General features: G+C 32.6%; 3 protein-coding genes, 3 long non-coding RNA genes, 3 other non-coding genes and 2 pseudogenes across 12 annotated transcripts; 8 read left to right on the top strand and 3 right to left on the bottom strand.

Moving 5' to 3' along the window:
- Positions 1-10,788, top strand: part of LOC107951518 (alcohol dehydrogenase class-P-like) — a 15,153-nt pseudogene extending 4,365 nt beyond the window's left edge.
- A 2,149-nt stretch (positions 10,789-12,937) lies between these two features.
- LOC107951515 (coronatine-insensitive protein 1-like) lies at positions 12,938-16,547 on the top strand (annotated as a pseudogene).
- A 10,030-nt stretch (positions 16,548-26,577) lies between these two features.
- LOC107951516 (alcohol dehydrogenase class-P) lies at positions 26,578-29,305 on the top strand. The gene is made up of 10 exons (XM_041091053.1): positions 26,578-26,791; positions 27,013-27,149; positions 27,233-27,279; positions 27,370-27,695; positions 27,812-27,894; positions 27,995-28,070; positions 28,180-28,241; positions 28,385-28,480; positions 28,568-28,729; positions 28,912-29,305. The coding sequence occupies exons 1-10, from the start codon at positions 26,758-26,760 to the stop codon at positions 29,026-29,028; spliced, it is 1,140 nt and encodes a 379-aa protein (XP_040946987.1). The 5' UTR covers positions 26,578-26,757; the 3' UTR covers positions 29,029-29,305.
- A 2,675-nt stretch (positions 29,306-31,980) lies between these two features.
- On the bottom strand, positions 31,981-32,544 carry LOC107952296 (protein TRACHEARY ELEMENT DIFFERENTIATION-RELATED 7A). The gene has a single exon (XM_016887562.1). The coding sequence runs from the start codon at positions 32,542-32,544 to the stop codon at positions 31,981-31,983; it is 564 nt and encodes a 187-aa protein (XP_016743051.1).
- Positions 32,545-37,346: 4,802 nt separating this feature from the next.
- On the top strand, positions 37,347-40,679 carry LOC107951519 (uncharacterized). 4 transcript variants are annotated; one of them, XR_005911967.1, is made up of 5 exons: positions 37,347-37,491; positions 37,598-37,696; positions 38,392-38,502; positions 38,771-38,879; positions 40,334-40,679. It is a non-coding gene; the product is annotated as an uncharacterized lncRNA (long non-coding RNA). The 4 variants fall into 4 exon arrangements; XR_005911966.1 differs by having other exon boundaries at positions 37,348-37,491; positions 37,598-37,674; XR_005911965.1 differs by having other exon boundaries at positions 37,348-37,696.
- A 5,043-nt stretch (positions 40,680-45,722) lies between these two features.
- Positions 45,723-45,829, bottom strand: LOC121216405 (small nucleolar RNA R71). Its single transcript, XR_005912594.1, has one exon. It is a non-coding gene; the product is annotated as a small nucleolar RNA R71 (small nucleolar RNA).
- A 9,692-nt stretch (positions 45,830-55,521) lies between these two features.
- Positions 55,522-58,851, bottom strand: LOC107951520 (pentatricopeptide repeat-containing protein At3g09040, mitochondrial). The gene has a single exon (XM_016886586.2). The coding sequence runs from the start codon at positions 58,743-58,745 to the stop codon at positions 55,668-55,670; it is 3,078 nt and encodes a 1,025-aa protein (XP_016742075.1). The 5' UTR covers positions 58,746-58,851; the 3' UTR covers positions 55,522-55,667.
- Positions 58,852-59,006: 155 nt separating this feature from the next.
- Positions 59,007-59,573, top strand: LOC107952581 (uncharacterized). The gene is made up of 2 exons (XR_001698849.2): positions 59,007-59,116; positions 59,349-59,573. It is a non-coding gene; the product is annotated as an uncharacterized lncRNA (long non-coding RNA).
- LOC121216596 (small nucleolar RNA Z221/R21b) lies at positions 59,192-59,284 on the top strand. The gene has a single exon (XR_005912781.1). It is a non-coding gene; the product is annotated as a small nucleolar RNA Z221/R21b (small nucleolar RNA).
- Positions 59,574-60,881: 1,308 nt separating the features above from the next.
- LOC107951521 (uncharacterized) lies at positions 60,882-62,205 on the top strand. Its single transcript, XR_001698476.2, has 2 exons — positions 60,882-61,147; positions 61,689-62,205. It is a non-coding gene; the product is annotated as an uncharacterized lncRNA (long non-coding RNA).
- Positions 61,201-61,292, top strand: LOC121216585 (small nucleolar RNA Z221/R21b). Its single transcript, XR_005912770.1, has one exon. It is a non-coding gene; the product is annotated as a small nucleolar RNA Z221/R21b (small nucleolar RNA).
- Positions 62,206-72,089: the final 9,884 nt, after the last annotated feature.

Raw genomic sequence — 72,089 nt, 5'->3', positions numbered from 1 at the left:
AACCCATTTTCAAAATACTGAAACTACACTTAAAAATCAATAAGCATCGATTCAAGGGCTGAAGAATCAAATAGGACAACTGGCTAAGATGATTTCAGAAAGACCACAAGGAAGTCTGCCTAGTAACATCGAACCCAACCCAAAACAGCACGTGAAAGCAGTTACCCTAAGGAGTGGGAAAGTGTTAACTGAATCTGAAAAGAAGCTTCCACAAGAATCTGATAGGAAAGAGGATGAGGAGGTAAAACCCGAATAAAGTGAAAGACCGGTGCTGAAGGAATATAAACCACCAATCTCATATCCAGCGAAGTTGAAGAAAGACCGCATGGATGCACAATTTGGTAAATTTTTTGAACTTTTTAAACAGTTACATATTAACTTACCTTTTGTTGAAGCTATTTCGCAGATGCCTACATATACAAAATTTTTGAAGGAGCTTCTAACAAATAAAAGGAAGTTTGAAGAGTTATCTATAGTAAAACTCAACGAAGAGTGCTCAGCCATACTCCAAAATAAACTACCAACCAAACTGAAAGATTCAGGAAGTTTTACTATTCCCTGCTTAATTGGTAGTTTAAATGTTGAGAAGGCACTAGCTGATTTAGGCGCTAGCATTAATTTAATGCCTTACAAAATGTTCAAGCAACTTGGCCTTGGGAACCAAAACCTACTAGGATGAGTATACAACTAGCTAATAGATCTGTTAAATACCCTAGGGGTATTATTGAATATGTACTCGTAAAAGTAGATAAATTCATATTCCCTGTTGATTTTGTTGTGCTTGGTATGGATGAGGATGTTGAGGTGTCTTTAATTTTAGGTCACCCATTTTTAGCCATTACTAGGGCTGTTATTGATGTAGGCGACGATAAACCTGTACTTAGGGTAGGTGACGAGGAGATTATTTTTAAAATTTATGATGCCATGAGATTTTCTAAAGAACAAGATGACTCCTGCTATTTTATTGATTCTATTGATCATGCTACTCAAGATTCTTTACAGGAAATCGTTCATAAGGACACGTTGGAACTGTGTCTTGCCCAAGAAGAGGAGGTAAATGACGATGATGCTGTGTTAGGTAAGACAAAAGCTAAATTAAATTCTAATGAGTCTTCACTGAGATAGAAGAATTATGAGGGTATTGAGGTAAATAATGAGTTAAAATTAAAACCCTTTGTTGAAGAACCTCCTAAATTGGAATTGAAGCAATTACCAAATCACCTAGAATATGCGTTTCTTGGAAATAATTCCACATTACCAGTGATTATTACTTCAAATTTACAGCCAACCGAAAAGCACGAGTTACTTCAAGTGTTGAAGGAGTATAAAAGAGCCATAGCTTGGAAGAATTCTGACATAAGAGGGATCAATCCTTCTTTTTGCACACATAAAATTTTAATGAAAGATGAATATAAACCTTGTGTGCAAGCTCACAGACGACTGAATCCTAACATGAAAGAAGTCGTAAAAGCTGATGTAATTAAACTTCTAGATGCTGGAGTTATTTATCTTATTTCTAACAGTTCTTGGGTGAGTCTTGTGCAGGTTGTCCCTAAGGAAAGAGGCATGACTGTTGCGGCTAATGAGAAGAATGAATTGATCCCAACACGAACAGTCACAGGATGGAGAGTTTGCATTGACTATAGGAAGTTGAACGATGCCACTAGAAAAGATCACTTTCCCTTACCATTCATTGATCAGATGTTGGAAAGATTATCTGGGCATATGTATTATTGCTTCTTAGATGGACTCTCTGGTTACTTCCAAATTCCAATAGCTCCTGAGGACCAAGAGAAAATGACATTTACATGTCCATACGGTACGTTTGCGTATCAACAAATGCCTTTTGGATTATATAATGCTCATGCTACTTTTCAGCGATGCATGTTGGCCATTTTTGATGAACTCGTAAAAGACATTATGGAGGTATTTCTGGATGACTTATCGGTATTCGGTAACTCTTTTCATCTTTGCATTAAAATTTTAAAACAAGTTCTAATGAGATGTGAGGAAAGAAACCTTGTACTGAATTGGAAAAAATGTCACTTCTTGGTTCGTGAAGGGATTGTTTTAGGCCACAAAATTTCTAGTCAAGGGATCGAGGTTGACAAAGCAAAAATTGGAACCATTGAGAAATTACCTCTCCCTAGTTCAGTTAAGGCTATCCGAAGCTTTATAAGACATGTTGGATTTTATAGAAGATTTATTAAAGATTTTTCTAAAATAGCTAAGCCTTTAACAAATTTACTAGAAAAAGATGTGTCTTTCAATTTCAATCAGAAATGTTTAGAAGCATTTAATACTCTTAAAGATAAATTAATTAATGCTCCGATTGTAGTTGCACCTGATTGGAATTTACCTTTTAAACTAATGTGTGATGCGAATGATTTTGCAATAGGCGCGCTTCTTGGACAGAGAAGAGACAAGCATTTTCAACCGATCTATTACGCTAGCAAGATATTGACAGCCCAACAAGAAAATTACACGACGACTGAGAAAGAATTATTGGCTGTGGTTTTTGTATTCGATAAATTTAGACCATATTTAATATTATCTAAAGTTTTCATCTACACTGACCATTCAGCTCTTCGATATCTCCTTACTAAATCAGATGCAAAACCTCGACTAATAAGATGGATTTTATTGTTGCAGGAATTTGATTTAGAAATTCAAGATAAGAAAGGAGCAGAAAATTTGCAGCAGATCATTTGTCCAGATCAGAAAACCCACATCTTACGAGCTTGATGAACATGAGATAAATGACTCGTTTCCTGAAGAACAACTCTTGGTTATAACTGACTCTGAGAGCCCTTGGTTTGCAGATATTGCGAATTATCTAGTTGCTAACATCATTCCAAAAAGGTTGACACATAATCAAAAGAAGCGATTCTTTACCGATATGAAAAATTATTTTTAGGAGGATCCTTTTCTTTTGTGTGCATGCGTAAATCAAGTAATTCGGAGATGTGTTACAAAATCAGAAGCGAGTAAGATCTTGGAACACTGCCACTCAGGTCCAACAGGAGTACATTACAGTGGAACTAGGACAGCACATAAAGTACTCAAATCAGGTTTTTATTGGCCCACACTGTTCAAAGACGCTAATAGGTATATTACTTCTTGTAATAAATGCCAGAGAACAGGTAATATATCTAAACATGATGAAATGCCTCAAACATATATGCTCTCATGTGAAATATTTGATATTTGGGGTATCAATTTTATGGGCCCATTCCCTAGTTCGTATGGCAATAAATATATCCTAGTAGCAGTCGATTATATGTCGAAATGGGTAGAAGCTCAAGCTTTACCTACTAATGATGCTAGAGTGGTAGTTAGATTTCTCAAAAAGCTCTTCTCTCGATTCGGAACACCTAGAGCAATCATTAGTGATAGGGGTACACATTTTTGTAATGCTCAATTTGATAAAGTACTTAAGAAATATGGAGTACATCACAGGATAGCTACCCCTTATCACCCTCAAACCAGTGGACAAGTTGAAGTCGCCAATCGAGAACTTAAACGCATCTTAAAGAAAACTGTAGAATCAAACAGGAAGGATTAGGCGACAAAAGTAGATAACACTTTATGGGCCTATAGAACCACTTTTAAAACTCCCATAGGAACCTCTCCTTACAAACTTGTTTATGGGAAAAGTTGCCATCTACCATTTGAATTAGAGCATAAAGCATTTTGGGCTATAACATTCCTTAACTTTGATCTCAAACTCACAAGTGAGAAGAGATTGATGCAGCTAAACGAGTTAGATGAATGGCGAGCAAACGCTAATGAGAACTCACGATTATACAAAGAAGCTACAAAGCGATGCCACGACGCTCATTTAAAGAAGCCCAAACAATTCGAAGTTGGAGATCTTGTCCTCTTGTATAATTCAAGGCTCAAATTGTTTTCGGGAAAGCTGAAATCAAGATGGTCAGGTCCATTCGTAGTGCAAATCGTTTTCCCATACGGTACGATAGAGGTAACTCACCCAGAATTTGGAAAATTCAAGGTAAACAATCATCGACTTAAAATCTATAATGGTGAGGATTTTAGGAATGATAGAGAGGAGCTTCAGCTCCTTAAACTTTTGTAACCATGCGCACAAGGTAAGTCCAGCTTAGACTTTAAATAAGCGCTTCTCGGGAGGCAACCCGAGTATTAATTTTATTAATTTCCTTATTTTCATCTTACGATATTTCTTTAATAATTACTGACATTAAAAAAAGTACAGGTTTTTTAACCACACGGCCAGGACACACGGACATGTCCTTGGCCGTGTGATCTATCAGAGGTGCAACAAATAAATTACACGGTCGTGCAATGTGGCCATGTAACCCACATGGGCTGGACACACGGGTGTGTCCTTAGCCATGTGGATTTTGGGTCTTAGTTTTTAAAATTTGAAAAATTCAACAGTAGGCTACACGGCCTGGCGACACAGTCGTGTGGCCAACACGGCCTGTACACACCGATGTGTCCTTGGCCGTGTTGACCCTAGAGCTAAATTTTCCCAAATATCGACAGAGACATAGCCTAAAAAAGGACACACAGGCGTTTGACACGGCCGTGTGGACTACACGGCCTAGACACACGGGCGTGTCCTAGGCCGTGTGAAAACTGAAGCTAATTTTTTAAATTTTAAACAAGACAGAGAGCTCCACAGGCGAGGCACACGACCGTGTGCTCGGACACACGAATGTGTAAGATACTACACGGGCATGGGAGAAGCGAACAACGTAGCACATGGCCGTGCGGCATGGCCGTATGCACCACACGGCCTAGACACACGGGCTTGTCCAATACCGTCTGACTAGTAGGCTATTATTTTCCTCGACAAACATGGGCTGGATTTTGAGCCACACAGGCGTGTGACATGGTCGTGTGGCCCGACACGGGGCTCATATGATTGTGTCCATTTTAAAAATCTCCAACCCTAATTTTTTTCTCTTTTTACTTTTTATCCTCTTCTCCAAATTTTTCCCAAACACTCGCCGCCTTTGACCTAACCCCCACGTTTTTTGCCACCATCATCTGCATTCCCCCTCCCCTTTCTTTCCCTTTCTTTCCCCTTATCCCCTCCTTTTGTCCTCCTAGTCTTCTCTTTTCTTCCCTACGACGCACAGCCCTCCCATCACCACCGACTAGCCCCAACCAAAATCACCCCGTCCCTAGCACATACTCACCTCCGTTGCACTCGACCCCCTGACTGCTGGTCACGCTCCTTTCCAACCACCGCCTTCATACCGTCGGTTACTCTATCCCTTTGACTCATTTTTCTTATTTTTATCCTTTATTTACTGTATTCCTTATTGCTTTATTCTATTTATAATTCATTTTAACTTATTTCTTTATTTTGATTATGTTAATATATATTTTGATACAGTTTAGTTTAGATTCATTAGTCTTCTTATTATTTTGACTTTTCTTTAACACTGCTGTTTTTCTCTTTTATTTCATCTAAGGTTGATTTTTCATGCTTCTAGTTTAGTTTATTTTTACATTATGATTGGCTGGTTCATATTAGTTTAATAAGATATTTCATTTTCACATTATTATTACTGATTACTATAATATGCTGTCTGTTTTGCTTGTTAAGGTTAGTACATTTAGGAATAGATTCCACATATTAGCCATTTTTTTATTTTCTCATATTAGAGTCCTTTAAAGTCAACACTTTCAATTATTCACATACTTATTTGTCGTCTTCTCTATGCGTTTGGTTAGTGATGTTTTTATTAAAATATTTTATTTTTCAGATTTATCATGACAAACACTCATGGCAAGTCCAAGTCGCTGTCCCCACTTCAAAAAAGCGAAAGAGCCTCGGTGGAACCTCATCTTTAAGTGCATCAGCCAAGGCTCGCCACCCTTATCTCCGATTTTCAGCGGGCCCTCAGGAGGAACTATTCCAGCTTCATTGAGTACGACCCCTCGGTATGGGTTGTTGCATTGATTGGGCCGCGCTAGAACAGGTTCATTTGGCTAATGATGTGCGCTCAATTATTACCACAGCGTCGTGGGATAGGTTCTTCACCATCATCGAGCCCATTTACTCGGAGCTCAATTTAGAGTTCGGTACCACCTTCTTAGTCCAGCAGGTCATGTCAGTCCATGACGGGCCCAGTACAATCACCTTTCACCTTGGCGGGTTGGTACGACACATGAGTGTCTCAAAGTTCGGTGCTGCTTTGGGACATTACACAGAAGAGTTCATGAGTGCCGAAGATTTTCTTCAACTTCATCGACATATTCATTACTCGCCCTCTCAATGTTGGACTGAGCTCATGGGCGACCTGACTAACTACGACGCGAGTCGCTCGAAGGCAATACATCTCTCTCAGGCCTTACGATATATTCACGCCCTCCTAACTCACACTTTGACGGGACGGAGAGAGAGCACTGGAGTGGTTAGTACCTATGACACCTATTTCTTGTGGAGCATGACTACCGGACATGTGTTTGATTTGGCGTATTTCATCGCACTCGCTTGTCTTAATCAGACTGAACGCCATAAGAAGGGCCCCATCTGTCTCAGGCATTACGTGACTTGTCTCACTCGACACTTCGATTTACTCGACACACCGGAGCAGTCTTCGACACTTACCCTAGTCGGTCAGTTGTCCTCTCAAGGTATCTCGAGCATGATCCGTATGAGGATGATCGAGCAATGATGTGGAGTGGACCCCCTCAATACAGACTAGTTCAGTCTGACATCCAGCATAACCCAAAGGACTTCACTGATGATGTTCCTCCCTATCACGAGAACCCACCATAGCCTCCATCATCGAGTCACCGACATGCTCCCCCTACTGCTAGCTTTCGAGGAGTGTCATATGAGGAGTTCATGAGTTCTCGTTAGTACTGTGCTCAGAGGTTCGACAGTATTGATACGACTTTATAGCAGATCTGTCAGTATCTTCATATCACTCCTCCAGCGCCACCGGCTCGTGACACTGATCAATCGAATGATGAGGACCATTGAGTCTGATTATTTTTATTTTTATTTTTATTTTTATTTTTATTTTTCTTTTTATGTTTATTTTGTTTTCCTATTTTGAACTTTATTTTAATTATTATGGTTGTTTCTTAACGAGTAACCCTTTAATCTTCTTCAGCATTGTGTTTATTTTCTTATCAGTTGCTCAGAATTTCGCACTACCCCTACATTTATCTACAATTCCGCATTTCACAATTCTAGGAAATTCATCCACCATTCAGGGCAGTTTCAATTATCTCCCTATATTACGATATTTTGTTTCTATTATGATTTATGTTTATTTGTACATTGAGGACAATGTACATCTTAAGTGTGGGAAGGTTATTTATATGATTATTTGAAAATCCCTGAATTATGCCTTATGTTTATGTAATTTTCTCATATTACTTTTAGAATGAACTCTTATTGATTTATGATTCTTATTGATATATTTTAGATTAAATTCATAGATACTTGTGCATTGATGGTATAAACTTTAAGATAGTAGAGAATCAAGCATGACAAGTCTATTTTTCAGAATTAAAAATTTTTAAGATGTTTCCCTAAATTGCTTGAAGTTGAAATTTGCAAGATTGACATCAAAAACCATAATTTTTGTAAGATTTTGAGCCTTTAGAGCATACATTCTTCTTGCTCACTTTATTATTGGTTATGAGTGTGTCAATATTGAATTATTATTCTAGAACTTGCTTTGATTATACATGTCGAGACCACACCTTTGATTTGATATATTAAGTGATAAAGGAACTTAGGTTTTAACCCACTTGTCCCACAAAAAGCCTACCTTCACAAATTAACCCTTAGTGAACCCCTTTGACCCTAACATACCGTTTCTTAATTTATTCTTAATATTAACCCAAACATCATACTTTTTGTTTCACTAAGAATTTTTTCTATTTTGTTAACTCTCTTTTGGTCAAGATTTGATTTGGTTAATTGCCTAACTATGTTCTTTTATTTTCATTGTATAATTTTCTCTTATTATTCATTCAGTCAAAAAAAAAGAAAAAGAGAAAATATATATATAATATTTACATACATGTTGATTATTATTAGTTCTTTGCCTTGAGCTTAAATAGTTAATTTCATATTTTGAGAAGAAGCTCATGTTTATCTTTAATAAATTCGATTGATGTAATTATTTAAGTATTAGTTTATTTTTCTAGTTAGGTAATTTATCAATTCAATCTCGATTCTAACCTTCTTTTTCAGCCTTTATCCACACCTTTAACCTAAGCCCTGTTACAACTCTTTAAAGACCTTTTGATTTGTGTATCACATCATTTTATAATGGTGGAGATTTGATTTTCATGCAAGCTTATGGTAATAACCTTTTATGTTTGACTCTTGAGTGCTTAATTTTTTGAATCTTAAACACTTTGAGTGATTTGAGTGAATCTTTAGTGAGGATGTCAATTCTTGTTAATTTTTGAATTAAAGGTAATTATTTAGATAAAAGGAAATAGCTATATTTTCATGCTTTTAATGTTAGACTTGGAGTGCTTGTACATTTAGTGCTCTTTTAGTTGAATTATCAATGTATGATTATTTGTGAAATTATGATAAAACATTATTGATGAAAATTATGAATTGAGAAAGTTTAATTTTAATTGTGAGTTGAGAATTTTGCTTGAGGACAAGCAAATGTTTAAGTGTGGGAATATTTGATAAATCATAAAAGTAACACATTTTAATCCCATACTTAGTATATTTTTAGACGGTTTATCATATAATTTAGTGAATTAGATGCTCCTAATCTCTTAATTTCATGTTTTATACTTAGGAGAGCATAGGAGAACAAAAGGAACATAAAACGGGCCAAAAATAGACGAAATTGGCTGATTGAAAGATCCACATGGCCAAGACGAATTCCACACGGGCTGAGCATACACCCGTGTGAGCCACACCGGCTTGCCACACGCCCATGTGGCAGTCCGTATCGATATCGCTTCCTGTTTCCCAAATAAGCGAAAAAAGTGAAATTTTAGGGTTTCTAAACATTCTAAAGTCTATATAAATACACTAGAAGCAGACATAAGGAGACTATCTTTGGATGTGTACCCCTCCTAGCACAGTCATGTGGCAGTCCGTATCGATATCGCTCCCTGTTTCCAAAATAAGTGGAAAAAGCCAAATTTTAGGGTTTCTGAGCATTCTAAAGTCTATATAAACACACTAGAAACAAACCTAAGGAGACACGTAGGGTAGAAAGCAGAAATTACTCGAAGGAAGCCGTTGGAATCGTCTCAGAAGCAGATTCACGTCAAGATTGAAGATCTCCATTCAAATTTCTCTCGAAGTTTATTTGGGTTTTTCATGTCTTGTTGTTTTTCTAAATTTGAAGTGTCTTCCTTTTATACTATGAACTAAATTCCCTAGATACCTAGGGAAGATGAAACCTAAAACAGATATTATTATTTAATGTTTTGCATTTAATGATAAATACTTGTTCTTGTTCTTAATTATGAGTTCTTAATACTTATTTTAATATTTTAAGGATATTAATTCAAGATTGATGTGCTTATTCAGTAGAACAAAAGTCCCTATTTAAGAGTAGATCTACCATAATTAAGCGGAGTTGCATGCAATCCTAGAGATAGGATGACATAAATCTACCGGATTAGAGTCAAATCTAATAAGGGAATCCATAAATCGAGTTAATGCGACAATAGGGGTTTTAATTAGAAAGAGATTTCAATTAATCAACTTAGAGTAAGTTGTTATTAGTCTCGAAAGAGATATTAACATAATTTAGGGATTTCTACGGATCAAGACAAGTGAATAAATCATTTCATTTAGAGTCAGAATAATAAGTGAAGTTTACGTGGATTCTTCCTTAAGTATTGTCTTTATTATTGGTTTATTCGATTATCTTCTTCACTCTCTGTCACATTTAGTAGTTAATTAGTTAGTTAATTTTAGATTAAAACAGATCTCTTATATTTTAGGCCAAATAATAGAAAGATAGTTAATAGTAGTACTTTTAGTCCTTGTGGATACGATATTCTGGACTCACCATAGCTTTACTACCATTCGATAGGTACGCTTGCCTTTGTCGTGATCGTAGTCTAGTTTAGTGAACCATAAACGATCATCAGGATCCTTATTAAGAAATGATTCTAATGATTAGGTCATTGTTGAGATGACTGGTGGAGGAGTCGACCGCAGTGTTGAATGTACGGGGAGTATCCAAGCCATGATTTCTGCATTTGAATGCGTCCAAGATGTAAATAGCTTCACAACATTTTCCTCTTCATCAATGATGCTAGATTATATCATTTTTCATGTTTATCTGAAATGACTTGATTTTCAGGGGTGGGAAATTGCGGTGCTTGTGGGTGTTCCTAACAAGGACGATGCATTCAAAACTCACCCAGTGAATCTGCTGAATGAGAAGACTCTGAAGGGTACTTTTTTTGGAAACTACAAACCTCGGTCTGACATTCCTGCTGTTGTGGAGAAATATATGAACAAGGTGAGTTTATCTTTCTGTTTATTGGAACCAGGAGTGAGTGTTGAACACCAAAACAGAATGTGTTTGATATTTATGCATGAATATGTAAATGCTGGTTCGAATATGTATTGGACATGAGTACATTTTCTCTTCCATACAAATATACTAGCAGACAGTAAAGATTGTGATATCTTTAATGTTGCAGGAACTTGAGCTGGATAAATTCATCACACACATTGTGCCCTTCTCAGAGATCAACAAGGCATTTGAGTTGATGCTGGCGGGTGAGGGACTGAGATGTGTGATTCGCATGGATGAATAAGGAATGACTGGCCTGGATTGTTTTGCAAAGAGTGATCAAGGAAATAAATAATGTATGCTATACATGCTTTTGCTGTTTCTAATGGTAAATTGTGTCCTATATTCATGTCTCTCATTCTGCTTTCCTATTGCCCTGGGTTCAACTTGTTGACCCTTACAGGCTTCTTTATTATATATTTCATATGTCATGGATAAATATCATATTCGACAAATGCCAATGTTACTCACTTTCATAAAAAAATAATGTTGCATTGAAATAGAGAAAGAAAAGAAGAAGGTTACAGCATATATGCTACTTTTTGGCATAATTTCGGAGGGCACTTCTCCTACAAGCAATATATTTCTCAAAATCTTATTGAATGCGGAGATCATTGGCGGTCAAGATAGGAAGGGACTTTACTTGAGAATTGAATATGATAACTTAGAAAGTTTTAACATCGAAAGGTCTAATGCAATTAATGCTTCTAAAACTGAAAATTTCATCAGGAATAGGTCCTCTAAATAAAGCACTGAATAAATCAAATTTGATATACTGCCAATACAAACCTCAATCTGTTCGGGTCGGTATTGTTATAAGATTTTAAAAAAAAAAATATTTATTAAAAAATAACAATTTCAGACCCACTAAAATCTAATTTTTATTAAATTTTAAAATATATTGACCCTACTTATTTTATTGGGTCGGTGGTGTTATTTATTTTTTTTAATTTTTTAGTAAAGCCTTTTTAACTTTTTTAGTGTTATTAGTTTTAAAATTTCTACTTTACTTCCAATAAAAGAGAGTAGACGTCAAATTGAATATATGTATGAAGGTAGAGGGCTAAATTTATTATTATAGCTTATATATAAACACCAAAACAAATATTTAATGGTTCAATTTTAATAGAGCTATTTTGCTCACTATTTAGCGTAGAAGGCTAATTTGTCTATTTTTTTAGTAAGGGACTAAAATACAATTCATGATATAATACAAGAGATTTTGTGGTACTTTTACCTAAGATTGGCTTATATACTTGAGTACTTTAGTATTTTTTATAGTAAATTAAACAAACGGTTACTCAATTATTTTCACATTTCTATTTTGTTCACTCAACTTTAAAACTTTTCAATTTAGGCACTAAACTTTATATTCAATCCTGTTTTAGTTACCCATCGTTAAATTGATAACGTAAATAATGACATAGAATTTTCTAATTTAATATAACAACACATTTAGTCATCAATACTTACAAATTCTATCAATTTGATCCTTACACTTCCTAACCAAAACTTTTAAAAAACTTTGCCAATAGAAGCATTCCAAAACCAAAAAAAAAAAAATTCTCCGGTCGTGCAAATATAACATATTTTACAAATTTATTTGTGCAAATATAACATACTTTATGGAGGTTCTTGAGCATTAAACTATATAAGGATTTTAGTTTCTAGATAATTTAAATTCCTACTTTTTTTCTTGTATTTAATGGTTACCCAATTTATTCCATAGCTCAAAGATAGGTTCTTTGCAGTTTGGAAAAACTAAATATATAGAATTTTTGGTTGTTAATTGATTTTATTGTATAAAGAAGAACCGCAACTTTGATGTTAATTATTTTTTATTTTATTAAATTAATTAGTACGTATTGCTAGATTTATGTTTCAGTTTGGTTCTTTGGATTTGGATGTTAAGTGGTGATACAATTGTTTGGCTTTTAAGCAATAATATATTTGCACATGTTATTTATTATATGTTATATTTGTACAATTAGAGGCGGCTTTTTCTTTTTCTTTTTGGGTTTTACAAATTTATAGATATGGAATGCCTTTATTTTAAAACTTGAAAGCTTTGATTAGAAAGTTTGATGATCAAATTGATAGAATTTGTAAATGTGAAGAGTTAAATTTATTGAACATTTTAGAATTAGAGTCAAATTGATAGAATATACAAGTATTGAGAACTAAATGTGTTATTATATCAGTAAGAAAAAGATTATGTCTATCATTTTTGTTATCAATTTAAAAAACATGTGACTAAAACAAGAATGAAACAAAATTTAATCCTTAAATTGAAAATTTTTTAAATTGAATTCACCATAACGTAAAAATAAACATTTATATTCTTTACTTATTTTGTACAAGCAAATAATTATATTTAATAAAGAAGGGTTTTTATTTTATTTTTGTGAATTATAAAGCCAGGGTTATAAATAAGGTTTTTTTAATTCTTTGTTGGATGAGAAAACACTAAATCAAGCTTCTCAATGTTCAGTATTTGAATCAAAAAGGGAGTCCAGCACATGACTTTGAAGGATAATTCAACCTAGGAGAAGGACCCACACATGACTCTGAAGAGCTGGGTTTTCAAATTTCCCCAGATATTTACAGGTTTGATTCACAATTATTACCCAAACTATCATACAGTCCATAAATTTGTTTTCCACCATTCTATTTTCTCTCTCCATCCAATCTCCCTTGTCCATTTCTTGCTTTTATCTCTTCTTCTTCCATGTCTCCTCAACCCGACCCATGCCTGACCCGATTTGTAGTATCTGCTGGCGAATCCATTCCTTTTTCTTTCACTTCCGGAGAAAACAAGTGCTGAGGAAACGCCTCTTGCTTCTTATTCTGGTCTCCAGATCAAGCGTTTGTTTTCTCTTTTGAATATCCGATTTGAGTTTTTGGATGGGGGAAAATTATAACGAGTTGAAAAAATCAACGGCTTCACAAACCGGTCTAACCTACGTTGTTTTGGGCTGGGTGATGCTATACATCGACGACCCGGAGGACCAGAACGCCGTTTCCCTCGTTTGTCGTCGTTGGTACGAGCTCCACGCGTTGACACGTAAGCACATAACGATTACGCTTTGTTACACGACGAGTCCCGAACGGTTGCGGCGGCGGTTCCCACACTTGGAATCGTTGAAATTGAAAGGAAAACCTCGGGCGGCGATGTTTGATATGATACCGGAAGATTGGGGAGGGTACGTAACGCCGTGGTAAAGGAAATAGCCGAGAATTTGGCTTGCTTGAAATCGGTGCATTTTAGGAGGATGATCGTTAATGATTCAGATTTGGAAGTATTGTGTAGGTCTAGGGGGCAAGTTTTGCGGTGTTTGAAGCTTGATAAATGCTCTGGTTTTTCTACTGATGGACTCTTGCACGTTGGAAGATTGTGCCGGTAGCTTTCTTATTCTTTTTAAACATATTTCAATATGTGAATTCATATGCTTAAACTAATACTTGGTTTTAATGTAATATTTTTTTATATATTCATATATATTTTTATTTTTCACCCTCAAACTTTTAAAAAATTTCAATTTAACTTATATTTTAAAAAGATTTAATTTTTTTTACGAAAATAACTAAAAGATTACATTTTTAAACATATAGATTTTGATCATATTTGATTTTTTTGATAGAATGTCTAAAACATAACATCGCTCAACCCATAAATAAGAGCATAATACATCTCAACGCTTCTCAAACTCACACCTTCTTAGCAACAACGTTCATGCCAATTAAACTAAAACTCAATTGATATATCTTTTAAAAATTTTAAATTATTTACATATAAAACAAATAATGTTATGTCAGTATAAAATATACATAGACTATATCATACATTGTCACACCAACATCGATAAGAAAAAATTAATGACTTCATCAACATTTTCTTTAAAAAAATGATTTAACTTTTTTTACATATAAAAAAAATAAAGATAAAATTGACAAGAAAAATATAAAAACTAATATCTAAACTTATCATTATGTCTTAAATTTTTTTTTTACAATTCTTGGTAGAAATAAATAAATGCTACACACAACATGAATCAAACCACTACCTAAATTGTGGGGTGAACATTTATGTCCAACATCAAGGTTTAAATAATCAAAATTTATCTAAAGATATAGGTAAAATAGCAAATGTGTCTCCTATTTTAATTGGTGATTGAAGATTCGATATTCATTTTGAGTATGGAGTAATTTTAAAATTTGTGACTAGTATTTATTCTCTTAGTGGTCCAGTAGATATATTGAGAAATAAAAAAAATTAAAACTTATTTTAATTTTTTTTATCATTTAAGGGTTAATTTTGCTTAATAAGTGCAATTACATTTGTTATTTTAGATATTTGAGAAATAAATAAGATTAATAGTGTTCAAATTTGAGCTTCTTTTTTTTGAAATACGGCTTGAAGGCCAGTGGTATAAAGTAGTAAGTATTGCTTTAATCAAATTCCAATTACTTGGATATTGAAGCTCAGTTGGAGCTAAACTGCCGGGGAAAAGCATTGGCTTGGTTCTTTCATATGATTTATTTCTTTACATGTTGGCGTAGGCAATTAAGAACCCTGTTCTTGGAAGACAGCTCAATTATTGAGAAAGATGGTCGATGGATTCATGAGATTGCGATGAATAATTCAGTTCTCGAGACTTTAAACTTTTACATGACGGACTTTGTCAAAGTTAGTTTTGAAGATCTCCAACTTATTGCCAGAAATTGTCGTAATTTGGTCTCTCTGAAAATTAGTGATTGTGAAATTTTAGATCTCGTCGGTTTCTTTCATGCTGCTGCTGTTTTAGAAGAATTCTACGGTGGTTCTTTCTACGACCAACCTGATGGGTATGCTGCTGTGACATTCCCCTCGAGGTTATGCCGTTTGGGTTTAACCTACATGGGGAAGAATGAAATGCCAATCGTGTTTCCTTTTGCACCGTTGTTTAAAGAATTGGATCTCCTTTATGCATTACTCGACACAGAAGATCACTGCTGGTTATTACAAAGATGTCCAAACTTGGAAGTTCTCAAGGTTGAATCACAAAACCATTGTCCGTATTCTATTTTTTTTCATTATATTCTTTAATTATATGTGTTTTCTGATTGGCTAGACAAGGAATGTTATCGGAGATCGAGGACTAGAAGTTGTTGCCCGAAGAATGTAAGCAACTAAAGAGGCTTAGAATCGAGCCAGGTGCTGAGGAGGAAGGAATGGAGGATGAAGGTTTGGTTTCACAAACAGGATTGATGGCTTTAGCTCAGGGATGTATTGAATTGGAACATTTGGCTGTTTATGTATCCGACATCACCAATGCATCATTGGAATACATCGGGAGTTACTTGAAAAACATGTGTGATTTTCGTCTAGTCTTGCTTAATCAAAAAGAAAGGATAACGGATTTGCCTCTCGACAAAGGAGTCCGGGCTCTACTAAGAGGCTGTGGAAAGCTTAGAAGATTTGCACTGCATCTCCGACCTGGCGGTTTGACAGATGCGGGGCTCGGTTACGTTGGGCAATATAGTTGGAACATAAGATGGATGCTTCTGGGTTACGTTGGGGAGTCGGATGCTGGGCTTTTGGAATTCTCCAAGGGATGCCCTAAATTGCAGAAACTCGAAATAGGAGGTTGCTTCTTCAGCGAGCATGCGCTAGCAGCTGCCATGATCCGATTAACTTCTTTAAGGTACTTGTGGGTGCTAGGATATCGAGAATTGTCACAATCGAGCCGTGATTTGTTAGCAATGGCTCGTTTATTTTGGAATATCGAACTAGTTCCGGCCAGACGTGTAGTCAAGACCGACCGGGTTGGAGAGGTAGTCGTGGTAGAGCATCCGGGTCATTTGCTTGCGTATTACTCCCTAGCCGGACCAAGGATTGATTTTCCTGATTTGATATTTCGGTTAAACTACCAGCGGATCCTTGTATAGGAGTATAAGTTTATAAAAAGTTGTCCTAGATTAACTTTTATAAATTAAAATTTTGAGTAAATTACAATTAAAGTCCCTTTAAAATAAGATTTGCCTTATTTTAGTCACTGTAATTTTTTTTAATTTAGTACTCCAATAAGATAATTGTTCAAATTAATCACTGCCGTTAAAAATTTAAACCAAGTCAACCTAAAATATAATAAATTATATATTTTTATTTAGATTTAATTAAAATATTTATTATTTTTAAATATATTTTAAATATACTTGATCTTAGTTTATTTTAGTTGAAACCATGGAATCCCATTTAAAAAATCAAAACAACTCAATCTATAAACTATTTAATCACAAAAGTTGTAACATGGTTCGTGCTAATTGTAATACAACAATTGTATTAAAAATTCTACAATGTTTGTCCGTAGACCTATTTCCTTCTCAAATTTGGTCCACTAATACATTTCATTATTAAAAAATATTATTAAATAGAAATTTAAACCAAATTAAATTTTTAAAAAAAGTTGTTTATCTAATAAGTAGTTAACCTTTAGACGTGTGTAATCATGTTCATGACTGATAATTTGATATTTTAAATTAAAATTCACACCAAATTATGATTGACGAGGTATTAAACTAAACCATTATGAAAAAATATCCTGTTATAATTACCTCATCTATTTAAGCTTTGCCACCACAACTTCGTCATGTAATAATTTCGAACACCTCAACTTTGTCAAGAGTAATATTTTGTCAGGATCAAACTTTGTGGACTTACATATGTATAACACATGAAGTTTTTTTAATCTACTTTACTAGGTACATCATTTCTGTTGGTGTTTTGGGACACTTTATTCGGATGAAGTATGAACTTCAATCTGGACTCTAACAGCAATGTAATGTATCCGGATGAAGAATGAAGAAAAAATGCTTGAAATTCAAGCTTTGAGCTTTAAGCAGGAATAGAAACAAAAATTTTGATAGCAAAAAAAAAAATGGAGCATATGGAAGGAAAATCTGATGATTTCATTCAAAAAAAAACTTTGGCTTAAAGCCATTACATATACCAGACATTGGCTGGTCAAAATTAAAAAAATTCATCACCTAAACACTACCTAACTCCACTTAATACATTGGAACTAGGTGATACTAACTTGTACACTTGAACAAAGCTGGTAACCAGCTCTATTACCATCAAGTTACATCAATTGTCATCCAAAACATAATTCAAAAAGAACTAAATTACAAGACATTGTTAAAAAATAACTAAATGAAACTAAGATGAAACAGTAGCATTAACATCACCAGTTGCACGTATTTTATCTTGAAAACTTATGTGCATGAATTTGCATGAGCTGCATGGAGGCCAACTTCAACACTCTTTCTTGGTTTCCATGCTGTAAACTCCCATTAACTCTCTTAGTTTAATGAATCTTGATGTACTAAGAGGTTTTGTTAAAATGTCAGCAACTTGATCCTCAGAATTGCAATGAATTAGCTCAACTTCTCAAGCTTGTTCAATCTCCCTAACAAAATGAAACTTTATGTTGAAGTGTTTTGTTCTTCCATGGAAGATAGGATTCTTTGCAATTGCAACAGCGGATTGATTGTCACACATAATCCCTATTGCTTCCTCTTGATGCAAGTTGAGATCATCTAAGATCTTCTTTAGCCATATGGCTTGATTCACAGCCCCAGCAGCTGCTACATATTCAGCTTCAACAGTGGACTGAGCAACCACACTTTGTTTCTTTGAACTCTAGCAAAAGATAGCTGAGCCAAGGGTGAAGACATACCCTAATGTACTCTTCATATCATCTATTGAACCTCCCCAGTCACTGTCTGTGTATCCAACAAGTTTCAGACTTTCAACCTTGTTAAATAGCATTCCATGGCTTAAAGTACCCTTGATGTATCTAAGCACTCGTTTGGCAGCTTGAAAGTGCTTCTCATTGCAACAATACATAAATCTTGAGAGTAAACTGACAGCAAACATAATGTCTGGCCTAGTGGCAGTTAAATATAACAAACAACCAACCAAGCTTCTATAAGCATATTCACTTACTTGCTCAGAACTGCCTTGGCTCGATAGTTTCTCTCTTATAGCAATTGGAGTACTTGTAGCCTTGCAATTTTGCATTGAGAACTTGTTCAGTATCTTCATGGCAAACGTTCTCTGACTTAGAAAGATTTCTCCTTAAGTATGAGTCACTTCCATGCCAAGGAAAGAAGTCATCCTTCCTAAATCAGACATTTCAAACTCTTGCTCTATCTTGGCTTTGAAGTCAGCCAATATTGTTTGATCTCCTCCTGTGACCAAAAGATCATCAACATACAGAGACACAATGAGCTGTGTTTCTGCTCCTTTTTTCTTAACATACAATATTGGCTCACTAAGGCTTCTTTGAAATCCCAAACTGAACAGGTAGTTGTCAATTCTGCTATACCAGGCCCTTGGTGCCTGTTTTAAGCCATACAAGGCTTTCTTAAGCCTGTAGACCATGTCTTCCTTGTCTGTCACTTTGAAGCCTTGAGGTTGCTCCACATAGATTTCTTCTTCAAGTAAACCATTGAGGAATGCTGACTTTACATCAAGTTGGTGGATCTTACACTCTATCTGAGCTGCCAAAGCAACCAGCAACCTGATGGTGTCTAACCTGGCCACTGGCGCAAAGGTTTTCAGATAGTCCAGGCCATACTTCTGGCTAAACCCCTTTACAACCAGCCTTGCTTTGAGTTTGTTTAGGCTCCCATCAGCATTATGCTTGACTCGATAGACCCATTTTACGCCAATGACTTTCCTGTTGGCTGGTCTTGCAACTAACTCCCAAGTCTGGTTCTTCTCAATCATAGCAATTTCATCAGCCATAGCCTGTTTCCAGCTTTGGTGTCCCTCAGCCTCTTCAAAACTACTTGGTTCAACTATAGCCACAAGTGCTCTTTCATAAATTTCAGCCAAAGGTCTAGTGCCCCTAACTAGTTCATCATCAATGTCCATTTCTGGACTATTTTGATCAGGTTCAATCTGATCAGCCACAAATTCTTCATAAACAGCTTCTGGCTCATTTTTGTCTCAATTCCAGCATGCTTTCTCATTGAACACAATATCTCTGCTCACCATTACTTTATTTGTTGAAGGGTCAAGGATCCTGCAGCCCTTTTTGACTGAGCTATAGCCAACCAGAATGTCTGCTTGAGTTTTCTTATCCAGCTTGCTTCTTTTAACAGCTAGTACTTGAGCATAACACAAACAACCAAATACTCTCAGGTGAGCCAGTGAAGGCTTGAACCCAAACCAAGCCTCAAATGGAGTCTTGTACTCCACTGCTTTGGTTGGTAGCCTATTCTGAATATAGACAGCAGTATTGACTACTTCAGCCCACATGGTCTTGGGTAAATTCTTCTCAAACAGTAAGCATCTGGCCATATCCATCAAGCTCCTATTCTTCATTTCACTTACACCATTTTGTTGAGGTGTATAAGTGTTGGTGAGCTAGTGTTTAATGCCTACTTCATCACAAAAGGTATTAAATCCGGATGAAGTATACTCTGTCCCATTGTCTGACCTCAAGGTCTTCAGCTTACAGCCTGTTTCAGTCTCTACGGCAGCTTTAAACTTCAAAAATACAGAACCTACCTCTGGCTTGTTCTTCAAGAAGTAAATCCAGCAGTACCTTGAAAAATCATCAATGAAAAAAATGAAATACCTGCTGCCATTTAATGACAGAGTCTTCATTAGGCCACACACATCAGTGTGTACTAGCTGTAGCTTATCTGAAACTCTTCAGCTTGATTTTGCAGAAAATGGTTGTCTGGATTGTTTTTCAAGTTGACACATTTCACACATATCATCATTTTCCACTGAACCAGTAAAATTTTTAGCCAAACCTTCTTTGATCATCTGAGCCATAGACCTGAAATTTGTATGACCAAGTCTTTGATGCCAAAGTTTGGACTCTTCTGAAGAAACAACATAGGCACTATCTAGGCCTTTATCCTAGGCAACAACAAAGCTCTTGTCTGTCATGGCTACTGACATGAGCATAGATCCACTTGGATCACTAATCTGACATTCATTTTCTTTAAACACTATAGTATAGCCTTTTTCAACTAACTGAGCTATACTTAACAGGTTTCTGTCAATTTTAGGAACTAACAAAACATTTGAAATGATTTTGTTACCTGTTGGAGTGCAAATAACCACATCTCTCTTTCCTTCTGCCTTAATAAAGTGGCCATTGCCAACTTTAACTTTTGTTTTACTGCTTCTGTCTAAGGACTTGAAAATAGTTGCATCTGGTGACATATGGTTGTGCAGCCACTGTCTAGGAGCCAACCATTTGAAACTTTCTTCTGAGCAGGAGACTGCAAAGAATTACTTCTCATTATCACTGCCTTCTTTAGCTACCCGAGCTTCAACCTTTGGCTGCTGTTGATTCTGCTTTGGTCTTCCTTTCTCTTTGCAAACTTTTTCAATATGGCCAATCTTTTTACAGTGTTGGCACTGCACATTTTGCCTAAACCAGCATTTGGCTTCTGGATGACCAGGCCTTTTGCAATGCCTGCAAGGTCTTTCCCATTTTCTTGAAGCATCTGACTTAGGTTTATCCTTCCAAGTCTTCTTTCCTTTATAGGCAGTGGTGCTTGAGCCAGTGTTTATTTTAGCTTGGAAGGCACCCTCCTGGTGTTCCTCCTGTCTGTTGGCCCTTCTTTGTTCTTGTGCATAGAGAGCATTGATTAGCTCAGTTAGAGTAATGCTGGTCAAGTCTCTTGAGTCCTCTAAAGAGGATATTTTTAACTTATATCTTTCAGGTAAGGTAGAGAGCACCTTCTCCACTATTCTTGCTTCATTGAACTGCCCTCCAAGGAGCCTTATGCTGTTAACCACAGCCATTATTCTGTCTGAATACTGCTTGACAGTTTCTTCTTCCTTTATCTTCAAGTTCTCAAAGTCCCTTCTCAAGTTGAGAAGCTGCTGTTGCCTTGTTCTTTCAATACCTTGGAACTCCTCCTTCAATTTGTCCCAGGCTTGCTTTGATGCCTCACAGGCCATGATCCTTGTGAAGATCACATCTGAGACACAGTTCTGAATACAGGACATAGCTTTGTGCCACTTAATCCTTTCATCAGCATGTTGCCTGATCTATGCAACTGTTGGATTTGCCCTCAATGGTGCTGGTTCAATATATGAGTTGACCACCTCCCATAGATCAAACGCTTGGAGATAGGTCCTCATCTTAACCACCCAAATGTGGTATCCTTCTCCACTGAAGACTGGAGGTGCAACTGGTGAGAAGTCTGATGAAGCCATTGTTTTGAAAGTATGCAAGGACAGGTCCACTAAGAAATGAACTCTTGATACCAATTGTTAATGTTTTGGGACACTTTATCCGGATGAAGTATGAACTTCATCTGGACTTTAACAGCAATGTAATGTATCCGGATGAAGAATGAAGAAAAAATGCTTGAAATTCAAGCTTTGAGCTTTAAGTAGGAATACAAATAGAATTTTGAAAGCAAAGAAAAAATTGAGCATATGAAAGGAAAATCTGATGATTTCATTCAAAAAAATTTTTGGCTTAAAGTCATTACATATACCAGACATTGGCTGGTCAAAATCAAAAAAATTCATCACCTAAACACTACCTAACTCCACTTAATACATTGGAACTAGGTGATACTAACTTGTACACTTGAACAAAGCTGGTAACCAGCTCTATTACCATCAAGTTACATCAATTGTCATCCAAAACATAATTCAAAAAGAACTAAATTACAAGACATTGTTAAAAAATAACTAAATGAAACTAAGATGAAACAGTAGCATTAACATCACCAGTTGCACGAATTTCATCATGAAAACTTATGTGCATGAATTTGCATGAGCTGCATGGAGGCCAACTTCAACAATTTCACATGTCGTGCTTACATGGTTGAAGTTGATACATCTATTGGTCGGTACTACTTGTCATACTCAGTATAGCGAAAGAAAGTAAAGGAGATTAATGGCGGGTATTCTTACCTTGATTGCAACCGTCAAGTTCAACTTCTTCTTCTCAGGTAATTATATTTTATTATTGTAATTATGTTTAACATGAATTATTAAAAAATAATTTGCCTACTATTATTGATTTATACATTAATTATTATTTACTTGCAGTAAATTCAAAAACATTTCATCAATAATGACCTTTCATTCATCATTACTTATTCATTACTATTTACCTTGCTTATTACTATTTTAGGTATATTATCACTGTTAATGTTGCTCATGATACTAGCAATGCAAAGTTTCTCTTATTTGATTCAAAAGCAACGCAGATTCTTAAGGAAAAACAAAAAGATAAGGATGGTGATTAAAATTAATATTAAGAAAGCTTATGATAGGGTGGGATGGGAGTTCATTGAATCTTTGCTTAGGGCCATTGATAGTTCGAAATTTTTGAGGAAGATCATTATGTCTACCATTTCAAATTCTACTATATAGTTATTGTGGAATGGGTCCCAACATGGAAGTTTAAACCTGCAAGGGAGATCCTCAAGGATATCTTCTATCTCCTTACTTATTTGTGTTGTGCATAGATTGGTTTGGGCCTGATATTTATTCAGTAACTTTAAGAGGTCAGTGGTGCTGAATCAGACTGTCCATGTTAGGTCCAAATTCATCTTATCTTTTTTTTTTTTTGCTGATAATTTAGTTATTTTTAGTAAAACAGATTTGGTGCATACAAAACTCATTGAGGAAGTTTTAGGTCATTTCTATATTTTGGTCACAAGGTTAATGCACATAAGATGAATATTTATTTCTCCATTTGTGTATGAGGCTCTTGGAAATCGAATTAGTAGTTTGTTGGGTTTTTAGAAAGTTCATGACTTAGACTCTTATTTGGGGGTTCCTTTATTTCAAGAAAGAGTTACTAAGAGTACCTTAATATTTGTGGTGGACAAGGTACATAGTAAACTTTTTAGTTGGGATGTTAGACATTTGTCTCTTGTTGGGAGAGCTACTCTAGCATAATTTGTGCTTTTATCAATACCTAATTATTTCATGCAGTCAATGATGATACCGAAATGAATTTGTAAGGAGATTAAATGTTTGGCTAGGCAATTCATTTGGGGGTCTTCGAATGGGAAAAGGAAAATGGGTCTCAGAAAACATAATTAGGCGTATTGTGAGTATACCCCCTCCACATCTTGAAGCAGGGCCAGATAAGATTTCTTGGCTATTGAATTTGACAGGGATCTTTTCGATTAAGAGTGCCTATCATTCGATTAAGGAGAGTCATTGGAATTTTAAATAACTAATTTGGGATACTCTTTGGAAGTTTAAGGGACCTCATAGAGTCCTGTTTTTTCTATGGCTCGTATTCAAACAACACTTCCTTACTAATGTGGAACGAGCAAAACGAGGCATTGGATAGGAAGCTTTACGTCCAGTTTGTAGATATGACACAAAGGATATTCTTCATGTGCTTAGAGATTTCTATGCGGCAAAAGAGGTGTGGGGACAGGTGGTACCTTTTAGCCAAAGTAATAGATTCTTTAATTCAAGTCTTCTGGATTGGCTTACACATAACTTGCAATCTTATGAGCTTTTGAACCTTTTGGGAGTTAGTTGGGAAAGTTTATTTGGCATAAGTTTATTTGGCATCATCATTTGGCGCATTTGGAAGAACAAAAATTTATTCATCTTTCAAGGATTTACATGGAATACCGTTGAGATTGTTAAAGTCTCTATTACTTGGGCGAGACAATTTTGGTCCACACGTAAGGAGGTTTTGACTCAAAGACGTACCTCAATTCAGAAGGACCCTTTATCAGATAATTGGGTTAGCCTGCATATTGATGGTGCAATTAATTTGACCATAGGTTTAGCGTTTGTAGGGGGAGTCGTGCATAATCGTATAGGTGATTAGATTTTGAGTTTTACTCATTTTTTGGAGGAATGTTCCGTCTTTGATGCTAATTTGTGAGGTATTTTGGATTGGCTGACTCTTTTACAAAAGCGGGGTGTGGACAGGATTTTGATTCAAACTGATAGCTTTGAAGTAGTCCAAGCAATCCAAGAGAGGAACTCAAAAGCCCGAGTTCAGCTCTAGTTAGACGTGTTCAAAAACTATTACAGAATAAAGAATTTTGTGTGGTAAGACATATCTCTAGGAAAGTTAATTATGTTGCTGACTAGATTACCAAGATGGCTCCTGCTAATGTGGATGGGTAAATGTGTTGACAACTGCTTCTACGAATTTAATTAAAGTCATTAATAATGATAAGACTAGTGATGCTTTTGACATTGTAAATCTAGATTAAACTTTTATGATTTTTTTCTTCACCAAAACAAGCAACGTGAATTCCTGATTACCTTACTGATCAATTATTCCACCTTCAATATGAGGTTCAATTAGTATCTTCATAACTATTCAATGCACTATGTTAACATTGTAAATACTACTAACACTTTTAATTTTTTTTTTATGTTAGGATAATGGTTTTTGGAAAGTTAAAAGACTCAATGACAAATTTGGCCACTAAGGCTTACATGTTTTGTCAAAATGACCCTATTTGTATTTTTGAACTTTTTTTAGCCATCAACATTTACTCTTTGTTTTCAATTTGTTTTTATTAACAAAATTTGATAAAAATACCATTGAAGTAATAACTAAGAACGTCTTTAAGTTTTTGTTTGATAGTTACGTTTATTATTTAATTAAGAGTTTTTTTTTAAATTTTATGGATGATTTATTTATTTTATTATTTTTCACATGTAATTATTTTATTGGGATACTTAAGTCTTAAATTAATCTCATTAAAAATATTCCACATGAAATTCTATAATCATCCCCGTTAACTTTTTTAACAATATTTTTATCAAATTTGTTAATAAAAGTAAATTGAAAAAAGAGCAAAGGTTGATGGTTAAAAAAAGTTCAAAAATATAAGTAAAATCATTTTAAGAAAATATGTAAACGTTAGTAATCAAATTTATCAAATTAAAAATATAATTCAAAGAATGGTGGACAATGAATACTTATTTGACATACAATTAAAAGATTCCAATTACAAGTTGATTGTTACAAATGTGACTGAGATTTCATTTAAGAATGAATCATGATTTCTTCTTGATAAAATTAAGAAGGTAAGACATACATCTAATTATTTTAAAATTATAAAATAAAAATAAAAATAAAAGAAGAAGAAGAAGAAGAAAAAAGAACATCGTTTATGTCTTTTTAATATCTTTCATTTTAATTGCGCATTTCATCAATCTCACCTCTTGCACGACTTGATTCACAGGTAAACTTGAGTTCTGCAGAAATTGAACACCAAGACTATGAGTTGCAAACTCCATCAAAAAGACTTTTCAGTAGGTACTGACAATCTCTAAATACCAACAAATAAAATTAAAGTTGTACATTTATCCTTCTCTAATTATTAAAATTTCTTAACTTTTAGAGAAGGAAGCAGCCGATGGAAAATTGATTTTTCTACATTTGATCTTTACATTTGCTACTATTATTTGTTTGCTTTCAGTTCACGTACATTTTCCTTACTTTTATTTATGAATAAACTTATGTTTATATATTCCAAATTTGCATTAATTTCTATAAGTACTATATTTATAATAAAAATTTGCTTATAAAATTATAATTGAATAAAAAAATCAACTATTATGTGAAAAAAAATATTATTTCGGGTTATAAAACTAAGTTTTAATTAATAAAATCAAGGTAATTACAGTTCAATCCTAATTTTTTTTTGGTATATTAGGCAAAAAAAAAAAGGAATACAGGATTTGAATGGGCAAGTGGTATTGTAATCATAAGACGCACTTTTCTTCAACCCCACGTTGATTACTTACAAGGAAAACGGTTAATGAGACAGACAATCACAACATTAACTAAAATAAAAGTCAGGGTTCCCTGAGGCGCCCCCTGGTTATGAGTGAATCGTTTCTAGTTTTCAAGTCAACCACGTATCTAAAAAGTCCGCTACTACACCAATAAAATAAAGTCAAATAACAGAATATATTAGTTTTAATTCGAATTAACCAGCCTATCCAAAAACACGACAACAGAATACTGCTACCACATAAAACCAGACACTGATTCTCCTGCAATCAAAACGGTCATTTGACAGAAAAGCAAACCATTGGTGTGCTTTGCGTAATGCAGTGACCTGGATATGGCTTCTGCAGCTATAAATACAACCTTGATACCTTTCTCCTTTCTCCATCAAGCACACACAAGAAAATAAAACCAAGTAATCACATTGACAAAAGACTTTATTTCTGTTAACAGCCATTATGAGTACTGCTGGTCAAGTCATCCGTTGCAAAGGTGATCAATCGACTCTCTCTCTCTCTTTCTTATATGCAACTGTTTCTGATTATATGATCACTGTTCTTTGTTTTTTTTTTTTCTGAGATCTCTGGTTTTGCATGTTTTCTGCTGGTTTTGACTTTTGTTAAAACTTTCTCTTTGTTTTGTCCATCTTGTGACTGATTAATGGGTTGTTTGGTGATTGCTTTGCTAATTCAGTGGTTGTGGTATTATTGCAGCTGCTGTAGCATGGGAGTCGGGAAAGCCACTGTCAATAGAGGAAGTGGAAGTGGCACCACCGCAGAAGGATGAAGTCCGTATTAAGATACTCTTCACTTCTCTATGTCACACCGATGTCTACTTCTGGGATGCTAAGGTTCACACTTCTCCTTTTTTTTACTTCAACTTGTTAGGAGAAAGATTTTCAATCTGACTCTGACATTGTTTCTGTTATTGTAGGGACAAAATCCTCTGTTTCCTCGCATACTTGGACATGAAGCTGGGGGGTATGTATATGTCAGTCTAAATGTTTAGAGTTCCTACAATATACTTATCATGTGTATACGCATTAATCCTTTTCTTTGAATATTGTTCAGGATTGTGGAGAGTGTAGGAGAGGGCGTGACTGATCTAAAGCCAGGTGATCATGTTCTCCCCATCTTCACTGGGGAATGCAAGGAGTGTCCCCATTGCTTGTCTGAAGAGAGTAACATGTGTGATCTCCTCCGAATCAACACTGATAGGGTTGGAATGATTAATGATGGAAAATCCAGGTTTTCCATCAATGGGAAGCCTATCTACCACTTCCTTGGGACGTCTACTTTCAGCGAATATACTGTCGTCCATGTCGGTCAGGTCGCCAAGATCAATCCACATGCTCCACTTGATAAAGTTTGTGTTCTGAGCTGCGGGATGTCCACAGGTTAGTTAGGGACTAAATCCCCCCCCCCGGGGGTCCCCTTTTCTTTGGGATATGTAAACGATGTAAATGAAAGTGAAGTTCTTGTGTCACAACTTGTTTTGCTTTTGTTCTTGTAGGTTTTGGTGCCACTGTGAATGTTGCTAAACCTAAAAAGGGTCAATCAGTTGCGATTTTCGGACTAGGCGCTGTTGGTCTTGCTGTGAGTTATTCTTGTCGCTTTGATGCTATGTTTTCTTTTTCTTGACGACTAGAAAGAGTGTAGGACTCATTTATCTTTAATTCTCTATTCTGCAATTTAGGCTGCCGAAGGAGCAAGAGTATCCGGTGCTTCAAGGATCATTGGCATTGATTTGAACCCCAGCAGATTCGAACAAGGTAGCATTGGTTTTGTAGTTACTTGAACAAAACATTCCAAGATCGGTTATGTTTCTGATTAAGCGAAATCACAAAACTGATCATGTTTTATTCTTATTACTTGTTTCAGCCAACAAATTCGGTGTTACAGATTTTGTGAATCCAAAAGATTACAACAAACCTGTCCAAGAGGTTGGTTCCCCCTTGAAAATTCATTTTTATAAGCATCCTGTTGGATTCTGATTGGAACCTAACCATTAGTTACTAGGGTCACCTTGCGTAAAACCTGTCAACTTGTTATGGGATCCTTAATAAGAAATGATTCTAATGATCAGGTCATTGTTGAGATGACTGGTGGAGGAGTCGATCGCAGTGTTGAATGTACGGGGAGTATCCAGGCCATGATTTCTGCATTTGAATGCGTCCACGATGTAACTAGCTTCTCAACATTTTCCTCTTCATCAATGATGCTAGATTATATCATTTTTCATTTTTAGCTGAAATGACTTGATTTTCAGGGGTGGGGAGTTGCGGTGCTTGTGGGTGTTCCAAACAAAGACGACGCATTCAAAACTCACCCAGTGAATCTGCTGAATGAGAAGACTCTCAAGGGTACTTTCTTTGGAAACTACAAACCTCGGTCTGACATTCCTGCTGTTGTGGAGAAATATATGAACAAGGTGAGTTTATCTTCCTGTTTATTGGAACCAGGAGTGAGTGTTGAATACCAAAACAGAATGTGTTCGATATTTATGCATGAATATGTAAATGCTGGTTCGAATATGTATTGGACACGAGTACATTTCCTCTTCCATACAAATATACTAACAGAGTAAACACTGTGATATCTTTGATGTTGCAGGAACTTGAGCTGGATAAATTCATCACACACACTGTGCCTTTCTCAGAGATCAACAAGGCATTTGAGTTAATGCTTGCGGGTGAGGGACTGAGATGTGTGATTCGCATGGATACATAAGGAATGGATAGCCTGGATTGATCATCCATGGATGAAGGGCTTTTCTGTAGGGTTTGGATTTCCTCATAGTTTACGGACACAATATACACCACATATTTAATATTTTTAAAAGTCCTTGTTTCTTGTTTAATCAATTACCCTTAAAAAATTTAGTGGCTAAAAAGTTGTCTGAGATTTTAAATACTTTGAGCTTGAGTTTCTCCTTTTGTTTATGCACATGTGCAAAGAGTGATTAAGGAAATAAATAAAGTATGGTACATGGTTTTGCTGTTTGTAATGGTAATCTTCTTCCTTGTTTCGTGCCTTTCATTCTCTGTTCTCTGCATTCGTATTGCTATAGGTTCAGCTTACTGACACTTGTTTCGTTACCCCATTACTCCTACTTTTCTATTTGTGTCAATAATATCTGAAAAAGGACCTCGAGGAAAACATTCGCAATTTATTAATCAAGCTGTAAATTATCACTAAATCATAGATATATTTAGAATATTTAAAAACATTTTTTTTTATACAATATAATTTCAAACTCACACACATAAAGATCAAACTTTGATACGAGATACAAGTGAATTTTATCCACATCACATCTAATTTAATAAATATGTCAAGAATTGTTTTGACCTGTAACATAATAGGGTTTCAGAAGTATTTATAATTTTCTTTTTTGTGAAGAGAAAATTAAAAGAGAATTTATATATAAAAAAAAAAAAAAACTCAAAGCCACACAACATATCAATCTCTCATTGAACTAGTTGTCTAATGTGACAAGATAAAAAAATTTCTTAAAAGAAAAAAGTTAGTTGGTATGTCATATGGCAGCATCCTATAAAATGATTTCATGAAATGATGTCACATGGTATCATTAATTTTTAATTAAAAAATTATTTTTCTGAATAAATTTTACATATTAAAAAAAATAGATTTTTTTGACAATATCTTTGCTTCTAATTAAGGACAATTCTCATCGTTACAGCCTACCTTAACTCTATGATGCTTGGATTAAGGTTTAAGGGCAATGCTATAGGACCCGATTTTCATATATTATAATTTACGTATATAATGTGTGATTAGTTAAAAATAAACTAAAAATAAAATATATTAGATAGATATTAAGCAGATTTAAAATTATATACTATAATATATTATGAACTATAATAATTTAAAAAAATATAATTCCTATGGATGAAATTAAGACTTAAAATTAAGTAGGTTGTATAGATTGTACATGTCATAGTTTTGTTGAAGTAAAATTATTCTCTATGTTAATAACAATGTCATTGAAATATATATTTTAAAACTAATGTCTATATTTATATAGAGTTGTTTAAGCGATAATACTACTTTTTTTTGGAAATGTGTTTTTTAGATTCTATAAGTGAATTTAAGGTGTGACAAATATTTAATAATTTGTAATATAAAATTAAATATATAAATAAATGTGATATTGATCATATCTTTAACATGATTGTGGAATCTAATAAAATTCTATAGATAATATATTAAATAATGGGAAAATATTTTATACAATGCGAGTGAAATTTTTAGATTCTATAAGTATGGTTAGGGGTTGAAAAGTGTCCTATATGAGTATATTAAAATATCAAAAAAATAGATATTTAAAAAAAAAAAAAGAGACAAATCAATTTTTCATAACTCTTTGTAGAATAAAAAAATACATTGTAGATATACCAAATACTTACCCTTAAATAATTATGGTATTTTTATCAATTTGTAAAGGATGAATATTTAATATATTGATAATGCAATTTTTAACTCTAAAAGCAAAATTATAAATTTACCATGTTTCTTATTTCTTTTATATATAATATATATAATTGTCATCACTTCAATTTTAATTTTACTTGCAAAATTTTTAAATTCGAGTAATAGTGTTCCAAATATTTATCCTCTATAAATTAACTTCTTTATATATTTATTATCTATTAATATGAAAAATGTATTCTATAACTTGGAATATAATAATCATTAAGAAATAAAAAAATTTAACAATTAAAAAGAAAACTCATTAACTAAAGTTATTATTTGCAAATTTTGGGTAAAATCGAATTAATTCGGTCGAGGTCGATTAACAATTTTTTAGAAATTTGTTTAACGGTTAATTCGGTTCGAAATCGATTAATTAACCGAATTAATCGAAATTTTATATTTTTATATATATTTTACATATAAATTTTATAAATTCGGTTAATTCGATTAATTTGATTAATTCAGTTAATTTTTTTTATATGTTTTATATTTGTTTTAACCAAAAAACAAAAAAAAAACATATAAATTTCAATTAACTGTCCGAATTAATCGAAAAAGTTCAGTTCGGTTAATTTTTTTTGAAAAAATTTTGATTCGATTAACGGTTAAAAATTTAAAAAGATAGATTAATTCAGTTAATAGTAGTTTGAATCAGTTAACCGATTCAACACCCCTAATTATTATAATAAATCTGACACCAGAACACATACACTTTCACTCAATTATAGACTAAATTGACAGAAAAAAAAAACTAATTTCTCCGATCGAGGATTTAATTTTAGTGAAAATAAATACTAAAGGGTTTAGTTGAATGAAATTCGATGCTTGAATTTAATTGTTTTTTTTTAAATAATTAATTATTTAATTTTAATTCAATGATAAATTTATGGTTATATTATTTAACTACTAGTGTAATGTAAATAATTTGTGTTGCTTAAATTATATATTTTTTAATTAAACTTTAGTAATAATCATAAATTTCATTAAAACAATTATAAGTTTATAAAACAATCGCAATATTTTTTTTTCTAAATTTTATTACATCCATGAAAAAAGAAAAAACAGAAAAATGAAAATGAACTTATAATTACATCACATCACATTTTATTTTGGAATTCATAGATAAAGATATCAACAATTGTGTTAAATATCAACTAAAATGATTATAGTGAAACAGAAACAAGACTAAGCTTTGTGTTCCAGTTGATGATGATGAGAACTTGAAGAAGCTTTAGTTCCTTCTTCAATGTCTTTAAGATTTTGAAGAGTAGAATGGAGATTGGAACCTTTTTCAGTTTTCTGGGTCTTTATAATATCTTCACCGATATGAATATCGTCTTCAATCTCAAGTAACACAGCGCGAGGTCCATCGGGACCAGGAACAATGACCTCCTTCACTTTCAGATGTTCATCCACATGAACCCTGTCCATATCTTTAACCGTCTTCTTCTTCTTCTTCTTGAGGAAGCAAAAGAGAGCGGCGGCCAGGAATGCTAGGAAGAACACGCCGCCGCATGAGACGAATACAATTATTATAACTGTATGGTTACTAGGTGATGGTGCTGGAGGAAGTGGTGCTGGTGGTGGTGGAGGATGTACATGAGGTGGCGGTGGAGTGATTGGATGGTGGGGTGGTGGTGATGGAGAAACTGGATGGTGGGGGGGTGGCGGTGGAGAAACTGGATTGTGTGGTGGTGGAGGTGGTGGTGGAGAGAAATAAGGGAAGTTGAAGTTAATAGGAGAAGCCATTGGGATATGAGAAATAGATAATACAAAGTAATTGATACCTTTTTATTTAACTTCTGGTTGCACAAAATGGTAGCATTTTGGAAGTCTATTTGTAGTGAAAGTTTGGGCTTCTTTTTTGGAGAATAGAAAGCATATGAAGTTTTTAATAACTTGACTCTCATTCTAAGTTTAGAGGAGTTGGGCAACAGGGGCTTTGTTTGCATTGTAAAACACTTATACTTCCATGATAATAAGAAATACAAACTCATAAGATATATATTGTATATTTTATATATGCATATATGGATAGAAGTGGTCACCTTGGAGAAGCAAGACATGAAATTATAAAAGAAAGTCTAAATTGTCTTAACTTTAATTTGGCCAACTACTTAGTTTAACAAGGATAATTAGAACTTGCAAGCAAGCCATTCTGTAAACAAAGTTTCTTGTATAATCGCTATTTTCTGGTTTATCATCTCTTTTTCATTGATATTTACCATAATTTATCATAATATTATATATGATAAGTATGATTAATTTTGCAATTAATTAAAAGGTTAAGTAGGTTTTTTTAAATATAATTTTTAATAGTATCATGTCAAAAAATGTGTTGATAGGAATACTCTTTTGACATGAGCAACTTATTTATACACAATAGTTAATCCTATCCTTGAAAGAATTTCTTTCCATGTATGACTATATGAGGCAGGCCCCAATGGCAAAACTGCAATGTATGTGTTTGACACAAGTCTATAGCATCTTAATAATTGGGGTAAAGTTGTGAGGGTGTTAAATGATTAGTTTTATTTGTATTTGCTTATAATTTTTTTAGTGTAAATTATATAGATAGTCACTCAACTATTAGAACATTTCATATTAAGTTGTCTAACTTTCAAAAGTTATAAAATGGTCACTCGATTTATCTTTTTTATTTTTTTTAGGTCCAAAACAGTTAAATACTTAATAATTGGTTGATGTCGTTATTAAGTTAATCACTTGTTTTTTAACATTTATTTTTAACACACATCATTTTCCTGTCATATAATAATTAAAAAAATTATTAACTTAAATTACCTACCTTGTCCCTCTCCCCTCCCTCCACCATCGCTCTCCTCTCCCTTGGATGTTAGGGGTTGGTTCATGGTACTGAAGGTCTAAACAAGAATGTTTCCTGAATGTTTCAAGTTGAAATAAAGGGGATAACCTTAAAATTCACTTATATTGGGCCGAGAAAGGCTCAAAACATGGTTCCTTTGAACTCTATGGTCTTCTTATTTCAACTATTTTAGTAGAGCCTAGCAGCACATCTCTTCATGCTAGCTTGCCAGCTTTCCTTTTTTTTTTTTTCCATTAATTTTTAACAACTATCAACTTCATGTTTGAATGCAGTTCTCAAACCTGTAAAACATTCCAAGTAGCTCTCTCTTTTAACCATTGTTGGGATTTTAGGATCCATTGTTCTATTCTTGGTTTTGGTTTTTATTTGCCTTCGGACAATGGGTTACCTTCGTGGCAATGAATAAAAAATCGAAGGTAAATATTAAATCAACTAGATTTAGATGAGGGTTTAGCTACTAAATCATGGTGCTAACACGATTCTTATTTGTTTTTGTGTATACTATTAACAACATTAAAAAAAAAACTTATTTCATTGCTTCACTTATAAGCAGCTAAAAGATGTCACACAAAATTTCAACAATGAAAACAAGATAGACGAAGGAGGGTTCAAAGTTGTCTTCACGGTATGGTCTCTTTATTCTTTGATGCTTGATGATAATGATTGCTGAAAATTATGAAATTGACATTTTGGTGATAGAGGGAGTGCCCACTTCTCTGTATGAAATAATTTTCATATTTAAAGTGTTGGCAATTGAACTGTTTATGTGAGTTATGTGATTGAATGGATGATATCTAGCCCATTATGGAAAATCATATTAATTGGGAAATATTTTATTGGTGATTGGATTTGTTTGAAATTACCCAAGACAATCCCTTAGATTATGGATTTTAGATTGGATCGTGATTTTGTGGGATGAAACTTGCAGTTTCATATAAGTTAAGGGTGATTGATAACAATTTCTATTGTAATTATTCTAATTTATGTTAATTGTAATTTGTTATTAGAATAATGCACTTTGGTTGATTTATATGCTAGAACAAGAGATTTTCATCCATAAAAGTGATTGTTGGACTTAGAGGAAAGAAGGAGTTGAAGTTCAAATGCTGACGCTCAATGCCACAACAATACTATAGCATAAGACCTACAAGATTAGGCTGAGAGGTTGTTATCTTTAGATGCCCCAAATTTGCTTGTTAGACCTCAAAACACTCCTTAACTCACTACTAAAGAGGACCATTAAGTTTGGATAGCCTAAATCGTCCACAAAAGAGGAGGAAGACCCAGTCTACACCTATCTCAACAACATGGGAGAAAATCAAGCAACCATCAACCACTGATGATGGAATTTGAACAGCCACCAATCCATTTGGAGAAAATCAAGCAAACTCCACCATGAATCAAGGAACCAACACCAAAAATAAAAAGGTATCAAGGGTGGCTAACAAGTATAAATAAATGGCAGTAGCTACACTTCAAACACACCACAATCACTACAACAAAATAGGTTTTTAGTGGCGTTTGGATAAAAAACGCCGCTATAGATCGAGCATTAGCGGCGCTTTTCAAAAAACGTCACTATAGGTCGACCACTAGCGGCGCTTTTTAAAAAACGCCGCTATAGGTCGACCATTAGCGGCGCTTTTTGAAATGTTGCAAAAAAATTAATCACAACGCCGTCGTTTCATGTTGAGCTTTAGTGGCATTGGTAGTGTTTTTTGAAAAACGCCGCTATAAATTAAGCATTAGCAGCGCATTTAAAAGACGCCGTTATAAGTCGACCATTAACGGCACTTTTTGAAAAACGCTGCAAAAAATATTTTATCTGTCTATTTATCATTTAACTGGTTTATTTATATTAATTAAAATACAATTAATTTTTAATTGAATACTTAAATTCTTCAAAAAAAATAATGGCACATAGAAAAAATTTGAAAGTAAAAACATAGAAAAATATTTGTTAAAAATGAAAAAAAATTAAAATATTATTATTTAAAATAATTTAAAATTTTTGGGTATATGACTGGTTATTTTTTAATTTATATATTAAATAATTTTTAATATAATCGTAAAGGAGATAGTATTAATTTTAAAATATTGAATTAATTATTATTATAGTTTAGGGTATATGGTTTAAGGTTTAAACATTAGGAGTTACTATTTTAAGGTTTATGGATTATGGGTTTAAGGATTATAGTTTATGGTTTATGGGTTGGGGTTAGGGGTGAGCAAAATCCGATTCGATTCGAAAAACTCTATAAAAAATTTAAATTTTGAATTAAATAGTTCGAGTTATTTGAGTTAATCAAGTTATTCGGATCAACTTGAATAAAAAATTAAGCTTTTCGGTTTAACTCAAATATGAATTACACAATTCAAGTTATCCGAAAATTCGAATAAGAAAAGACAAAACTACGTAGTTATAATAAATGTTTACTTTATTAAAAGTTAAAATTCAAAATAATTAAGTTAAAAGGTAAAACTACGTTGTTTTGATAAATGTTTACTCATTGAGTTAAAAGACTAAATCATTATATTATTCATGTAGTTAAATAATCTTGTACTTCATCTACTAGTTAAATAATCGGTCCATCTAAACATAACATTAAGTATAAATAATAGGATTCGTTAACTCTACTCGATTTGACTCGAAATTTTTTGACTCGATTCGATTCGATTCGAAAAAATTTCAAATTGAGTTTGGTTGCTAAAATAGGATTTGTCAACTCGACTAACTCAAATTTTTTACTCGACTCGATCGAATACTCACCCGTAGTTGGGGTTTAAGGTTTAAGGGGTTATGGGTTAAGTGTTAGGGGTTTAGGGTGTATGTTTTATAATTTAGGGTTTATAAGGATATAGGTTAGGGGTTTAGCGTTTATATTAATTAGTATTTTTTAATTTATATATTAAATAATTTCTTATATAATTGTAAAAGAGATAATATTAATTTTAATATATTAAAATTATGATTATAGTTTAAATTATTTAAGAGATAATAGATAAACTTTATATATATATTAAATAGCTTAAGATTTAAGGTTTACTTGAGATTTGTTAAATAATGAAATTTTATACAATCAATTAATGCTTTTATATTTAAAAATATTTAATCTAAACCATTTTATATATATTTAAATATTAGATTTAAAAAAATATTGATAAATAAATAAATAAATAAAAGTAACAGATTGATATGGATAAGTAACTATCTATTTTGGATAAGACCAAATTATAACAAATAAAAATGGAATACAAAAACTAAAATCATTCCACATCGAATATCTAGCAAAATAGTTATATTTTAGTTAGGAAGAAATATTTCTAATAAAATGGAGATTAGAATGAAAAAGAATAATATAAAATCATGATTAACGTCTCAATCTTTAATAGAAATTTGATATGTGAGAGATAAATTGCTTACATTGGATAATCCTCACTTAATAATTAATTATAGCCATTTAATTATTTATTTTCTTATTAAAATATACAATATTTATTGTACTTGGTTTTTTTATAAAAATCTAATTTATAAAAAATAATAATAATAAATATTTTATAAAATCACTTAACTAATAACTTTTAATAAACAAAATAAAAAAATTTTAACAGAGTAAATGACGTCGTTTTATTCAAAATAATAAAATAAAATAATTTTTTACGATGTTTTCTTCATAAACCACAAAAACACCACAAAAGGTTGGGTTATAACTTCGTTTGAAACAAAAACGCCACTAATATGTATTAAAATTTTCAAAGAACCCTTTTTTTTTTTTACCCAAATCAATTCCCTCGCCCCCTCCCCCTTCCCCAAATCATTTTTCCCCAAATCAGTTCCCCTCCCCAGATCTGTATGTCTCTTTTCAATGCCTCTACCGTCCAGATCTTTGCATGTCTAATCTGTTGCTGAATGAGCTCAATTTTCCTTTTTGTGTTTTTCTTAATTTTAAATTTTAGGTTGGTCATATGATTCAAGCAAAATCCGATCCCCATAAAATGAATACTTGCAGAGACTGATGGCACTTCCCAACCAGGTTTATTATTGATAGACATAAGGTTACCTTTTTATTTGTGGGTTTTTTTTTTTTTGGTTTGATGGACTTTCGGTGTATGAATTGTTTTGGGGGTTTTCAGTTTCATTTTGCTTGATGTATTATGTTTATTTATACTTTTGGGTTTCCATTTCATTGTTAAATGATTCATCCTACTAAGTCCTGATATAGTATGTAAAGATGTAGCTGATTTAGCAGATTATGTGCAATAAGTTTCTTGTTTCTGAATGCTGTTTGCTGATATTTTCTACGTGGTTGGAATTATTTATTTTGATTATCCGATTGGATTTGTTTATCCATTTATAGTAATCTGTTTGGTGTGTATATTATGAAAATCCATTTGAAATATGGTGTGCTACTATTTCAAAGTTAGATTTCCTTGTGTACATTACTACTTTCAGCAATAGTGTAGCCCCTTTGTAATGTTGGAGTTGCTATCGAAGAGGAAAATATATGTATAATCACTCTTTTGGGATGAGCTTAGTTTATAAATTTCAGTAAGTTGACTTATCATGTTGATTAAATGGGACGCAACACCCCAGCGTTTCAACGGTGATCATGTGAACAATATTGCAATCTTCACTTGTTGCTATCAAGCCTTTTTATATTATTTTCCCAGCTGATTTTTTCAAGCTTGTGCATCGTATGGGGGGTTTGAAATTTGTGTAATTGTTGTATTAATATGCTTCCGGATTTCAGGTGGGTAATCGGATTATCAGAAGAGGATTCATGTCAGAATGGAGCATGTTCTTCAAATTGATAGCTTTTGGTTTGGTATCACTATGCTTTCCATGCATATCCAAATATGTGGTATCATTGTGCATATACAAATATTGATTTTTTTCCCTTTTAACATTTCTTTATAACAAATTTTGAAGTAACAACTAGTCTGTTCCTCTTAGCATGTTTTTAACATAGTGACCATGTTTTTAACATGGTTTTTTTGCTATATCATTTTTCTTCAAGTTTTTTGCTTTGTTGTGAGAATGTAATAAGATGCTTTTTACATTAATTTTTATTCTCCCGTTATGCTGCAGGCATTAGTATTTAATAAAGTCAATTTTGTGTCTTGCTGCAGGCATTAGTGACAATAAGATATATCATTATCACTTAAATCTTAGAGGAAGTGTTTCTACCAGAAGGCTGACTAGGCTACCTTCAATTCCTAAGAATGATGCAAAGTTCAGGTATGGGCCATAAACATTTCTCTGATCTTAGGTTATACAAAACATTATGATCTTATTTATTTGTTTATTTATTAAAAAAAAAACTAATATTGTTGTGCTACCACCGGTCCTCTAGTGGATACTAATAGTAATAAAAAAAAGGGGGAAAAAGAACAAAGCTATTCCATATTCTGCAGATGAATATGGTGTCACCCATGGATCTACAACATCTATTCTTAACTTCTTCTTTTTTTAAATATATTGTTGTTTTTCTTTTTTGGTATGTGTTGTCTATGTGGCTGTAGGACAAATGGTAATCATAGTTCATAGATGACTTTGATCCAAGCAAGCATTGATAACTTCTACTTTTGTATTTAGATTGATAATTGAGTTTGCTCTTGTTTAAATTGTTTGTTCTTTTTATCTCTGACTGTCGTCTTGTTAATTTTGTTCCTTTTAAATAGATTTGACATTTTTCCTTGTTATAAGAAAGAAAAAGAAATATGACCTTTTAATGGACATGTGCATGTTCTTGATGTGTTTGTTTGCAGGCTTACATGCATTTGTTTGCATGTTTATATTCATGTCTCTGCTACTGTGTCATCATACTCATGTTTCAAATGACATTTAGTCAACATAATCAATTACCAGTATCTTACTTGTCGTAAAATAATCAGTTTAATGTTGTCGTAAATTAAAAACAAAAACTATTTAGGTTTTGATAACTTCAATGAATCAATATCTCTTGGTTTGGTTAAGTTTCATTATATTCATTTGATTTTAATTATAATTATTTGTAATTTTACCTTTTTTATTAAATATTTTATAATAAAAATCTTATATAACTTTTTTTTTAATTTTTTAATAAACTGCTTACTACCCTCAATTTCTAAAGTAAAATGTTTGAAGTATATTTTATAATTTTTTAATGAAGCAATTTCAGGCTCTAATTAACCTGCTAGTGCATCACTAATGAAGTGTTTAGTTGCTAGAAATTGAGATGTTTTATCGCTATAAGTGAGGTGTATAAATGTTGTTAATTGAGATGTTAAAGTGCAGCAAATTGAAGTGTTTAAATGCTGTAAATTGAAGGGTTAAAGTGCTACAAATTGAAGTGTTAAATGCTGTAAATTGAAGTGTTTAAATGTTGTAAATTGAAGTGCTTAAATGTTGTAAATTGAAGTGTTTAAGTACTGCAAAATGAAGTGTTTAGTTGCTGGAAATTGATATGTTTTATCGCTATAATTGAGGAGTATAAATATTGTTAATTGAGATGTTAAAGTGCTGCAAATTGAAGTGTTTAAATGCTGTAAATTGAAGTGTTAAAGTGCTACAAATTGAAGTGTTTAAATGTTGTAAATTGAAGTTTCTAAGTACTGCAAATTGAATTGTTTAGTTGCTTAAATTTAGTTTATGTGCCATGTGATGATTGTGTTTTAAAATTTAACTTGTTTTAGTTCCTTACATTCTTACAGGATTTACATTCAATGAGCAAGAAACATTGCAGCAACTCATTGGGATCGAGCAGTCAAAATTCAGAATCAAACGACACACGAGCTATATTTGGAGCTTAGACTGTCACTGTAATCAGTAAATTTTTTCTGCCACTTTAAATGCATGCTCATGGAACTGCATTTTATGCTTTCCTAGAATTGTAAGTTCAAATAAGGTGTTGATCTTGCAATTCATACATACAACTTGAGCAAGTTGATATAAACTAATTTGAATTTTTTTTAAAAAAAAATTCAAAGGAATCTTATGTAATCAAAGGCAATTTGACTTGCTGCATGAGATATAGTGAAAAACATTTATCTTTTCGTTCATGAATTTCCATTTTAATACGTCTTCAAATTAAATTGTACATTTCTAAACTGGTGGAATCCCACTTCTGCTGCATTCTCTAACCAAAAAATGGAGTGATGTATGTACTGATAACATTTCTAAAGGATTTGCTTAAGCAGGTAAAGGGATGGGAATGGATTTGTGGCGTTTTTATAATATTTTATTTTTTTTTTCGTGACTTTTAGTGGCGTTTTTGGGAAAAGCGTCGTTAAAGAACATGACTTTTAGTGACCTTTTTTGGGAAAGCGCGGCTAAAAGTTAAGTTCTTTAGTGGCATTTGTAGAGAGAGCGCTGTTAAAGGTCATGTTCTTTAGCGGCGTTTTTGGAAAAGCGCAGTTAAAAGTTTGGTTCTTTAGCGGCGTTTGTGGAGAAAGAATCGCTAAATGTCATGTCTTTTAGCGGCGTTTTTGGGAAAAGCACTGTTAAATGTCATGTTTTTTAGCGGAGTTTTTAAGAAAAGTATCGCTAAAGGTCATGTTCTTTAATGGTGTTTATAGGAAAAGCGCCGTTAAAAGTCATGTTCTATAGCGGCATTTTTTCACATAAATATCGCAAAATTTAGTGGAGTTATTTATAGTGGCATTTTTTGCGGCGCTTATCAAAATGCCACAAATTGTTTTAGTGGCGCTTAATAGGCCCAAAAAAACGCCGCTAAAAATTTATTTTTTTATAGTGAATTAAGAGCATTCATCTTAGAAATTGAGAGTTGAAAAGAAAAGCAAAAGTCTAAGAGAAATGTCTAGGAGAGGATGAGAGCCACCGTGAGAGAGCAAGTAGAAGTTAGTCACAGAGAACCATTAGATTTGACTAACATCTCTTCTTAAATGTGCATTAGCCATAGAGAATCACTATTAGTTATTCATATTTCATCTTTCCCTTATATTATTTGTTGTTTTGTTGCTATGTTAATGAACATGATTGTAAATTGTCTTCTTGCTTTCAATTTAATGATCATGACTTAATGTTGTCTTCTTAGAATGATTATAAATCTTTGATATGTTATATTGACTCTTTGCTATTAATGTTTGTGTTTATGATTGTTTATTCATTTAAGCAATTACATGTTTAACTTACAAATGCATGACCATTATGTTGGATTTGGTGCCCTAAGTATAGTATTTTCGTTAATATACACTTGTGATTTTTTTCTGTACAGATTGATTAATAAAACAAATTCATTGATTACAATTAATATGCTTTGTATTATTTTCCTCACATGATTTTTGCACGCAAAGCAAAATGAAAGCAAATGTTGCTCATTAGTTGTCTAATGTTTAACTAATATTAAGCAGTATTACGTGGTCAAATTGTAATATGAAAAGACAACTTGTATTAGTAGATAAACCTAAACACGTCCTTAGTCTAATCGAAAATGAGCAAATTGATTGAAAGGGTAGTCTTGGTTATCGGAGCAAATGACTCTCAGAAGATAGAGACATAAATGTGACTGATTAGACTGATAGTACATTGGACATGATCCATACAGAACAGATTCTGAATTCGTTTATGGATCTATTTAATTGTGACGTTCATAGTGTGACATACCTAAATCTTAAGTGGATGGTGGGCTATATATGTGTGACTCGTACACTTTGGTGTAAGTAAAAGCCTGTGTTTAAATAAATAAGGAATTGAAAGCTGGTGTATTAGATGTACGACTTCTTTAGTATGTAGCATCATTCACAATAGTGGAATTTATAGTCCAAAATATAGGTAAATTATATCATTTCATTGACATTACATGGTTGATGAATAGTAAACGTGGCCACAGGTCACTTGTCTTTGTGATGGATGACTTGATAATTATTTGACAGTGATTGACTTTTCATGCAAAAAGATGTAATGATTACCATGAGATAATATAAGATCATATTGGGAGAACGGATATTATCCCAAAGAGATTAAGGATATTCTATGAGGGTAAAACACTTATGACAATGTCATTGGACGAGCATTAAGTAGTTGTTTTCACAATGGTATGTTGTTGGGGGGAGCTCAGTCACGAGACTATTATGGAATGACTTCATGAATAAATGAGTTTATAATTAATAGGAAAAAATTTGAGACTTAATTATAAATTATTTAAGCCTCAACTACATATGTCCAATTGATCCCTCTGTTAGCTTATTGAAACCATAAATGAACTGCTTGTTTGAATAGAAATGAACGGAATGAATAGAAAAAAAGAAATAGGAAACATTCAAAAATGATTATAATTTTCTCCAAAATAGGGAAACTGAATCATTTGGAAGTGAATGTAGGTTTCCAAAAATGGAAATGGAAATAAAAATGGAAGTTTGTAATCTTCTATAGGATTACTTAAAAAATGATGGAAGAATGATTTTATATTTTTGGACTATTTTGAAGTTCAAAAATGAAAATAAATCATTCGGTCATTGTGAACATGTTGAGTTGTGACATATTAAACGAATTTTCTCGAAATTTTATTGGGAGTAAAATCGTCAAAATTTTACTGGAGTAAAATTGAGATGAAAAAAATTATTTAATATGTAAATATGTAAATATTATTTTATTTTATTTTAGGAAATAGAAAAAAAGAGTCGAGTTGGATCATATTATAGAGTACTGGATTAAAAAGGCCTAGGAATTACTCGTAATTGAGCCCGACGTAAGAAAGGTCCAAAACCCCTCATATAACATGAAGGGGCGAAAATCCTAGTAGAAATACAAGGGTGAGTCATCTATTTAAAATAAACTTCTACAACTCTACAAGGATTCTACTTTTTCTTCCTATAAATAGATGGCATCGGTAGATCTATTTACACAACTTTTGAGTGATTGTTATTTTACCAAAAAATAGAGAGTTTATTTTTAAATTTTAAATATATTTTTCCAGAATACCGATTTCTCTTAAGAAAGGAGAATTTCTGTTTTTATCTTAAAAAGAGAGAAAACTTTTTCTAATTCTATATTTCGATTCAATTGGTTCTAGCCCAGACTCAAAGTAGTTCATGGTATGAGAATAGCGGAGAAGATCTTTTGGTTGAAAGTTGGGAATAACGAGCATCCGTTAAGCCAAAAATATAGGTAAAAATTCAATTAAGTTTATTGCTATAATATTACAAATCGGGTCAGTTTTTAAAATTTTAATTTGATAAACCATAAATGTAACATTTTTTAATTCCATGCTTGGCATATTTTTGGATGATTTATGATGAGAATTAGTGAATTTGATGCTCCTAATCCCTTAAATTCATGTTTTTATCCTTAGAAAAGCATTTGGAAAAGCATTTGGGAGCAAAAGAAGTGAAAAATGGGCCAAAATTGGAGTTTTCAAGATCTACACAGGCTGGGCACATGCCCATGTGATCCACACGGGCAAGCCACACGCCTATGTGCCAGCCCGTGTCAATATCTCTTCCTGTTTCTCAAACATGCGAAAAAGCTAATTTTTAGGATTTCTAAACATTCTAAAGTCTATATAAACATACTAGAAGAATACCTAAATGGGGCATGCAGAGCAGAAAGCAGAAATTACTTAAAGGACGTCGTTGGAATCGTCTCAGAAGCAGATCCACATCAAGATTGAAGATCTCTATTCAAATTTCTTTCGAAGTTTATTTGGGTTTTTCATGTCTTATTGTTTTTCTAAATTTGAGATGTCTTCCTTTTATATTATAAACTAAACTCCCTAAATACCTACGGAGGATGAAACTTACGATGGATCTTATTATTTAATTATCTAAATTACACGATAAATACTTGTTCTTGTTCTTGATTATGTGTTTTTAATCCTAGTTTTAATATTTTTAGGATATTATTCCAAGTTTGATATGCTTATTTAGTGGAGCAAAAGTCCTTGTTTAAGAGTAGATCTAGCATAATTAAGTGGAGTTGCATGCAATCCTAGAAATAGGACGAAATAAATCTATCGGATTAGAGTCAAATCTAATAGGGGAATCCATAAATAGAGTTAATGCGATGATAGATGTTTTAATTAAAAAGAGATTTCAATTAATCAACCTAAAGTCAGTTGTTTTTAGTCTCGAAAGAGATATTAATATAATTTAGGGATTTCTACAGATCAAGACAAGTGAATAAATCATTTGATTCAGAGTCCTCCTTATAAGTTTTCTTTAAGTTTTTTTTCCCAATTCGTTCTCTACCGCGTTCATTAGTTAATTAGTTTAGTTAATTTTAGATTAAAACAAATCTTTTTTTTATTTTAGGCTAAATAATAGAAAGATAATTAATATTACCATTCGATAGGTGCGTTTGTCTTAGTCGCGATCGTAGTCTGGTTTAGTGGTTCATAAAATGATCATCAAGTTTTTGGCGTTGTTGCCGGGGACTAAGATATTAGGAACGTTTGATTTTTATTAGTTTAGCCATTTTTTATTTTATTGCATTTTATTTTTATTTTAGTTTTATTTTTAATTACTAACTTTCCTTTTGTTTGATTCTGGCAGGTTCTTGTAGTTTATGACTAGAAGAAACCCATCAGAACCTCTACTTTTTGACAGTAAAATTGAAAGCACAGCTAATAGAAATCATAAAGAAATAAGGCGAAGTCTACAGTATATAGAGAAAGAGCACGAGGATGATACCAATAATACCGTGGAGATGGCTGAAAATTGGAATAATTCGTTACCTCTTATGGTTGCCGCGAATCCTATAAATCAGAATCCTGCTATTCGTACTATGTACGATTATGTTAAACCCACTCTCACTGGGGCCGAATCGGGTATTGTTAGACATACCATTGCTGCAAATAATTTTGAATTGAAACCTAACACTATACAAATGATTCAACAGTTTGTTCAGTTTGATGGTTTGCAAGATGAAGACCCAAATACTCATTTCGCCAATTTCTTGGAGTTCTGTGATACTTTTAAGATAAATGGCGTTTCTGATGAAGCTATTCGCCTACGATTATTCCCCTTCTCGTTGAGAAATAAAACTAAGCAGTGGTTGAACTCCCTACCACAAGGTTTTATCACTACTTGGGATCAAATGACCGATAAGTTTTTATTGAAATATTTCCCACCAGTTAAGACAACTAAGTTGACGAACGATATCTCCTCCTTCGTGCAAATGGATTTAGAGACTTTGTATGATGCATGGGAGAGGTATAAGGACTTTTTGAGAAGGTGTCCTCACTATAGGTTACCTTTATGGTTACAGGTTCAGACTTTTCATAATGGTTTGAACCCCTCAACTAGGCAGATCATTGATACAGCTGCCGGTGGTACCATAAATAATAAAACACCTGAGGAGGCTTATGAGTTCATAGAGGAGATATCACTGAATAACTATCAGTGGCAAGTCATGAGGACAAAGCCTAATAAAGCAGTCGGTGTTTTCAACCTTGACGCGGTCACCATGTTATCAAACATTAGAGCTCTTAAATAAAAAGATTGATGGTTTATGTGTTTCTACACAGGTACATCTGGTGATGCAGTGCGATGCGAATAGAGAAGGAATAAACTATATAGAATATCCATCCTACAACCCTAGCACAGAGAACGAACAGGTCAACTATGGGTAATAATTCTAGACCTCAGAATAATCCATATAGTAACACTTATAATGCAGGTTGGAGGAACCATCCCAATTTCTCGTGGGATGGTCAAGGACATCAAAAACCGCAACCCCCTCCAAGTTTCCAACAACCACCTTACCAGCAGGAAAAAAAAGCCAAACCTTGAGGAGATGCTAACGAAGTTTATCTCGATGTTAAAAACTCGTATCTAAAACACCGAAACTGTACTAAAAAATCAGCAAGCGTTGATTCAAAGGCTCGAAAATCAAATTGGTCAACTTGCCAAGATGATTTCAGAATGACCACAAGGTAGCTTACCGAGTAATACTGAAACTAACCCAAGGGAGAAACTTTATGCGATTAATGTTTGAGATAAAGAAAGGTTAGTTAAAGATGAACCAAAATCGAGACAAGAAGATGTGGTAGGTAAAGGTAAGGTTGAGGTGATCCACGAGCAAAAAACGGTCATTAAAGAATATAAACCTCATGTGCCATATCCAAATGCGACAATGAAAGACCACACAAATGAACAATTCGGTAAATTCCTTAAACTGTTGAAAAAATTACATATTAACTTACCGTTTATTGAAGCTCTTTCGCAGATGCCAAATTTCGTTAAATTTTAAAGGAGCTTTTAGAAAATAAGTGGAAGTTAGATAATTCATCGCACGTGGAGCTAGATGCAGTGTGTTCATCCATTTTACAGAATAAACTACCCAAAAAATTGAAAGATCCAGGGAGTTTTACTATTTCTTATTTAATTGGTCGTTTAAGTGTTAATAATGCTTTGGCTGATTTAGGGGCTAGTATTAATGTCATGCCCTACAAAATGTTTAAGCAACTAGGTCTTGGGAAACCCAAACAAATTAGGATGAAAATTTAATTGGCAGATAGAACAATTAGATTTCTAGGGGTATTGTTGAAGACGTACTCGTCAAAATTGACAAATTCATTTTCCCAGTTGATTTTGTTGTTCTAGACATGGATGAGGATAGTGACGTACCATTGATTTTAGGACGGTCCTTTTTAGCAACTGCTAGAACTATCATAGATGTTGGTACACGTGAGTTAATACTTCGTGTAGGTGATGACATGATTAAACTCCAAGCTCATGATTTTGTTAAGATATCTAGTGATCGAGATGATATTACGAGCTCTGTTAATGTTAATAACCTTGCGACTCAACATTCTTTACAGGAAACACCTCAGAAAAATGTGATAGAGCAGTAGTCCAGTCTACATAACAAAAACAAAACAAATCATGAAGAAAGAAGATTACAAATCGATGAGCTAGAGAATGGCGGAAAACGTCAAGGAGAAACCTAGAATACAAGATGAACCAAAGCGACTCCATCACGAGCTTAAGGATGAGACGAATCAATTTAACATTGGCGATTAGGTATTGTTGGATAAAACGGACCCTCGAATCGCCACTTCAGAGTATAATGCAAAAGGAGCAACTCCTTTTACGGTATTGAATATTTTCCCATACGGTACAGTCAAGGTAAATCATTCTAAATTTGGCACTTTTAAGGTAAGTATTAGTCGGCTAAAACCTTATGTTGATAATAGAATTGACAGTGAGAAAAAAGAGTTCCGACTCCGTGAACCACTGTAACCGTGTGAATACGAGGTAAGTTGAGCTTAGACTTTAAACAAGCTCTTCTCGGGAGGCAACCCGAGTGTTAACACTGTTAATTTTCTTAACATTATTTCATGATTTTTTTTAAAATTAATTAATTTTCAAAATCTAAAAAAAAATATGTTTTTGACCTACATGCCTTGGCCACACGGGTGTGTGGAGCACACGGTCTGGCTACACGGGCGTGTGGGATCTCACATGGGCATGGGAGAAGCGAAGGAAAACACACAGAGCCTAACGACATGGCCATGTGACCCACACGGCCTGGACACACGGGTGTGTCCTAGGCCGTGTGAAAACTAAAGCTAATTTTTTTTCAAAGTCAAAGAGTTACACGGCCTGGTTACACGGGCGTGTGGGATCTTACATGGGCGTGGGAGAAGCGAAGAAAAACACACACGGCCTAGCGACATGGCCATGTAACCCACATGGCCTGGACACACGGACATGTCTATGGCCATGTAAAAATTGGGTTAATCACCCCAATTTTATTTTATTTATTATTAATTGTTATATTTTTAATTTCTTATATATTTTTTAATTTATATATATTTTTATTTTTATTTTTCTATTTTTATTTCTATTTTTTTCTTTTTTCTTTTACTATTGTCATTACAATTACCTTTAAGTTTATTGATATCATTGAGTTTATTTTTATTTTTATTATTATTTTTTTATTTTCTTTTTTAATTTTGTTTTAGTTGTTTTTATTTTTTATTTTATTTTCTTCAACTTATTTTCATTATTATCTTTTGAAATATTTATGGTTGTTTCTAATCGAGTTATAACCTCTTAATCTTCTTTATTATTTGCATCTATTTTCTTGTTAGTTTGCTCGAAATCATGAGTTACATTTATATTTGACTGCAATTTCGCTTTTCATTACTCTGAAGATTTCATTCAATATTCAGGACAGTTTCAGTTTTCTCCCTCTCTTATGATATTCTGTTTATACTGTGATTATATATGTTTGTACATTGAGGACAATGTACATCTTAACTGTGGGGAGGTTATTTATATGATTATATGAAAATCATTGAATTATGCCTTGTGTTTAAGTAATTTTCTCATATTACTTTTAGAATGAACTCTTATTGATTTGTGATTTTTATTGATATGTTTTAAATTAAATTCGTAGGTATTTGTGCATTGGTTGTTTAAACTTTAAGACACTAGAGAATCAAGCATGATAAGTCTATTTTCAGAATTAAAAATTTTAGGTTGTTTCCCTAAATTGAGGTATTACCTTGAAATTTGAAATTTGCAAGATTGACATCAAAAGCAATAATTTTTGTGAGATTTTGAGCCTTTAGAACATACATTTTTCTTGCTCACTTTATTATTGGTTATGAGTGTGTCAATATTGATTTGTTATTCTAGAACTTGCTTCGATTATACATGTTGAAACCACACCTTTGATTTAATATATTGAGATGATAAAGACACCTAAGTTTTAACCCACTTATCCCATAAAAAGCCTACCTTCATAATTAACCCTTAGTGAACTCCTTTGAGCCTAACAAACCGTTTCTTAATCTACTATTCATATTAACCCATAATTTTTTTTGATTTATTGAGAATTGTTTCCCGTTTTATTGACTCCCTTTTTGTCGAGATTTGATTTGGTTAGTTGCTTAACTATGTTCTTTTGTTTCAGTTATTAAATTTTCTCTTATTATCTATTGTTTTAAAAAAAAGTCAAAAAAATACATATATGTTGATTATTATTATTTCTTTGTTTTGAGCTTAAGTAGTTAATTTCATATTCTATGAAGAAGCTCGTGTTATTCTTTAATAATTCCGGTTGATGTAATTATTCAGCATTAGCTTATTTTTCTAGTTAGGTAATTGATCAATTCGATCTCGATTCTAATGTTCTTTTTCAACTTTTATCCACACCTTTAAACCAAGCCCTATTACAACCCTGTAAAGACCTTTTGATTTGTGTATCATCCAATTTTATAGTGGTGGGGATTTGATTTTTCATGCAAGCCTGTGGTAATAAATTTTTATGTTTGACTTTTGAGTGCTTAATTTTTAAACCTTAAACACTTTGAGTGATTTGAGTGAATCTTTAGGGAGGATGTCAATTCTTGTCAGTTTTGAATTGAAGGTAAATACCTATGTTTTTATGCTTTAAAAAATGTTTGACTTGGATTATTTGAATCTTTAGTGGTCTTTTAGTTGAATTATCAATGTGTAATTATTTGTGAATTATGATAAAACACTATTGATGAGAATTATGAATTGAGAAAGTTTAATTTTAATTATGAGTTGAGGATTTTTCTTAAGGACAGACAAATGTTTAAGTGTGGGGATATTTGATAAACCATAAATGTAACATATTTTAATTCCATGTTTGGCATATTTTTAGATGATTTATGATGAGAATTAGTGAATTTGATGCTTCTAATCCCTTAAATTCATGTTTCTATATTTAGGAGAGTATTTGGGAGCAAAAGGAGCGAAAAATGGGCCAAAATCAGAGTTTTCAGGATCCACACAGGCTGGTCACACGCTCATGTGATCCATACGGGCAGGCCACACGTCCATGTGTCAGCCCGTGTCGATATCGCTTCCTATTTTCCAAACCTGTAGAAAAAGCCAATTTTTAGGGTTTCTAAGCATTCTAAAGTCTATATAAACACACTAAAAGAATACCTAAAGGGGGCATGTAGAGTAAAAAGCAAAAATTACTCGAAGGAAGCCGTTGGAATCTTCTCAGAAGCAAATCCACGTCAAGATTGAAGATCTCCATTCAAATTTCTCTCGAGGTTTATTTGGGTTTTTCATGTCTTGCTGTTTTTCTAAATTTGAGATGTCTTCATTTTATATTATTAACTAAACTCCCTAAATACCTAGGTAGGATGAAACCTACGATAGATCTTATTATTTAATTATCTGAATTATACAATAAATACTTGTTCTTGTTCTTGATTATGTGTTCTTAATCCTTGTTTTAATATTTTTAGGATATTATTCCAAGTTTGATGTGCTTATTCCGTAGAGCAAAAGTCTCTGTTTAAGAGTAGATCTAGCATAATTAAGCGGAGTTGAATGCAATCCTAGAAATAGGACGACATAAATCTGCCAGATTAGAGTCAAATCTAATAGGGGAATCCATAAATCTAGTTAATGCGATGATAGGGCTTTTAATTAGAAAGAGATTTCAATTAATCAACTTAGAGTCAGTTGTTTTTAGTCTCGAAAGAGATATTAACATAATTTAGAGATTTCTATGGATCAAGACAAGTGAATAAATCATTTGATTCAGAGTCAGAATAATAAGTGAAGTCTAGGTGAATTCTTTTCTGCGTATTGTCCTCCTTATAAGTTTTCTTCAAGAATTTTTTTCCAATTCGCTCTCTGTCGTGTTCATTAGTTAATTAGTTTAGTTAATTTTAGATTAAAACAAATCTCTTTTTATTTTAGGCTAAATAATAGAAAGATAGTTAATACTAGTACTTTTAGTCCTTATGGATACGATATTCTGGACTCACCATAACTATATTACCATTCGATAAGTGCGCTTGCCTTAGTCGTGATCGTAGTCTAGTTTTGTGGTTCATAAAACGATCATCATAATTTTTCGCTGTGCACGAAAATCATTTTCAAACCCTTTTTTTCCCAACACATCATTGGTAAGTAAAATGAATTAATTATTTAATCTGGGAAGAGGTAATAATTGATATACACAAAACTTGAATGGTGCATGTTGATATCAATATCGAGAGATAATTGCTACATGCATGGTACTTATAAACAATACTTAAAAAGGTGATCTTAATATTAATTTGGCATAGATATATGTTAAGTAATTAAAATATTGATGTAGGACTTCAAGAGAAGCCTACAACTTGAAGAAATTGGATTAATAAATCATCATATTGCCATGAGTTAATCGTAGCAATTTATAGCATTGCCTTCATTAATTGCATATTAAAGAGAAACAATTATCCTAGCCTTTCATGTAATTGTTTTGTTAAACTTGTCAATTACTATTTTTTTTGTATAGTTATTTTCCACTGAATTGTAAATAATTGACTTTGCAATTGTGGATTTACTTATACAACCTATGTGGGGAAGATAACTCTATACTTACTACTTTATTACTTGTTTACAACTGTGTACACTTGCACATCATTTGAATATCACGAACAATAAGCTACCAAGAGTCCATATTTACATTATGTGTTATTATAATTGTTATTCTTATGGTATTACTATTTTAGTGGGGTTGAATTAGATATTTATTTGTAAGAAAGTTTTGAAATTATAGTTTATATATTTGAGAAACGTACATAAATGAATGGACTTAGAGTTAGGCACTTAATCTATTTTTTTTGAGAATATAATTATTAGAGTGCTATTTTGATAGTAAAACCTTTGTGTTGTGGTTTACTTACTGTATTCACAAGGGGTGAATCCAGTGGTTAGAGTATTGTATCTTCAAAGTATAAGGGTGAGGGAAATTATCAAGTTGTATATGATTGAGAAGGCTACTTCGTAATTATTGAAGAGAGTGCATATTTCTCACTTAACTAGGCTCCGCAAACTTAAGGAAACCGAACTACGTGAACAACTCATTTTGTCTTGTGTGTTTTCTATTTTCCATTTAGTGCTTGAAGGAGTGGCGACCATCTTAGGCACCTCTTTGTTTGAGCAGACTAGTTCTAAGCAATGAATTAGAAATTTCAATTGGTATCAAAGCCTACCACTTAAAGTAGCTAGTAGAGATATAAAGTGTTGCTAAAACAAGATGTGGAAGGTTCATCCACATCTAGACCCCTGATGCTCGAAGTTGTCAATTATGCATACTAGAAAGAAAACATGAAGGCTTATATAAAATTTATTGATTAGAACGCTTGGTGTGTAGTTTTGATTAGTTGGAAATCTCCCAAAATGTATATTGATGATGATAGGGTAGTCAAGCCAAAGGCTTAGTGGACTATTGAAGAGGAAAAATAGGCTAATGCAAATTCAAATGGCTTGTATGTTATTGTCTATAGTGATGACATATACAACTTCAAAAGAATTGCCTAGTGCACTATTGTAAATAATGCTTGGGACATCTTGGAAATTGCTTATGAAATTCCACAGTCAAGCAATCAAAAATAAAAATACTAACTTCTAAGTCTGAAAGTTTGAGAATGTAAGGATCAGAGATAATTGGGGAGTTTTAATGCCAAATTATGTGATTTGTCAAACCAAACCTTTGTATTGGAAGAGGAATATTTGAATGTTAAGATTGTGAGAAAAGTGCTAAGATCTCTCCCTTAGAGGTTCTCCATCGAGGTTATTGCTATTGAGGAGGCTGAAAATCTTAAGCAATTGGCTATAGATGAGCTCATTGGTTCTTTACAAACCTTTGAGATGAATTTAGATAAAGTAAAGCGTAGCAAAAGAAAATGTGATAAAAATATTGCTTTCTAAGTAAATGAGGAAGTTCCCACTTCTCAGAATACTACCTTGGAAGACTTACAGGAGCAAATAGTCTTACTTACTCAAAATTTTAATAAGGCTTTCAATAAATAATTGACTAGATTTAAGAAGTTTGAAGTTAGTGCTAATGCTTCCAAAACCAAGTTAAAAGGAATTGTATTCAAAGAAGAAGTTGAGGAGGACAAGGAAAAAAGTTTGCAATGCTACGAATAAGGTTATGACCATATCCAAACTAAGCGTGCAACACTCCGAAGAACAAGAAGAAAAAAAAAGTCACTCTGTGTGACTTGGAGTGATGAGGACTCTTTTAGTGGATCTGAAATAGAAAAATATCATCAATTTTTCATTAATTGCTTTCATTGCCACCACAATTGATGATGATTCTGATGAAAAAGTTAATGATGGAATTAATGAAGATTTTCTAAAGACTTATCAGGTGATGCTAGGGAAATGAAGGATAGTGTGTGAGATTAACATTCAATTAAAGGATGAATATGTTGTCTTGGTCAAATAGGCAATTGGAATAAAAGCCTAATACTTTACAAAGGAACTCTGAATGTGCCAATAATGCCCTTATTGAAGAATGTCTTTCTAGTAAATAACCTCAAAGCCAACTTGGTGAGTATTAGTCAACTCTGTGATCAAGGTATTGTTGCGAATTTCACAAAAGTAAATGTATTGTGACAAATGGTGATGATAAAGTGATCATAGAGGGAGCACACACTTTTGATAATAGTTACTAGGTTATGATAAATGTTCATTATAATAGTTTTACAACTTTTGAGTTAGAATTTTGGCATGAGAAACTTGGTTACTTGCATTTTGAAGGACTACAAAAACTGGTAAAGTATGAAGTTATTCGAGGAATACCCAAGTTAACAAGGAGCATTTTTAAAGTTTGTAGCAATTGTATGAAAGGGAAGCAACACAGAGAGAAGCATAAGAAGATGACTTATGTACAGACCAAGGCACTTTTTGAACTTGTGTGCATAAACTTGTTTGGTCCTATGCAAACAGAAAGTCTTAGAGGGAAGAGATAGAGAAAAATCAGATACTTTTGATGAATTTAAAAAACTGTGCAGAGAGTTGATGAATGAGCAAGAAAGAGTTATTGTTATGATAAAGAGGGTATGTAGTGACCATGGACGTGAGTTCAAAAATGAGGAATTTGGAAAGTTCTGTGATGAGGAGGGGATAAAACATTGAGTTCTCTACCCCAAAACACCTTAGCATTTAATAATTGAATCATATGTTGAGTGATAAAGTACTCACAAATAAAATTTTCTATAGACTTAGATTCAATATTTAGACTTCAATTTTAGTAGTTTTATTTAAGCATTTAATATAAAATTAATAAAACCGAAAACACCATTTATCCATTATATTAAGATTCATCATTAAAAATCAATTTTTAAGTAATTTCCTAAACTAAGTTGATGTATAATTGATTCATAACACCAACTTAATCAATCACATAATATAAGTATAGATAAAAAGAAAAAAAAAAGAAAAATATTACCTCAAAATTTTAAAACTAATCATTTAACTTTATCCAACGTTGGTTGAACCTAACAAGTTGAAAAATTTGAACCAAATAAATTGATTCTTTTTAGTTTTTTCAATTAGCTTATTCAATTTTAGCAATTTATTCAATTGATTTTTTTTTAGATATCCAAATCAAATAAACTGATTAAGCATTAAACTCAACCCAATATTCAAATACACAATATCTAATACCAATATATAAACCAATGTTTTTAAAGCTGCACTGGTGGTCAAACTAGTTAACACATTGATTAATTGGTCAAATTGGTTCAATCAAACCGTTCGATTTAATTAAATAAATCATTAAAAATTTATAAAAGTTAAAAAAAATATTAAGAATTTAATTTAAATTGTCCGTATCGATTTTTAGATCAACCTGTTCAACGTTTTTTCTTAGACGAATTTCTATTCGAACTAGCCTAATTCAAACAAGCTTGATATAAACAATCTTAAATATAAAATAACTTAACACAATTAATTAATCCAATTCTATTACCCAAATATAATATAGCCAAATTAATTAATTTTTAATAAATAACCAACCTCAATTAAACTACTCAATTAGTTATCCAAATATAAAATTAAATACTTGAATATAAAATAACCCAACCCAAATATACTATTTTAAAAATGTTTTATAATGATAATTCTTTTATTTTATTTTATAAATAGATCTTTAAAAAAAGTAATAAAAAAAATCAATTGTTATTTCATTTTGATATATAAAAATCCAACCAACCGAATCCATACCCCTAATTATAATCTAACACTACACAACAGCAATGACTCGACTGTTTGCCCTGGCATGAAGCTGTGCTGCAAAGTGAGGCTTTTATCACTCGTCCTCGTGCAACAACAATGTATCCACTTCTGGAGCACACCCATCTTCTCTCATCAATACTACCAAATCCTTCAAAATTTCTTCAATTTCATCTGCTTTAGGATGAGACTTATCTCCTGCAATGAACAAATTCGTTTTCTGTCCCACCACAATCCAGCTACAACCAGGGTGCTTCTGGACTCTTTTTTCTCTCATTTTCCTCCTCAATGCATTAACCTCATCCCAGTTCCCTGTTGCAGCATATATGTTAGAAAGCAGCACATAGGGCGATGAATTTTCAGGTTCCAATTCAATCAGCTTCTCCGCAGCCCGCCGTCCTCTAATTTCATCTCCATGTATTCTACAAGCACCAAGTAGTGCAGCCCAAATCATAGCATCCGGTTCAAACTTTAAACTGTCAATGAAATCCTCTGCTTCTTTAAGAAATCCCCATCGTCCAAGAAGATCAACAATGCAGGCACAATGATCTACTCTTGGCTGAATCCCATAATTAACCATCATGTCAAAAATTCGACGACCTTCATATACCTTCCCTGCATGACTACATGCAGTAAGAACACCGAGGAATGTGACATCATCAGGCATTACTTGTGCTTGCTTCATCTCAAAAAATATTCTCAATGCATCTTCTGCATAACCGTTTTTAGCAAGCCCAACTATCATTGAGTTCCAGCAACTGATTCCGTTCTTGCTATTCATTTCCTTGAAAACTTGTGCAGAATGTTTAACTTCCCCGCATTTAGCATACATATCTACAAGGGCACTAGTTGTTAACTCGTCTAAAGCATAACCGGTGTGATGAATTAGAGTGTGGATCTGCCTGCCTTCTTGCAAAGAAGACAAAGCAGCACATGCTCTAAGGACACTAACAAATGTAGCTTGGTCAGGTATTACGTTGTAGCTACGCATCTCTTGGAATAAGTGTAGGGCTTCCTCATTGCAATCATTTTGAGTATGACCCGAAACTAATGCAGTCCATAAGACTGCACTTTTTCGGTTTTGGAACTCTTCAAACAGAATTCTTGCATCTGTATCTCTAAGGGAGTTCAAGTACATGCACAGGAGTGAGACCCCCAAGAACTCTTCGTCATACAAAAGGCCTCTCTTTATTATACAACAATGGATTTGCTTTCCTAGGTTCAACTTATGAGGTTCATTACAAGCATCTAAAAGGCTTGTAAATGTTACTTCAGATGGTTTCAATCCATCGACCTGCATCTCTTGTAATAAGATAATTGCTTCTTCTAAATCGTTTGGTGCATACCCAGTAATCATAGCATTAATGGAGACCACACTCCATTGAGGCATACCTTGGAGGACTTTACGTGCATCCCTAATGGCCCCAGACTTGGCATACATGTCAATAAGGGAACTTCCAGCGTAGAGGCTCTTATCTAAACTAGATTTGACTGCTAGACAATGGACTTGCTTCCCCAGCTCAAGACTCTGAACATTCGCACAAGCACTGAGTATACTGGCCAAGGACACCTCATCGGGCAGAACTCCATATAAAATCATTCTTCGGAACATGTTAAATGCCTCAAGCTCATTCTCATCTTGAACATATCCAACAATAATTGCATTCCAAGAAACATTATCCCGATCTTTTATGATCTCAAATTGCTGCCTTGCTTCTTTTAGAGCCCCAGATTTTGCATACATATCAACCAATGCATTCACCACAAATAAATTTGATGCAAATTTGTTCTTGATAATAAATGCATGAAACAGGCGACCTGTTTCCAGACATCCTAAGCAAGCACATGCACTCAAGATACTGGTATAGGTAAATTCATCAGGCTGAGAATTAGACCCCTTCATCTGAGAGAATAATTCAATTACTTCATCAGCATACCCATTTTGCGCATAACCTCCGAGCATTGCATTCCACAAGACAACATTTTTCTCATGCAACTCATCAAATACTTTCTTTGCAGCATCAATTTTGTCACACTTAGCATACATATTAATTAAAGAGCTTCCAACATAAACGTTAGAATTCAACCCTTGTTTAATTGCTTCACCATGAAGTAATAAGCCGAACTGTAAAGATGCTAAACTAGCAATCACACTGAACATGCTTCCCAATGTGGAGCGTGTGGACTTAACCCCAGATGCCCTCATGTTTTGGAAAATTTTAATAGCCTCCACCTCATAACCTCTCTTGGCATGCCCTGAAATCATCACATTCCAGGCTACAACATTCCGATTTGGCATCTCGGAAAACAAGGCCTGTGCATCGTCAAGTCTACCTAAACCAACAAATGCGTTTATGATAGTGACAAAAGCCACCTGATCAGGAACACGACCAGCCTTCAGCATGCTTTCACACACTTCTAATGCTTCCTCAAGCAAGCCAACCTGAACATAACCCGCAACCATCGATGTCCAAGAAATGGTATCAAGATCCATTGAACCATCAAACACCTTCCTAGCATCAGTTACATAATTACACTTGCTATACATATCGATAAGAGCACCTTCACAGAAAGAACTCGTTTCAAGCCCCATTTTAACAACACAACAATGCACCAGTCTACCAAATTCAACATCTTTCAACCTGGCACATGCAGATAAAAGAGTGGACAACGTGAACTCATTTGGCAAGACCCCACTATTCAGTAAAGGTCCGATACTCTTGACCACTTCATCTACCAGTCCTCGTTTTGAATACATCGAAATAACTGAGTTCCAAGAGAATACATCTCTCTTTTCTAGGCTAAGAAACGCCTTCTCAGCAGAACCCACATCTCCACATTTAGCATAAAGATCAAGAATTGCATTTCCCAACAACCCTTTTGTCCAAAACCCAAGTTCCAAACCCTGTGCGTGTATCAATTTGCCGGCTTTCAAAGCCCGCTCTGTTGTCTGAGACATTTCGTCGAACATGTAATGAGTTTTGACTTCTCTGCATTGTCGCAAGCATAGCCTTAACAGGTGGGTGTATCTCTCGTGTTGTGGGCTCCCGCTCGAGTGAGTTGACTGGGGAAGAATCGTTGAGAAGAAAGAGCGGTGAAGAAACGAGCTCGACTCGGAGGTTGGCAGAGTTCTGGACAGAAACTTTAGACGCATTGAGTCGGGACGCTTCTGGCATGGCTCGAACGAGTTAATGAGTTAATTGGGCTGTTGAAAAGCAACCCTGGGTTTGGCGCCAATATGAATAAATTATCCACTCTTGCGAAGCCTTGAATTAAAGTCTTTAAGGCCTTTAAGCCCACGACTATCCAAAAACCAGAGTCCAAAAACAAAGCCATGACAAAAAAAAAAAAAGGTAAATAGTAAAGGTAATTGAGGGTAATATTGTAATGACAATAAAAATTTGAAACGCGAGATGCTCGATTAGGGTTTTTCTTTATAGAGCTTCTTCTTCCCTTTATAAAGTGTCAAATCTAGCAAAGTGCCTCCGCCAAGAGCTTCCTTGCTACTTACATGGGATCGCTCAGGTTAGTCTGCAGGTTCTTTATTTCTTTATTTTGTTATTAACTTTGTTTCAAATTTCATTTCTTATCGTATAATTTGGGCGATGATGAGAAAATTAGAGAAAGTCATGCACCACGCTGATTTTAATTTGTGCTGATAAGTCTCTCTACCCATAGTTTTTTTCTGAGCTCTTTTTCATTCTATATTTTTTACGAAGGAATTTTTTACCAGTGTTTGATTATCTTCGTTTTTCAGTTCCAAAGGTTAAAAGGAAAATTGAAATAAAGGAACCAAATGATGCGATCTTCTTTGAAGAGAAGATTGAACCATGATGCGGACCGTATAGCTATTTTGCTACTGGGGATAATTTTTGGTTTCTGATGGTTCCTCTATTTTTATAATTTAGTTTTATAAAGAACCAAGTATTGACTGATAAATTATAGTTCCTTTTCGGAAAATCGAAATATATTAGGTTTTTAATCTTTTGTATTTCGATTTAAGTTTATAAGAGTATAAAGTAATACTCATCGATACTTCGAAATCATATTGGTAGATTTTTCATCGATACCGAAACACAGAACACCAAATAAAAGCAAATAAGAAACAACAATACTAAATGATTGAGAAAATGGTTATGGTTGGTAACTAATGGATGTTGGCTGGTCACCACTTGCACTGTTGGAATGTCTTTCTCTTCAGCCTGAAAATATCGTATTTCCAATTTAGCCGATTGAGACTACCAGATTGAGAAAATTGTTAGGCCCTTACAACCCCATTGTTCGCAACTATTAAATCCTAAGCCCTTCTTCTATCTTCCCATAAGAGTAGCCTGGTATCTAAACATATTACTGAAAGTTCGTCCAAATCGCACAAAATTGAAATTTGACTCAAAGCGCAGTCCTGTAGGGAGAAATTTTTAATTGGCTTCTGTTTACAAGCACATCAGTAAATCTTGTGTGCTGCGAAAGGTACGAATCTGCCTTTCTTGATGCAATCCTCTTAACTCTTTGAGACATTGTCGATATGGTGGTTTCTTGCTGATAAGATTTAATGAGTTAATTGGGCTGTTCAAAAGCAACCATGGTTTTGGCGCCGATAGTCTAAAAGCGTAAAAATTCTTGATAAAAAACTTAATAAAATCAAGATTTATAATGTGAATAAAATGAAAAACAAGATTATATGTGGAAGCATAAAAAAGATATATGACCATTATCTTTTTAAATAATTAATTATTAAATTAGTTTTGAGTATTTATAATTTAATTTCTCATCAAATTATAAATACAACTTATATATCTACATATTATTTCTAAAATATTTTAATATCTATTATACTTATTAACATAAGTGATCATTTAATTTTATATTATTCTTTATAATAATATTATACATTATATATGTATTCATAATTGAGGATTTTAATTCAAGACTGCTATGAATTAATTATCAACCAATCCAATATTGAATAACTAAAGTAGTAGGAGTTTAATTTAATAATTTTGAATAGGTGTTCCAAAAAAATTAAAAAAATTGAAATAAATTTAAAATGATTTAAAGTAATTTTAGAAATTAAAATATATATAAAAAATTAAAAATCTATATTTTTAATAGAACTTATATAAAAGAGATTCTAAAGAATAGATAAACAAACTTAAAATATTTTTTAAATGAAATAAAGTAAGTGTATTTTATTTTATTTTACTTTGAAATTTTTATAAAATATATATGATTTTAAATTTATATATTTTTATATGAAATTATTATATTAAAATAATATTTTAATTTTACATATTTAAATTTAATTTAAATAATTTTATTTGATTTGAATTTTTTAAATTGATTAATCAAAACTTTTCCATTTAATTTGATTAAACACTCACTTCTACTTAAATTGAAGTCTTAGGCGTTTGAGCCCACGACTATCCCAAAGCCAGAGTCCAAAAGCAAAGCCATGATAAAAACGGTAAATAGGATTAGGGTTTCTTCTTCCCCCTTTATCAAGTGTCAAATCTAGCAAACTGGCTCCGCCATTGGATCTCTCAGTTCAGTCTGCAGGTTGTTTTTTCTTATTAATTTCTTTTCAAATTTCATTTCTTATTGTAGAATTTGGGCAATGATGAGAAAGTTAGAGAAAGTCATGCACCACGCTGATTTTAATTTGTGCTGATAAGTCTCTCTACCCATATTTTTTTCTGAGCTCCTTTTTGCTCTATTATTTTTTCTATTATCGATCTTTATTTTTGAGAAATAAATTTATTTACTGTGTTTTATCTTCGTTAAACCCTATTTTTTCCTCCAGTTTTTCAATCCCTAGATTAAAAGAAAAAATAATATAAAGGAACCGGATGATGCCGTCTTCTTTAAAGAGAAGATTGAACCATGATGCGGACCGTATGGCTATTTTGCTTTTGGGGATAATTTTTGGTTTCTGATGGTTCATCACTATATTTTAGGCTCCGATTATTTCATGTAAATTTTTTTACGGAAAATATTTTCAGTGATTATCTTCTTATTCTTGTCAAATATCTTAGCAATTTTTTTCGGTAAGATATTTTTCAAACTAGTAATGTTCTGTTCATTGTTTTTACTGTTGAAGAAACAAAAAAGGGAAGCGTTTAGAGTAACAAAGAGGAAGCTTTCTTTACTATCGAAGAAACTACCCATTTTCGGTGCCGATATCTCTTCCTTTTCGAAGGTGATATCTTTACTGTTTTTCTTTTTCTTCAACTTCTTTGCTGTTAAAGAAACATTTTTCATAGATTTGAGTCGCTTTTTCTACTGTTTTGCGTTTTTAAGCTTGTCTTTGCTTTTTTGTTTGCGTTTTTACTGTTTTACAAAGTTGCTGTCTTTTACCATTTCACGTTTTTCGTGTTTCACGATTTTATCATAGATTTGAACCCTTTTATTCTACTGTTCTTTGTTGCTCTGTCTCTATGCTGTATAAAGTAGTGTGTTCTATTTTACTGCTCTGACAGATTGCTATTTTTGGTTGTTGTTTTGTTTTAGTTTTATCATGTTACATATTGATTCTTGTATTCTTAGTATTTTACATACAGCTTTGTTTTTGTTTTACCATGAATATAATTGGGAGAAATAAACTTTGAAATCTGAAATCAACCGGCTTTGTTTTTATAAACTTTTGTCTTTAGTCTAAGATTGGGTCTGTGCACTTCAAAAGTCCAAACTTGTCAACTATTTGATATTGAGAATTGGATGGTCGAAAGAAAAAGTATTAATATACTATTTGGTTTTGGTTTGGTGATCATTTATTATAAAATATCAAACGATAATTATTTTTTGTAATGATAAAATATTTGTGTGGTGTTAATTTTTATAGATTGATTGTAATAAAGATCATAATGTTATTATATTAATAATATTTTATATAGTGGTGACCAGCATTATTGATGTGATAAGGTTAAGATTGATTATTTTTTTTAATTTATGTGATAATCTTATTAGTAATAATATGTTACAATTAATTAGATTAATGAAAATTAGGAGCAAGTGATTATATTTTTACATATAATTGGTCATAATATAAGGTTTCAAGTGATTGGATCAATATATTATTGGATCAATTATGATAATTTACTGTTATTTTAGGATTATATTGAGAGCTATTTTGAAATTAGAAACAATCTAAGGTTTTATTTTTAAAGATTGTCTTGGAGCATTAGATGAAATTTATATTCATGCATCTATTTCACTTAGCATTCAAGGAAGATTTGGTAGTTGTAAAGGTGAAACAACATGATGTATTGGTCGCTATTACATTTGATATGAAATTTTACGAACTTTCAACTGGTTAGGAAGGTAGTGCACGTGATTATCGTATTTTAATTGATGCATTTGCATGTCTAAAAGGATTTAGAATTTTGAAAGGTAACAATTAACATTAATTATATAAAATATTTCAATTAAGCTCATAATTTATTAGTAATAATTATGTTTTGTAAAATTGTAAGTAAATATTATTTTGTTGATGTTGAATATGACATTCGAAATAGAAATATTTCTCCATATTGTAGTAGTTGATATCATTTAAAAGAGTTTAGTGATCAATTATTAGAAAATTGTTGAGCATGTTTTTGAGATTTTGAAAAATCGATTTTGTGTATTAGATGTTGAACCTTTTTGGAATTTCTAAATCCAAGTAAATATAATCAAAGTAGATATAGTGTTAGCTTGTTATATCATTTATAATCATATAATGAGAGTTTGATCTTAATAATTGGTATTATATGAGTTGGAGTTTGATCTGATAATACTAAATCTTATGGAGCAATAAGAAAGAGAAGAAGCAAAAGAGTGGTATATTAAAAGAGAAAATTGTAGAAATTATGTTGATTGATTTTATGGTTAGAAATATTAGTTAGGTTTAGGGTTTAATTTTTTTATGCTAAGTATGTTTTAATACTAAAATTATTTATTTTTTTAAGTTTTTGTTGGATATTGATATAGAAATTAATTTGTTGGATATTGAAATTATTGATAATCTAAATTATTAATGTAGAATGACTAGGGACAATAAAGAAAGGGTAATAAAGCAAATTAGGTTGACAAAACTAATAGTTCATTTTTTTTTTGAAATTTTTACAAAGGAGGCTTAGAAAAGGAATAAGTTTTTTAACACTTTTAGATTAATTTCTATTAATTGAGTTGCAACAGTTATTTCTGAAAGATTTTAAGTTCAAGTTGATGCTAAGTATAAGAAAAATCATTTGAGAAGTTTAAAAAATACGTGGTAAATTATATACACATTTCGGGTCAAAAGTGATTTTAGATGAGATGAAATGAAAAAATGATTACATGTGATAGAACAATAAATAATGCAGCAATGATGGTAATATATATGTTAAATATATTTTAATTGTTTTTTATTCGTTATGTATATAATAACCAACAGTTACGTAAATATTGATAATTATGATGAAAAAGTTTTAGTTGTTAACAAAGATATGATAATAGTGAGTTTTCTCAAAGCATTTGCTAATATAGATTGGTAATGAGGATTTAGTGTTTGTAAATTTTGGCAATGATGAAGATGTTGAAGAGGTAAGAATAAAAGCATCTGGTACTTTTAAATATAAAAAGAAAAATAATTAAAAAAGTGTCATGATCAAATTTAATTTGTGAGTGAGTAATTTGGTAAGATTGTTAATGTATTGAAACACTTTAATAAGGATAAGACATTACTTTATGAGAAAGTGATGTCAATGAAGATGAAGGATTTATGATGACTCCTTTTGTAGTGTGTAATTATTTTGCGGGTCGTGAATTTGAAGATAAAGTTTTTTTGGTAAAAAGTACAAAGCATAAAAAATTATGACTTAAATGATTTTCCCAAGGTTAAAAATGTTTTTAACATTGAAAAAATTTTTGAAGTCAATTTTTTTTATATTTTGTACTTGTAGCCAAGAAAATTTTAGTCTCGGATTCATGGTTCGCAAGATAATCAAACACATTATAAAGGAAGTCGTCATCAAATCCTTTTACCTTTATCGGCATCATTTCTCCGTAAAGATGTGATGTTTTATCCTTAGTAAATGGTTCCAATGCATGAACAATCTTATCAAGTTGTTTACTAATAAATTGAATTTGTTCGTCAGCGACATTTTCTTTAGTATTTTTCCTTTTACGTTTAGTTGTGCGAAATGAAGATGTTTTTGTTCGTATCTCCTCAATATCTTCATTGTAGCAGTTTACGAGCATCAAATCCTTGTTGCCATTATCGAACTATGTCAGGAAATGTTCTAGCAAAACTCTATATTGTCATATCTTTGCCAACAATCAAAATCAATTTATTATAATGATCAATGTTTTTGTTTAAAAATGATTCATACTTTTTGTATGTCTATTGGGTATTATATGTAATTAGAGTAAAAAGCAATTAAAATATATTTGACATATATATTAACATCAGTGTTGCATCATATTTCGTTCTATCACATGTAATAATTTTCATGTTATCATTCCTTCCAAAATAATTTTTGGCCCGAATTGAGCATATAATTTGTTATGAGCCTTATTTCTTTTATGAGCCTTCTCTGCAAGAATTTCGAGAAAGAGATGTTTTATTAGTTTTGTCCACTTGATTTACTTTATTGTACCTTATTTGTTGCCTTTACTCATTCTATATTAATAATTTAAATTGTCAATAATTTTAATAATCTAACCAATATTAATTTTTTTTAAATATTAAAAATATAATAACATGGAAACGTTAACCTTAAACCTAATTAATGTTTCTAAGCATATAATCAATTTAAATAGTTTGTGCAATTTCCTCTCTTCGTAGACCATGATATTGTTTCTTCTTGTTCTGTAAGAGTAGGTATTATCAAATTAAACTCAAGCTCCTCATATAATCATTGATTAAGTAAACCATTAGGATTAACTCATTATATAATTATAGATGATACAATAAGCTAACATTGTATCTACTTAGATTTGAAAATTCAAAAATGGTTCAACATCTAGCACATGAAATTGTTTCTTCAAAAACACTCTCAATAGTGATTCGCAATTATGAATGACGAGATTAAAGAGTTCTTTTGTATTTTTTGATCATTGATCACTAAACTCTTTTAAATGTATCAAATGCCATATATAAAAAAATATTTTCATTTCGGATGTCATATCCAACATCAGCAGATAATAATTACCTGTAATTTTATAAAACATAATTATTACTAATAAATTATAATTTTAATTGAACTATTTTGTATAATTAATTTTAATTGTTACCTTTCGGAATTTTATTGGGTGTGCAAGTGTATTACTTAAAATACAATAATAACGTGCATTACATTTTCAACCAATTAAAACATTCGAAAATTTCAAATCAAATGTAATGTAATGGTAATCAATGAATTTTGTGTTGTCCCCTTTTACTACTACAAAATCTTCCTTAAATACTAAGTGGAACGGATGCACGAATATGAGTTTCATCAAATGCTCCAATGTATTTTTAAAATAAAAATAAAATTTTAGATTGTTTTTGATTTCACGAAGAGTTGACTTTAATCTAATGGTTAGTTTATACAATTTCAAAATAGTTTTCAATATAATACTAAAACGATGAATTGTCTTAATTGATCTACACTTGAAACCTTACATTGACTAATTATATGTAAAAATATAATCACTTACTTGTTAACATTCACTGAAAGTTGGCTGTAACAAATTTTTCCTTAGTAATTATGTCACATAAATTTAAAAAAACAACCGGTATAAAATATTATTAATATAATTTTCTTGATTCATACGATGGTAACAAGTAATTTGCTTTCTAATTTTTAATCTAAAGTCTAAAAAATTAAAGCTGAAGTCACGACTCCAACAACTGCATTATAATGTTTATTACTGTCCATCTAAAAAAGTAATACAAATATTTTTCCATTGCATAAAAAAACTGTCTTTTGGCATTTTCTAATAAATAAAAATGTCTCATTTTATAAAAACAATCACTAAATCAAAGTTGAGCAGTATATTAACCCTTTTTCCTTTGGCCATCAAATTCTTCATGCTATTACAATACCAAAATGGTTGATAAGTTTGGACTTTTAAAGTGCTTTCACCCAATGTAAGACATCAAATCTTGGACCAAAAACAAAAGTTAATAAAAAAAAATTTGATGATTTAAGATTTCAAAGTTTGTTTTCCCCAATTGTATACATGGTAAAACTGAACAAAGCATCAACGAAGAACAAAGCAGTATGTAAAATTTTAAGGAAACAAGAATCAGTATGTAACATGGTAAAACAAAGCAGCAACAAATTACAACAGTCAGTTTGAGCAGTAAAACAGAACATGCTATTTTGTACGGCAGAGAGACAGAGCAACGAAAGAATGAAAAATGGTAAAACACGACAGTTCTGAAGAATAGTAGAAACGCAGACCAAGAAGCCGAGACAAGCTTAAAAACGTAGAAAGCGGCTCAGATCTGTGAAAAACGATTCTTTTATAGTAGAGAGGTTGAAGAAAAGATGATATCCTTACCTGAGTTATCACCATCGAAGAGGGAGAGGTGCCCGAGATGGGTTAATCCTTGGACAGTGAGGAGAGCTTCCTCTTTGCTACTTTGAAAACTTCCCATTTTTGTTTCTTTGACAGTAAACACAGTTTTATCAGTTTAAAAAGTGTCTTATTGATCATTATATTTTACATGAAATAAACGTCGACAAAAACTAAAAATGTTTTACGTGAAACAAATGAAGACTGAATCTTATAAAGAAAAAATATTTGACCGATGAATTATAGTTCCTTTTCGGAAAATCGAGATATATTGTATTTCGATTTTGGTTTATAAGCATATAAATTAATAATCATCGATACTTCTATATCATATTAGTAGAATTATGGTAAACTTAATTTGCAATGTTTCAAGTATTAAATTAGTAACGCATAAATGGATTGTTTTAGGATTCATAAAATAGAATTAAATTATTTAAAATTCACACATAATAATCTATATATAAATTAAAGGAGTAGAGAAACATATATTTTTATTTTCTCTTATCTTATTGTTGAAACCATTTTTTTTATTTGATTTTAAAAAAAAGGGGATCGACTTTGAAAACGAAATATGGAATCGCCACCAATCTTTTTGTTTAGGCGTGATTGGATCATCTAATAAAACATTTTAAAACAATTTTGGTCCACGTAGATTTAAGAATGGGTTCGGGAGCCGGTTACTTATGAGGAAGGATTAGCACCCTTACTACGCCCAAAATTGGTACAAATTGATTAAGTACTATCCTTATGTCTAAGTTTTAAAGCTATTTTTGAAATATGGTTCCTTTTGAAGCATTTGAATGGCTCAAGTTGGCCATCCAAATTCTTTTGTTTCAGAGGAATACAGCATCACATCCAACACGATAGGACACGATCCTTTATACCCTCAAAAACATGATCAATTCCAATTTCTAAAAACCCATACACTTGAAGATTACAAAATGACGTTCGCTTATCTGGTCCAACGAAAAAAACGAAACCCAGCACGGTAGGGCACGCTTCCTCGAATTTTCAAACATCGAACATTGCCTTGTTTTAGAATTTAGAAAGTACGGATGAAATTTCAAAGGAATATTTGATTATTTGGACAAACGGAAAATCGAAACCCAGCACGGTAAGGCACGATTCCTCGAGTTCTCAAACATCAATTATTACCTTTGTTTTAGTGATTTTTCAAATAAACAATTGTAGAACTAGCTCAAAACACATTAATTTTACTTGAAATAGAATGAAATAATTGATTTTTAAGAGTTAGAAATTATAAAGTGACATTTGTAAATCAACAAAAAATGAAAACATAGGATAACATGCATGCATAAAATACAATGATTGACGAATGAAGATAATATAACCTTATTTAACCTACTAGCAAAACAAACAATTAAATATAATTAATCTAAGAAAAAATGATATCAAATTTTCAAGCATGGATGGAGAATAATTAAAATTACAATGAAGAATAAATACAACGATAATGTATATGACATAATATAAAATAATCAACATAAAATGTATAAAATAGAAATTAGATGCCAATGTGATATAAGACAATTTTAAAAGCTATATGAGAAATTAAAAAAGAATAACACATGCTAGAATTTGAAATAACATATATATATAAAATAAAAACTAATAATACATGAATGGTTATTAAAATAGATGTTATGAGAGAGGGAGTTTGGATCAAATAATATACAAAATATTTTAAAAACAAAATATGTCTATTTAAAGTTGATAATATATATACAATAAAAAAACTTAATATAAATAATATATAAAAGGGATAATAATATATGAAAGAGTTTTAAATGAAAAAAGTATAAAATAAAATTTTTTAAGAAGTAAACTATATACATAATAGATTTGAAAGGGAATATATATATATATAAATTGATTTAAATGAAACTATATATATGACAACATGAAATCAATAATATATAATAAAAAAAAATTTTAGCATAAATTATATATATATAATATAAAATAATAATAAAATAATGATATTAGTACATAAATACAAATAGAGATACAATACATAGAAATAAAATGATGATAGAGATATAAATAAATAAAAACAGATAAATAATAGTATTTGAGTAAGAAAATATCCGGAAATATAATAATTATAATATATTCAATTAATGATATAATGATATGATAATATAATAATAGACGTGAAAAGAAAATATAATTAGAACAATAATGACATTAAAATAATTAATAAAATAGAAAAAATAATAAAGTGGGATGAATTTGAATTTTAAAACAAGAATTCAGAGGCAAATAAAAAATAAAATAAAAGGGAAGGGTCAAAATGTAATGCGTGGGGACAAAGAGGGACCAAATGGACAATATTTCCCGCCCCTAGAGTGCATCGTTTTGATATGGACCAATATGAAATAGGCGCGAAAGTTATGGGGCAACATTAAAAAAATAAAAGAAATTAACAGGATTGAATTAAATAAAGGTAACAAATTGGAGGGATTAGGGGTGCAAATATCTCAAAAATAATGCGAACAGGCGGATCCCCACCCTCTGGAGCGGGTCGAATTCGGGTTGCCTTATACGGCGTCATTTTGGGGCATTTTAAGCCATCCCAAAACGGCGCCGTTTTGATGCCTTATATAAGCCCCATTTTTTTTTAAAATCTTCATTTCAGCCCTCCTTCCAAAAAAAAAATAGAAATTTTGCTCTCCCCTCACTCTCTCAACACCCCCTTTTCGGCCATGGGCTCAGGTCACCAGCCACCGTGTCGACCGCCGGTCACTGGGGACGGCGCCGTCGTACACGGTGGCCGGAGTTCATTAAAAAGCCCCCAACTTGAGTGCTCCAACGCGCAAAGTCCCGATTCGAGGCTATTTTCCACGAGAACTCAACCAAAAAGGAGAAAAGACAAGGAAACCTTTCGGATTTTCATCCGTTTTACTGAAAATGACCGTTCATCATCGGGAACGGCGACCTCCCCACTCGCGGTGTTGAAACCTCAGGTAAACTTCCACCCTTTTTATTTTAAAACTATTTCTTTTAAAAAAATAAAAATACTGGAATCAAAGAAATAAAAAGAACACCTTTCGAAACTTTTTCCTTTCGATTCTCTGATATCTCGTTTGTATTCGTTGTGTTCAATACAATCTTGTTTTCAAAAATCCCCCCTTTACAATCGAAAATAAAAAATGGCTTTATAAGAAAAATACAATAAAGAAAAATACAATCTTTTTGTCCTATTTTTCCTTTTTGCTATTGTGTTTGCATTGGTTCGCAGGTACGGAGGCACTAGGTGGCGTGTACGGAGGTGGTACGATCGCGTCGACGTAGAGGCGCGAGTGATGGTAGCGTTGGGGGCTGCTGCGGCGCAAAGCAGATGCGGCTAGGGTTAGGGTTTCCAAAATCTTTCAAAGGATTGGGCCTATCGGGCTCTATTTTGTTGGGTTTTGGTAATTATAGGATTGGGCTTGTAACTGGGTTTTAACTTTAGGCTGGGTTTGTGAAATCGGGTAGTGCATTGGGCCAGTCATATTTTGGGCCGTTCTTGTAATTGGACTGAACTTTAGACACTTTATTGTTATTGTTATTGTTTTTTATTTCTTTGGTTTGGGCCTGGGCCAAAATTGGGCTCTACACTTATAATTGGACTGATTAATTTTTATGCTTTAAGATAATAAAAAAAAGAAATAACTTTTTAATCTTTTTAATATAATTGTAGTTCCTTGTGGAAAATGGGATTGTCATAAGTTAGTAATTTTTGTATTATATTAATATTCATCGTTGATTAAAAGGTTTATGGCAGAATTGAAGGATTGCATAGGTTTTATTTTTGTTGCTAAGCCAAGGATTGGTGTCGTCTTCCTTTTATTTTTGACAAATTGGGGGCAGAAATCCTTGTATGAATTTCGTATTGTCCTTACTAAAAATTCTCATATCAATCAAGTTAAGACTCAATTAATCTTAAATAAATTGATTATATTTTAAAAAATAAAAATAATATGGTAGGTCTAAATGAAGTTGAGGGTTAATTTAACCAAATATGTTGAAAAAAAAAATGATTTGAGAAACTATGCCGATTTTTTAAAAATTTACTGAACTATGTTGTTTTTGGAGAGTGAAAAGAAAACACATACTGTAGGACACATTTTCACTTAGCAAAAAATGATTTTTTTCTTGCGGTTGGAAATTAGAAGTTTGTAGTTTTATTTGTATCCGTGTTTGAGATAGACATGGTTAAAGTTTTAAGGAATGTTTGAATTTATGGTGGTGCTATGGAGCTGAGTGACCTACAAATTTCACCTGCCATGTAAGTATAGAGCCATCACTCAGGAAGCCAAGTCGCGTTGCAACTCAAGGTCCTAGTTGATATAACTAGGGCTTCAAGGTTACAAAGGTTATGCGATCAAAGGATGGAGCATAAATGGGCCCCTAATTGATAGTCATTATGCGGGCACGACAATCAGTTTTTCCTCGTCAGAGGAGGATGTTTTATAAAACCCAAATAGAAGTACGAGGATGAAAAATGCAGTGGCTTTTTAGTATAATCAAATATTTTGTTTTATTCATATCCACCAAAAGCAATGACTTCATTATTAAAACCTATGACATAATTGGGTTGTAACAGGTTTTACTAATAGGGTCACTACCTTTGGTGGACTTGGAAAATATGAATTACTTGATTATACTGAAAGGTCCCTCCGTTTTTCTTCCTCACATATCCGTTTGGGTTTTATAAAGCATGCTCCTCTAATGAGGAGAAACTGGTTTCTTGCCTGCATAAACACTGCCAACTAAGGCCTCAATTATGCTCCACCCTTTGACAACAAAACCTTTGTAATCTTGAAGCCCTAGATACACTTCAACCCGAGACGATATATTCACCGTTAACTTGAACCTCAAGTTGCAAAGCAATCGATTTCTCTGGTGATGGCGCTATACTCACACGGTAGGTGAAATTTGCAGGTTACCGAGCACTGTGAATCCAAATACAACT

This window comes from Gossypium hirsutum, chromosome A02, assembly GCF_007990345.1.
Source record: "Gossypium hirsutum isolate 1008001.06 chromosome A02, Gossypium_hirsutum_v2.1, whole genome shotgun sequence".
Lineage (NCBI taxonomy): Eukaryota > Viridiplantae > Streptophyta > Magnoliopsida > Malvales > Malvaceae > Gossypium > Gossypium hirsutum.
This window is presented reverse-complemented; position numbering and strand designations above follow the sequence as displayed.

Coding starts and splice junctions, on each gene's coding strand:
- LOC107951516 (XM_041091053.1), top strand. CDS start 26,758: ATGAGTACTGCTGGTCAAGTCATCCGTTGCAAAG. Junction 28,071..28,179: donor CCCCAGCAGATTCGAACAAG/GTAGCATTGGTT, acceptor TACTTGTTTCAG/CCAACAAATTCGGTGTTACA. Junction 28,730..28,911: donor TGGAGAAATATATGAACAAG/GTGAGTTTATCT, acceptor TTGATGTTGCAG/GAACTTGAGCTGGATAAATT.
- LOC107952296 (XM_016887562.1), bottom strand. CDS start 32,544: ATGGCTTCTCCTATTAACTTCAACTTCCCTTATTTCTCTCCACCACCA.
- LOC107951520 (XM_016886586.2), bottom strand. CDS start 58,745: ATGCGTCTAAAGTTTCTGTCCAGAACTCTGCCAACCTCCGAGTCGAGC.